The 72,089-nt window shown below is 36.7% G+C and overlaps 2 pseudogenes; one reads left to right on the top strand and one right to left on the bottom strand.

Moving 5' to 3' along the window:
• The first annotated feature begins 39,103 nt into the window (after positions 1-39,103).
• LOC120361838 (E3 ubiquitin-protein ligase RING2-like) lies at positions 39,104-42,810 on the top strand (annotated as a pseudogene).
• A 1,269-nt stretch (positions 42,811-44,079) lies between these two features.
• LOC101033959 (general transcription factor 3C polypeptide 6 pseudogene) lies at positions 44,080-51,783 on the bottom strand (annotated as a pseudogene).
• Between the last annotated feature and the right edge of the window lie 20,306 nt (positions 51,784-72,089).

Consider the following 72,089-nt stretch of genomic DNA (forward strand, 5'->3'; position numbering starts at 1 on the left):
TGAGCTTCTGCTAACTATTCCTTCAAGGCTTACTGAATGTGACCACCCTCAAGAAGGGTTCTCAGGGTTAGGCCTACTAGACATCCATCAGCAATTCCTTTCAAGATCCTTTCTACATAGACAAACACACATACAACAAAAATGAGGTGGACCGAAGACCTTCCAAACCAAGAGCCCTACCCAAGAATTCCAAGATTATTCCTTATAAACTAACCTATTTAAGGAGAGACAACTGAGACCCCTGAAGGAACGAAACCAAGACCTTGAAGGAGGCCAATAAATCCGGAGAAGGAAGTGTTAGTAGCACCTAGAATAACCACCAGACCAATTTAAAGTCATCTTTCCAGGAACTATTTCTCTGTTGCAATTAAATCCATGAATCACGGTTCAGCAGTGCCCCACTAGTAGAAACAGTGCCAGATTCAGCCTCCAGTCCAAGAGAACTAGGCAGCCACGTGGGCTGGCTTCTGGATATATCACCAGAGAGGGTCTATTGAACCACAGGAAGGTAGCCACAAGGGTGATCCCAGATGAGCCCCCAGATTTGTAACTGCCTAACGGATTCACCTTGTTCACTGCCTCAACAGAGCCAAGTTATCAATACTGAGAAATTACAATACCGAAAGTGTAATTCACACAGAGCTGGCTGTATGGGAGACTGAAGTTTTATAATGAACCAAATCATTTCTCCCGAGAATTGGGGGATGGTACTTTTTAAGGATAATTTGGTGGGTAGGGGGCAAGTGAGTCAGGAGTTCTGATTGCTTGAGTCTGAAAGGAAATCATAAGGAATTGAAGCTGTCCTCTTATGCTTGGTCAGCTTCTGCATGGACAGCACAAGACCAGATGAGCCAGTTTATCAATCTGGGTGGTGCCAGCTGATCCATTGAGTGGAGTCTGCAAAATCTCTCAAGCACTGATCTTAGGTTTTACAATAGTGATGTCATCCCCAGGAACAATCTGCGGAGGCTTAGAATCTTGCAGAATTTCTAATCATCTCGTGGATGATTTATTAGTCCTGCAAAGGCAGTCTAATCCCCAGGCAGAAAGGGGTTTTGTTTTGGGACAGGGCTGTTTTCATCTTTCTTTCACAGTGAAACTCTAAACTAACATTCTCCCATAGTTAGTTCAGGCTATGCACAGGAATGAACAAGGACAGCTTGGAGGTTAGAAGCGGGATGGAGTAAGTTAGGTCGTATCTCTTTCACTGTAATATTTTTCTGAGTTATGATTTTTGCAAAGGCGGTTTCATTCATTAGTACTATGGTGCAATTATCACAAGTTAGGAACCAAAATCTATACATTACTATTAATTACACTCCATAGGCTTATTTAGGCTACAATCATTTTTTAAAAAGCCTTTTTCTATTTATTTGTTCTGTCTTCGTAGCCTTCTCTGGGCTATGAAAGTTGATCAGACTTGCCTTGTTTTTGATGACCTTGAGAGCTTGGAGGAATACTGCTCAGGTATTTTGTGCAACATCCTCAGTTTCTTTTCTTTTTATAATATTTTCCTCAGGGTTAGACTGGGGTTTGGGATTTATGGGAGGAAAACAACATCATAGTAAGGGGGCATGTAATCAGCATGACTTGTTCCTGATGACAACCTTGTTCACTTGGTCAAGGTGGTACTTGCCAGGTTACTCCAATGTAAAGTCATCTTTTCGCTCATTCCACATTCCACTCTTTCATGGTTTAGTTAGTTATATAAAAGTATCTTCATCATGAAGTGGTTCTAGAATAACATATTGTCTCATCCTCCTTTTCTTCGAAGAATAACATCGTTTTCTGACTTAGGCAAAAATATTTACTCATTATGTCGCGTGTATGTGGTTCAATATTGCTTGTCTCTTTATTTTAAAAGGCCACATAGAATTCTGACCTTATTCTCAACATGAACATTTGTATGTCATTTGATTGTTTCTATTCATGATATACCAACTTATGAATATAAACTAACTTACTCTTTAAAGTCACTATTCCTGCACTTTGTATTTTGGCTGTTAGTCCTGGGTCCATGATATACTCTTTGGGCCTAAAGAAGGCATTGAATGATAATGTTGTTGCTGCTCCTGTTGCATGACAAAGTACTGAAAGATGATCCCCAGTAGAATATCAGGTCTCCTGTCTACATAACTCCTTCTTTCAGGTGACTGACTAGGATTATCTAAATGAATTCCCTTTTTTCTGGCATCTCCACCATGGCCCAAGCACCTAGATGTACTTCTATAAGTTAAAGTTAGGGCAGTGAGTTGACTTAACAATATAAATAGCGTAGAGACCAAAAGGGATCCTATAAACGTTCCCTGAAAAATGAACTTGCAAAAGACAGATTAATAGGAAAAATGACATGCAAATGTATTTAATACGTATACATGGTGGCATTCAGAATGAAGACTATGCAATACAGGGGAAATCGTCTATTTTTATGCTTAGGTTCAATGAAGTATAAACCAGCCATGTAGAAATGTGATTGGGCAAAAGGCATGTGATCTAATGGTAAAAGTTGGAGTAGGAAACCCCAGCAAGGCCTGAATATCTAGATTCCTCTTGACCTTTCTGAGCATGAATCCCTTCCTTCATGCAAAGGGTCAGGACCCTGTCTGGAATAGGACCTTATGACCTTTAGCCAAACAAGTTAGGCCAGATTTTCATGACCAGTTTTTTTACATGAAAAGGTAGAAGAAATGCTAGAGTAATATTTTTATGTTTTATGGCTGGCTTTGGGAAAAAGGAGTTCTGGTTTCTATGATCTGCCTTAGAGAAGAAGGAGTCTAAATTCTATGGCTAGCCTCAGGTACAATGGGACTGAGACACAGAAAGTCAGAAGGTCAGAGAAAAAATTCTTTTGCTAATGAGGCCTTCATTTTAGGGTGTTGTTTTTTGAGACCCAACAATAGCAATAATCCTTTTGCTGCTGGTGGATGCATTATTGTGCTCATTCCAAGGCATATATGCAGGAGACTTTCAATGCATTACCATAAAAATGCAAGCCCACTAGGATTGCTAAATTCTCCCTTAGCATGCCAAATAAATCTTTCAAATTACTGAATATAGTGTACAAGATTTAAGTGTTTTCTCTGCTTTTCTCAGGTTTTACACTAATCTTGGAATCACTCAGATATTCAAACTTCAAGATTTCACTCAGATTGCCAATTTATCTTTATTGATTCAGGGCCTGGCTAGTGAGACCTTTATTTTAACCATTAAACACTTTTGTAAGTCAGTTCTTGCCTTTGTTTTGCAAGGCTAGAGCTCAGTTATTGCTGCTCGGCCTGCTAAAGTAAGGGGTAAGTAACAGGAGACTACAAGATTAACAATTGTTGTCACGGGACTGATAGGTGATGAAGCAAAGACCCACTAGTGACTGCTCCTGAAATCAGTTACACTCTTTTCAAAAAATGGAGGTCGATGTTCAACTCAGGTATTTTCAGAGCATCAGCAATAGCTTTGACTTGAATGTGTTTCTCCTTTTAAAAACTCTGCTCTGATGCAAGGAATCAATATTGTAGTTTTGGTGGAAAAAAATCCTTTTTGACAAAAGATCCAAGATTGATTACCCAGATCAATACCATTGTTAAGAACAATTCATCAAGATCGTATTTAAAGAGAGATCATAATGCATTTAAACTGTTAAACAAAGCATTCTCCCTCCTCTCTTCCCTGTGGATTATATATTTTTCCCCCAATGGAGCAGTAGATTTCATAGCAGAGGATAGTGCCACACAATTTCCTAGGGGTTAAAGTAGAATAACAATTCTTCCAAGTTGATGTTCCTCTCCTCTCTCCCTGTTCACCTCACAGCTCTATGCTGTTCCCAGTTTTAAATGAATGCTATTGTTCTCACAATACTAGAAGTTCTGGAATCTTACATTTTCTTGGTCTTACTAAAACTGAGAACACACATTCTGGAAGAAAATGAAGACAGAGAAATCCAGAGCTTTGTCACAATCAGGCTTTTATACTTTTCAATCAGTAGCCTCTCTAGGGGTGGCTGTAATTGCCTTGGTAATTCATGCAAAAAAAATATTTTTGGCCCTGGCGTGGTGGCTCAAGCCTGTAATCTCAGCACTTTGGGAGGCTGAGGCAGGTGGATCACGAGGTCAAGAGATCGAGACCATCCTGGTCAACATGGTGGAACCCCGTCTCTACTAAAAATATAAAAAATTAGCTGGGCATGGTGGTGCGTGCCTGTAATCCCAGCTACTCAGGAGGCTGAGGCAGGGGAATCCCCTGAACCCAGGAGGCAGAGGTTGTGGTGAGCTTAGATCGTGCCATTGCATCCAGCTTGGGTAACAAGAGCGAAACTCCATCTCAAAAAAATATATATATATTTTTGGACTGAATAACTTTGGTAATTGTGACTGTTGATCCAGTTTAGTGGAAGATAAAAACTGTCCTTGTATGTCAGTGTGTAGTTCTAATAATTATAACAATGAGAAGTAGTGACTGAAGTTCAAAGTTGTTTAAGGCAGTAAATTCCCTCCAATATCTTTCAGAATTAAATAATCATTCATCTGTCCAGAATACAAAGCTAACCTGAAAAACCAGAGATAGGAGTGGTCTTCCAGACCTTTGTAGGGTGGGGGAGAGGGGCCTTGTTTCTGAAAATATGAGGAAAGTGAAAAAAAGAAAATGGATAACGTGGGCCAGATACAAGGTCCATAATAGCTATCAATTGGTAGCTTTAAAATTGTTTCTAAGTCTTGTGTGGATGCATTTGAGACTACCATAGGCTTGAAGAGATTCCACAGTAATTCCGTGGTATTTGTCTTGGAATTCAGATGTCATGTTCAAAGTTCTTTCTATATGCTCTATCTCAGTGTGTTTTTCTTTAGATTTTGTTATATTCAGTGCCCAAGGCAGCCGAGAGGTACTCTATGAAAACTAAAGACTGATATTCATTCTGACCAAGTTAAATTGCATGCTGATTTGGGATAACAAAAGACCAAAAATATAACGGATGTATTACTTTTTATTAGCAAGAGATTTACTACAGAAGAGTTTATGAATTGTAGGTCAAAGTATTGTGTACGTAATTTTTTTTTTTTTTGAGACAGGGTCTCACTCTGTCCCCAAGGCTGGAGTGCAGTGGCAGGATTTTGGCTTACTGCTGCCTTGACTTCCCTGGGCTCAAGTGATCCTCCTGCCTTAGCCTCCCAAGTAGCTGGGACTACAGGTGCACATCATCTGCCTAATTTATTTATTATAAATTATTATATTTGTATTATAATTTATTTATTTCTTTGACCCCCCCCCCTCCCTGAAACTCCTATTGTGGCAGTCTCAGAGTCTCTATGATCTCCTTCTGCTTCTGAGGGCTGCCTGACTCTTGAAACCTTTTTTTGCTTAATTAAAAAGACCACCCCAGGTAGGGCATGGTGGCTGACTCCTGTAATCCCAGCACTTTGGGAGGCTGAAGTGGGCAGATTCCTTGAGCCGGGAGTTGAAGACCAGCCTGGGCAACATAGCAAAACTCTGTCTTTACAAAAGAAATAAAAAAGAAATTAGCCAGGCATGGTAGTACCTGCCTATAGTTCCAGCTTCTTGGGAGGCTGAGGTAGAAGGATTGTTTGAACCCAGGAGGTCGAGGCTGCAGTGAGTGGGTAACCGAAATATACATTTGGTGCCCAGCTGACAATTGTGTAGTTCAATAAAACAGGTAATTAAGAGAGTAATAGTCTTTAAAAGAAAGAAGTGAATAAAACTAAAGCCACTGCTATTATAAAAATGCAGATTCAACAATTGTTTTTCTAAATCAGGACTAATGACTGACCCTGATGTTGAAATGATAACATGGAAGGAATTAGCTAAGCAACATTCCAGCTGAGATCAGATCTGAAAGTTAAAATCCCGTAAAAGCTCAAATTGCCTGCTTTGGATGTCCTGCAAGATTAATTAAAACCGTAAGCAAGAAAAGCACTCCACCTTGTTATCTAGTGTCTAAGATTTAGTGTTTTCATTGTCATGGACTGAGTTCAATTCCTGGTAAGGGAACTGTTGACTTTTGGTTTGATATTTGTGTGACTTCATTTTTTTAGGATATTGCTTTGTCACTTGGAAGGGTATCTTTGATTAAAAAAATTCAGAAACTGGAAATATCAGCTGTTTTTCCTCCCTAAAATCTGATAAGAGATTTGAAGAAACTTTTTAAAGAACTAAATAGTCAGAAGTTGGCTTAATTAAAAGCTAATATTCAAGATATATATATATATAATATATATGAAGATATATATAATATATAATATTCAAGATACATATGTCAAGATACATATATGTATCTTGAATATTATCAAGAATGTTATCTTGAATATTATCAAGATACATATATCAAGGTATATATGTATCTTGAATATTATCAAGATATATATATCTCGATACATATATGTGTCTTGAATATTATCTCTCACTATATATAGTGATATATAAAATATAATATTCAAGATATATATATGAACAGCTTATATATATATATATCATATAAATATCTCATATAAGCACATTAATATATACTTAAGTACCAAATGAGATACCCATATATATGAGATATATATACGTACATCTCATACACACACACACACACACACACACACACACACACACACAAACATGTCCTATATAAGCTTACATATATATATGTAAAGTTTTTTGCCTTAGGTCCTGTTTTGGGAATTTTTATTTTTCCAGTGGAGCAAAATTCTTTTAAAATTATGTGCTTGGTCCCTCTGTTCACTTCCTTTCTTTCTTAAAAATTGTTCTGGGGGTGGATGGCAAGATGTCTGAATAGAAATAGCTCTGGTCTCTAGCTCATAGCAAGATCAGTAAAGAAGGTGGCTGATTTCTGCATTTCTAACTAAGGTATCCAGCTCATCTCATTGGGACTGGTTAGACAGTGGGTGCAGCCCACAGTGGGTGAGCTGAAGCAGGGTGGGGCATCACCTCACCTGGGAAGTGCAAGGGATCAGGGAAACTCCATCCCCTAACCAAGGCAAACCATGAGGGACTGTGCCATGAGGAATGGTGCATTCCAGCCCAAATACCACGCTTTCCCCATGGTCTTCACAACCTGCAGACCAGGAGATTCCCTCGGGTGCCTACACCACCAGGGCCTTGGGTTTCAAGCACAAAACTCAGAGGTTATGTTGGCAGACACAGAGCTAGTTGCAGGAGATTCTTTTTCATAACCCAGTGGCACCTGGAGCACCAGTGAGGCAGAACCGTTCACTCCCCTGGAAAGGGGGCTGAAGCGAGGGAGCCAAGTGCTCTAGCTAAGCAGATCCTACCCCAAAGGAGCCCAGTAAGCTAAGATCCACTGGCATGAAATTTCCCCTGCCAGCTCAGCAGTCTGAAGTTAACCTGGGACACTTCAGCTTTGTGGAGGGAGAGGCATCTGCCATTACTGAGGCTTGAGTGGGCAGTTTTCCCCTCACAGTGTAAACAAAGCTGCCTGGGAAGTTCGTGTTGGACAGAGCCCACTACAACACAGCAAAGCCACTGTAGCCAGACTGCCTCTCTAGATTCCTCCTCTCTGAGCAGGGCATCTCTGAAAGAAAGGTGGCAGCCCCACTCAGGGGCTTATAGATAAAACTCCCATGTGCCTGGAACAGAGCATCTGGGAGAAGTGGCAACTGTGAGCACTGCTTTAGCAGACTTAAATGTTCCTACCTGCTGGCACTGAAGAGAGCGGTGGATCTCCCCATACAGTGCTTGAGCTCTGCTAAGGAACGGAAGACTGCCTCCTCAAGTGGGTCCCTGACGCCTGTGCCTCCTGACTGCAAGATACCTCCCAGCAAGGGGCAACTGACACCTCATACAGTAGAGCTCTGGCTGGCATCTGGCTGGTGGAACAAAGCTTCTAGAAGAAGGAATAGGCAGCAACATTTGCTGTTCTGCAGCGTGGGCTTGTGATACCCAGGCAAACAGGGTCTGGAGTGGACCTCTAGTAAACTCCAGCAGATGTGCAGCAGAAGGGCCTGACTGTTAGAGGGAAAATTAACAAACAGAAAGGAATAAATCAACATCAAAAAGAAAAGGACCTCCACTCAAAAACCTCATCCGAAGGTCATCAACATTAAAGACCAAAGGTAGATAACTCCATGAAGATGAGGAAAAAACAGTGCAAAAAGTCTTAAAATTACAAAAACCAACCAGAATACCTCTTCTCCTCCAAAGGATCAAAACTCCTCATTAGCAAAGGAACAAAACTGGATGGAGAATGAGTTTGATGAATTGACAGAAGTAGACTTCAGAAGATGGGTAATAACAAACTCCTTCAAGATAAAGGAGCATGTTCTAACACAAAGCAAGGAAGCTAAGAACCTTGAAAAATGGTTGAAGAAACCACTAATTAGAATAACTAGTTCAGAGTAGAACATAAATGAACTGATGGAGCTGAAAAACAGTGCAATAGAACATCCTGAAACATAAACAAGTATCAACAGTTGAATCAAGCAAGTGGAATAAATATCTGAGACTGAAGATTAAGTTAATGAAATTAAAGGTGAACACAAGGTTAGAGAAAAAAGAATAAAAAGGAACAAACAAGGCAAATAAACTAGAAAATCTAGACGAAATGGATAAATTTCTGGGCATATACACCCTCCCAAGACTAAGTCGAATCACTGAATAGATCAATTACAAATTCTGAATCTGAGGCAGTAATTAATAGCCTACCAACCATAATAATAATAATAATAATAATAATAAATGTAAGACCAGATAGATTCACAGCCAAATTCGGCCAGGGGTTAAAAAAGGAGTTGGTACCATTCCTTCTGAAACTCAACCAAACAATAGAAAAAGAGAAATCCTCCCTTACTCATTTTATGAGGCCAACTTCATCCTAATACCAGAACCTGGCAGAGACATTTAAAAAAATAAAAATTTCAGGCCAATATCCCTGATGAACAGCGATGCAAAAATCCTCAATAAAATACTGGCAAACTGAATGCAGCAGCATGTCAAAAGGCTTATCCATGACAACCAAGTCAGCTTCATCCCTGGGATTCAAGGCTGGTTCAACATATGCAGATCAATAAACGGAATCCATCATATAAATAGAACCAATGACAACAACCACTAATTATTTCAATTGATGAAGGCCTTCAATAAAATTCAACACCCCTTCAGGCTAAAAAATCTCAATACACTAGGTAATGATGGTACTTATCTTAAAATAATAAGAGCTATTTATGACAAACCCAGTCAATATCATACTGAATGGGCAAAAGTTGGAAGCATTTTCTTTCAGAACCAGCACAAGACAAGGATGATCTCTCTCACCACTCCTATTCAACATAGTATTGGGAATTCTCACCAGGACAATTAGGCAAGAGAAATAAATAAAGGGCATTCAAATAGGAAGAGAGGAAGTCTAATTGGTTCTGTTTGCAGATAATATGATTGTATATTTAGAAAACCCTATCATCTCAGCCCCAAATCTCCTTACGCTGACAGGCAACTTTAGCAAAGTCTCAGAATACAAAATCAATGTAGAAAAATCACACGTATTCCTATACACCAATAATAGACAAACAGAGAGACAAATTATGAGTGAACTCCCATTCACAATTGCTACAAAGAGAATAAAATACCTAGGAATACAACATACAAGGGATGTAAAGGACCTTTTGAAGGACCTCTAAACTTAAAACTACTGCTCAAGGAAATAAGAGGACACAAACAAATGGAGAAACATTGCATTCCATGCTCAAAGATAGGAAGAATCAGTATCCTGAAAATGGCCATACTGCCCAAAGTAATTTAGAGATTCAATGCTATTTCCATCAAGCTACCATTGACTTTCTTCACATAATTAAAAAAAAAAAAAAAAAAAAAAAAAAAAAAAAAAAAAAAAACACCTTAAACTTCATGTGGAACCAAAAAAGAGATCATAGAGCCAAGACAATCCTCAGCAAAAGGGGAAAGCTGGAGGCATTACACTACCTGATTTCAAACTATACTACAAGACTACAGTCACCAATACAGCATGGTACTGGTACCAAAACAGAGATATAGACCAATGGAACAGAACAGGGGCCACGGAGGCAACACAACACATGTACAACCATCTGATCATTAACAAACTGACAAAACAATGGTGAAAGGATTCCCTGTTAAATAAATGGTGCTGGGAAAACTGGCAAGCCATGTGCAGAAAGCAGAAACTGGACCCCTTCCTGACACCTTACACTAAAATTAGCTCCAGATGGATTAACAACTTAAACATAAGACCTAACACCATAAAAACCCTAGAAGAAAATCTAGGCAACAGCATTCAGGACATAGGCGTAGGCAAGGACTTTGTGACTAAAACACCAAAAGCAATGGCAACAAAAGCCAAAATAGACAAATGGGATCTAATTAAACTTAAGAGTTTTTGCACAGCAAAAGAAACAATCATTAGAGAGAACCAGCAACCAACAGAATGGGAAAATATTTTCTCAAGCTACCCATCTGACAAAGGGCTAATATCCAGAAGCTACAAAGAACTAAAGCATTTACAAGAAAAAAACAACCCCATCAAAAAGTGGGAGAAGATATGAACACTTTTCAAAAAAAAAAAACATTTATGAGGCCAAAAAACATAGGAAAAAATTCACATTATCATTGGTCATTAGAGAAATGCGGATCAAAACCACATTGAGATACCATCTCATGCCAGTTAGAATGGTGATCATTAAAAAATCTGGAGACAACAGATGCTGGAGAGGATGTGGAGAAATGGAAACACTTTTACACTGTTGGAGGGACTGTAAATTAGTTCACCCACTGTGGAAGACAGTGTGGCAATTCCTCAAGGATCTAGAATAGAAATATCATTTGACCCAGCAATCCCATAACTGGGCATTTACCCAAAGGATTATAAATTATTCTGTTTTAAAGACACATGCACACATATGTTCAATGTGGCACTGTTTACAATAGCAAAGACTTGGAACCAACCCAAATGCCTATCAATGATAGACTGGATAAAGAAAATGTGGCACATACACACCATAGAATATTATGCAGCCATAAAAAAGGATGATTTTATGTCCTTTCCAGGGACATGGATGAATCTGGAAACCATCATTCGTAGCAAACTGACACAAGAACAGAAAACCAAACGCCGCATGTTCTCACTCATAGGTGGGTATTTAGCAATGAGAATACATGGACACAGGGAGGGGAACATCGCACACTGTGGTCTGTTGGGTCGTGGAGGGCTAGAGGAGGGATAGAGAAGGGTGGGGAGTTTGGAGAGGGATAACGTTGGGAGAAATGCCTGATGTTGGTGACAGAGGGATAGAGGCCACAAACCACCATGGCATGTGTGTGCCTATGCAACAATCCTGCATGATCTGCACATGTACCCCAGAACTTAAAGTACAATAAAAAAAAATTGTCTAACATAATTGCAGTTAGTCTTTGACCTATAAGTTCACAGGTTGCATTCTCATTTTTATAGATATAAGTTATTTTAAAATATCTTAGACATTCAAAAATGATAAAAGATACTCCCTTCGATAATATTTTTGCTGGCAATATCAAACAGAGATCTGGATAATAGGTTGATTAACTTTATGAAACTGACATGTACCAGCACAAATAGTCACTGGCAGCCAATTATTTGGGAGTACACAGAGGGAGATTTCCTAATTGAGCATTATTATTTTTTCTCTCAATAACTAAAGGTCTCATTTAGGAAGAAATTTTATGTCAGTTACTGGTGATCAATCACCTTAGTAAAAATAAAATGAGAGTTGGTCTGCTTCACTTAGTAAACCTCACTGTTACATTTACATTTTTTCAAGGAGAATTTTCTTTTTCCTCAGATACAGAATAGCTATTTTTTAAATGTGAAATTAATTTTTAATTTTCCTATTGGCTTATTCTTTCTTTCTGTGTCTTTCTCTATGTCTCTATCTCAGAAGTTATTACTATGTTAAACAGTAGTAAATTAAGTATAATTATGTATTTTAATGCTTAAACTCATTGGATCAATGATATAATAGAACCCTTGAACTTGGTTTGTTATGTTTATGTTGTTGCCTAGAAGTTTACAGTTTAATTGCTGTAAAAATGTGTGTGAATCATATACTAGTGAGTATTCCTTCACTATAAAATATATAGGCCACATTACTAGGTGGTAGTCTAGTCCCATGAATTATCCATAGTGAAATTAAGCTTTTCACTAATGCCAAGATCAGTGCTGTGGTCTGAATATTGCTGTCTCCCCAAAATTCATAAGTTGAACCTAATACCCAATATGATAATATTAACAGATGGGGCCTTTAAGAAGGAATTAGGTCATGAGGGCTCTGCTATCGTGAATGGGATCCGTGCCCTTATAAAAGAGGCTTCAGAGAGCTGTCACGTCCCTTCCATCATGTGAGGACACAGCAAGAATGTGCTGTCTGTGGGGAACAGACCCTCACCAGACACCAAATCTGCTAGTGGTGTAATCTTGAACTTTTCAGCATCCAGAACTTTGACTGATAAATTTATGTTTTTTATAAATGACTCAGTGTGTTGTTTAGTAATTACCCATTAAGGACTAGGTCAGTGAGGACGGTATGCATCCAGTAAGGTGCAAAATTATAATTTCTCTATTACATCATAATGATGACTCAGCACATCACCCAATAAAAGCAATCAGCCTGTCCCTCTAAATTATTTTCCTACAATTCCTCTTATATTCTATAATGCTGAAATTCCATTTCACTAACAGAGCTCCAACTAGAATTTTTCATAAACATAATGTAACGTAAAGGAAGATGGTGTTAGGACATGTGAACTTGATAAAATTTTGAAATACTTTAGTTACATACTTCTCTCCAAAGGGAGATTTTAGGGAATTGTCTAGGGAATATAGACACTTCTTTTCATATTTCTCTTTGGTGTTTCCCCTGTTTTACTTTCTATAAAACTGTACCCATTGCTTAGATAAACTAAACACAATGTGCTGTTCACTGACCCTGAACTCATCAGGAAAATATCCATAAGAATAAAAACTAGGCCATTTTCCTTGACTTTAAAAACAAAAATTGGAATATCACATAGAACGAAAATCAGTTAAGAGACCTAAAGTAGACTTCATAGCACCAGCATCTCCTGTATATGTGAGTTACTTTTTTAAATAAGAAACTGAAATTGTAGATAAATTCTGAATATATTGACAAAAGACAAATTGTTAACATTCTCTTCATCTAATAAGTTGTGGGGGTTATTTGACAATGCAGATAAGTTAATGAACAAATAAATATTAATTGATCCACACTGCTGGTGTCTTCATTAAATCAATGCTTTGAGTGAAGAAGCACTGTGATACAAATATGTTAGAATTGAAGTCTCATTTGAGACATTATACTCAGAGATTCATAATTACCAAGAAATCCTTTTGGGAAGTTTTATTAAACTTGCAGGAAATAGTCTATAGTTTCAGGGCAGAGTTGCATTAGCAGATATGGCTGCTTGGGAGGCTGTGAAATGTGTGTTACTTCCAGAATGACTTTTTATATGTGAATGAAAAGCCACACCCTGGAACATCTCAAGGCATGATTTTTTTTCTTGTAATTGGTGGATAGATGATAAAAGCAAAGCAATGTTGTGCAAATAACACTGCACTGGGAACTGAAAAACTTGGTTTCTAATCAGGTACCCTGCATAAATTATTTAATTTTTCAGTCGCCTTCTTTCTTTATCTGTAAAGAGATGCTAGGGATGAGAAATGTATGTTACAAAGAGTTGACCTCTTTCCAGAAATATAAGTCCATTATTCCAAACAAAATTGGTGGTATTCCTGTTATTGAAAAATAGATGAAACTTTTCAGAGCCACTGTGTGCTACAGTACTGACTATATAATGAAACAACTAAAAGGAAATACATTAACATTGACTAATGGAAATTGTTGTGCCTCTTCTGCAGAAATGGGGCAGACTTCTTTATACTCAGAATGTGGTTTGGATTTGCAGGACTGATGACACCACATGTTCATGCACACACACACACACACACACACACAAACACACACACACACGAAGGCATGAACAAGTTTATTACTAGACAGCGAAGCTTTCAAGGAATAGCAAGGTGACTCCTGAAGTGGTCTGAAAATGCCTTGATAGATTAGAGAAAAAGAAATGTTTTGGGGTTTTTATATGGTTAGGGCCAGGGTTAGGAGTCTTGCACACAGGCTGGAGTCTGTGTGGTTTGAACAGCTGCTGGCATCAAAAAGGAAGGATCACCCCAGCCTTCTTATCAGTTTGGCAAGATATGGGGAAGTGTGGGAAGGAGGAATAGTGGAATTTGAAATGTGTCAGCACTGAAACCTCAAAAATGAAGCCAACATTAAAGACATGGGTGGTGTTTCCCAATGTCATGCAAGTTGACAGTCCTGAATTTACTTAAAAAAAAAAAAAAAAAGCTTAAATTTTATAGTATTTTTATTTATATATAATAATTGTGTATATTTATTTATGAGGTACATATGCTATTTTGATACATGTATATAATGTGTTTTGATCAAATCAAGATAATTGGGATATCCATCACAATTATTTATCATCTCTTTGTGTTGGAAACATTCCAAATATTCTATTTTAAAATATACAATAACTTATTGTTGTATAGTATTTTTTGTTTCATTAAACATTTCTGCCTACATGTAGACTCCACAGTTTCATCTCCTGATTTCATGGATGATGGTACTGAGATTTTGAGAGATATGTTTTTAATATATAATCATAGCTAGTAATCCAAAATATTAGGGTATTACTGAAAATGCTTCTTAGTTGAGGAATTACTATGTTTGAGTCTGCAGTTATTCTACTGTACAGCAGAAAAAAAAGGACATATAACCCCACATTTGGAGCTCAACAATATGTTTTCATAGTTGTGCAGTTTATTCCACAGACTATCACTGGGACTTTGTTGATTTCAAAACATATTTTTTAGGTGCTAAAGAAATACAGAGAGTCATAAAAACTGGCACTAGACTTCTAGAAGCTTAGTGTACAACACATTATTTGAATAATCACCTAATGATAAAATCACTTAGTGTAGGATGCAAATGTAGATAATTCAAGCCCACAGAAAACACTCTCTTAATTTACCATAAAATTCGTTAAAATCTTTGTTTATTTGCTTTCAAAGATTCCGCTTTAATTTTTCCGACTGTATTGATTACAATATCTATGCTCACAGCAAATAAGCAACTTAAATATTCTGAAGTCCAAGTAAGACAGAGACAATGAATTATTAGATATTGTGTTTCATATTGCAAGTTATAATGTGGTATTGGGTATAGTACATTCTAAACTCATATATGATTCAAAAGAAAAGCATTAACTAATAGATTATTTTAAATATTTTCTGGATTTTATTGTAAATGTTAATTCATATTGTGGTATGACATTTTGATGACCACTGAAGTACATTAAAACTGTATTTTTATCATTGTATTTATACATTTTTTTTCTTGTCACCATCAGAATAAAAGTTTGGGCCAAAGTTAAAATGATTTTTAATTTCAATTTGCTTGACATTGGAAAAATTAATATACTACTATTGCTGTGATACTAACAGTTTTCACTATAATAGACAGTGGAGGAATTATTCGATTATAAAAATTGAAGCAAATATTATTGATGCTTCTATCTAGTCAATAAATATCTCTTAGATTATATATGTAGTATTCCAATCCTTCCAGTAATTTAGTGTATGTGAAAGCTAAAAGTTTAAATGAAAATAGAATGAGACTAAATTGTGACGATTCAAAAGAAAAGTTATTAAAATAAAATTATGACTTCCAGTTTCAAGTGGAAACTTTCCATTCTTAAAATATGAAATAGTCACACACAGAAAATAAAGCATATATACCTTGCTTCAGGAACAATAGCAAGGTAACACTGTATTTTTTCAAATCTAGGATGCCATCAATTATAAGATACACTATATTTTTGCACCAAGAAGGAAAAAATAACTATTAAAATCTGACATGCCATCAATTTTAAGGGGCATACTGATTTCAGAAATGCTAAAATATAAAAAAAAAATCAATGAAATATGGCATATCCTAAAATATTGGAACATTTTGCAACATTAATGTGAGAGAGATCTACACTCAATCCTGTCCAAGATTTGGTGATTAAGGCACCAAATGGATCTTATTAAAATCTGTATCTCCTGTAAGTTAGTTACATTTGTAGCAATGTTTCAGATGAAGATTTTAGCATGAATGTGAATAAACAGAGATTATTAATAACAAACAGATTCATAATACGGCATTAAAAATATTGTTTCCTCCCTCCCTCATTATCTAGTGTTTATTTTTATACAATTAGTTCTGCATGTATTGCTTGAATTTACCTTAGCTATTTGATTTGCCATATTTTCTGCACAAAATGACAGCACGTGCTTATTATCTCTCCTAGGCCTTAGATGTATAGGGAGGATCAAGATGCGAGCAGATTATGGCAAAAACTCACACAAAATGAAGTGTCATCATATAGGTTAAGATTGAGATCTGAAGGGAAGTAAACATGATGGAAAGTAATAGGAAAAGCGGAATCCTCCATTCTCTCTAAAATCCTCAGACTGAATTCTAAGGTTATAGTACTCACAAAGTTACCCTTGAATGATCACCAAGGAATATGGTCCCAGAAATACTATAAAACAACTAGGGTAGAAATGGCTTGTTCCCTGGCCCAAGGCCACCAGGTTCCAATCTGTAAGTAAATGATCAGGTTTCTAAAAGAATAATTTGATAACTAAATTTTAGGTATCATAATTCACAGTATAATGTATGCTTTTCTCTAGAGGTAAATATTGAATCCATTGGACCCTAGAGAAGACTTAACTCATAAAGAGAAAAAGAAATGATTCCCTCAAAATATACTTTACAGGAAAATGTGACAGCATCCATCCACCCCTTTAGTGCAAAATAGATGATATTTTCCATGGCTGTCTTGTCCTTTCACAAAAATGTATTTTATGTGACTTTTACAATGAAAAAATTTAAGAATAACCCACTCAAATATTATTGCTCTATCCTACTAGATGTGCTAGGTAGTTTTCTTTGTCATGGTGGTCCATACCCTATAATATCAGTGCCATTTTTATGTCTTTTCAAACAAAGCCACTTATTGAATTAGAGATGTCGAGAAATAAAATATTATGAAAGGAGTAGTCGATCTAGTAGATAGAGTAGGAAATGAGCTGAAATTAAAACCAGCAGAGACTAGTAGACATTGAGAAATAACTAAGAGAAGAAATGAAAGAATGTGAAAACAAGGTAATTAACAAAAACTTCTCTTTGCAACAATATAGGCATGCTTCTCTGTTGTTCATTTACTGACGTTCCAGGTATAGAATTTGTCACTTTTTGACAAGATTAAAATATGATGCTCTGACCAGGAAACAGTCGTCCCTTACTGACCCTTATTTCTTTAAAGTTTTATCAAAATTATAACTTCTATTTCTGTTGTCCCTAAAGCAGCACAAAATCTCTTGTTTTGTTAAAGACGTCTAAGTTGCAGATGTTTTGTTCTCTAGAATTCAATTATTGCTGTGCTCTTGTTTTTAATAAAACATGCCGAAGTTAAAAAAACAGCATGGCCACAGGAGAAGCATTAGAGAAAGCTGCACAGCTGAAAGTAAATTAAAAAAAATAAATTATGAGCACAACAGGATGTTAATATTTCCAGTACCTGTTTCTGTACTCTGTGCTATGCCTTCAGGTCAGGGCCAATCATTTCTTTCAACCTGGTTGTTACCCCTGTTTAAACTGCGAAATGAATCTCCTGTGATGCTACCTAGAAATACCATTACCTTTCGCTTACTCTTTTAGAAACCATCGGTTGTTTTCTTTCCAAAATGCTATGTTTGCATTTTTTTTTTTAATTTGTGGGCCACTAATTAGCATTCTGTTTATCATTTGCCTGTTTAAAGGGGAAAGGGAAGTGTGTGTGTGTGTGTGTGTGTGTGTGTGTGTGTGTGTGTGTGTGTACTGGGAGAGAGGGTAGTTCTTGAGCAACCATTAGAAAATTAAACAGAGATGGGTGTTCAATAACTATGTCAAAAAATAACAAGCTCATTAATTTTTCACTCCTGCCTTTGCATGGCTTTAAAAAAATCCATCTTCTCAAGAATTTGTCCTTTGAGTTACAAATAATTCAAGTACACTCTTTGTTATCTTAAAATGTACATTTATTATTGATTATAGTCACCCTATTGTGCAATCATATAATAGATCTTACACATTCTTTCTATTTTTCTTGTACCCATTAAGCATCCCTAACCTTCCATGCAACTCAGCACTACACTTCCTCATCTCTGGTAACCATCCTTCTACTATGTCCATTAGTTTGTTTCACTTTTTTGAACCCCAAAATGAGAACATGTGATGTTTGTCTTTCTCTGCCTGGGTTATTTTATGTAACAGAATGATCTTCATTTTTATCCATGTTGTTGCAAATGACCGGATCTTATTCTTTTTATGACTAAATAGCAACATCAGTGAGTTTATGTACCTTTTTCTTCATCCATTCATCTGTTGATGAACACTTAGGTTGCTTCCAAATCTTAGCTACTGTGAAAAATGTCTCAACAAACACGGGAGTATAGGTATCACTTCAATACACTAATTTTCTTTTTTGGGAATATATATCAAGCAGTGGAATTACTGAATCATATAGCAGCTCAACTTTCAGTTCTTTGAGGAACCTCCAAGCTGTTCTCCATAATGGTTGTACTCATTCTCACTAAGAGTGTATAAGGTTTCCCTTTTCTTCGCATTATTTCCAGCATTTCTTGTTACCTGTGTTTTGGATATAAGCCATTTAAATTGAGGTGAGATGATAGTTCACTGTAGTTTTGATGTGCATTTCTCCGATGATCCATGATGCTGAGCAACTTTTCATATGGCTGTTTGCCATTTTGTATCATCTTTAAAGAAATGTCTATTAAGATATTTTACCCATTTTTTAATCAGATTATTGAATTTTTTCTGTAGAGTTGTTTGACCTCCTTATATATTCTAGTTATGAATTCCTTCTCAAATGAGTAGTTTGCAAATGTTTTCTCTGATTCTGTGGATTGCCTCTTCACTTTGATGATCGTATCCTTTGCTACGCAGAAGCTTTTTAACATCATGTGATCCCATTTTACAAGTTTTGCTTTGGTTGCCTGCGTTTGTTGGATATTGCTCAAGAAATCTTTGCTCAGACCACTGTCCTGGAGCTTTTCCTCAATGTTTTATTGTAGTAGTTTCATGGTGTGAGGTCTTAGATTGAAGTATTTAATGCATTTTTATTTGATTTTTATATGTGGCAATAGATGGGGGCCTAGCTTCATTCTTCTGTATATGGATATCCAGTTTTCCTTGCAGCATTTATTGAAGAGACTGTCTTTTCTTCAGTGTATGCTCTTGGCTCTGTTGTCAAAAAATGAGTTAACTGTAGGTGTGTGGATTTGTTTCTGGGTTCTCTCTTCTGTTTCGTTGGTCTTTGTGTCTGTTTCTATGCCAGTTCTAGGCTGTTCTGGTTACTATATCTCTGTAGTATAATTTGAAATCAGGTAACATAATTCCTCCAGGTTAGTTCTTTTTGCTTAGAATAGCTTTGGCTCTTCTATGTCTTTTGTAGTCCCATCTAAGTTTTAAGATTATTTTTTCTATTTCTGTAAAGAATGTCATCGGTATTTTGATAGGGATTGCATTTAATCTGCAGATTGCTTTGGATAGTATGGCCATTTTTAACAATATTCATTCTTCCAATCCACGAACATGAATTTTTTTTCCATTTTTTTATGTCTTATTCAATTGCTTTCACTTTTGTTTTATAGTTATCATTATAGTGATTTCACTACATGTGTGGCTATTGTAAATGGGATTACTTTTTAAATTTCTTTTTCACTTTAGTAACTGTTGGTGTATATAAATGCTACTGGTTTTTATATATTCATTCTATGTCCTGTAACTTTACTGCATTTTTTAAATCAGTTTTAAAGACTTTCTTGTGGAGTCTTTAGGTTTTTCCAAATATAAGATCTTATCATCTGCAACCAAGTATAATTTGAATTCTTTCCCAATTTGAATGCCTTTTATATCTTCTTCTCATCTGACTACTGTAGCTACAACTTCCAAGTGGTAACAGGGAGTATCCTTGTCATGCTCCAGATCTCAAAGGAAAAGCTTTTAGTTTCTCCATGTTCAGTATACTAGCTGTAGGTTTATCATATATAGCTTTCATTATGTTGATGTATGTCCCTTCCATCCTCAGTTTTTTGAGGGCTCTATCATGAAGGGATGTTGAATTTTATCAAATGCTTTTTCAACATCAATTGAAATAATCATATAGTTGTTATCCTTCATTCTGTTGATAATGTATGATGAACCACGTTAACTGATATGCATATGATGAACCATCCTTGCATCCTAGGGATAAATCCCACTGTGCCATGATGTATGATCTTTTAAGGTATTGTTGAATTCAGTGTGTTGGTATTTCATTGAGGACTTTTGCATCAATATTCATCAGAGATATTTGCTTCTAGTTTTCTTTTTCTGATGTGGCTTTGTCTGGTTTTTGGTATCAGGGTAATACTGGCATAGAATGAATTTGGAAATATTCCTTCTTCCTCTATTTTTTGGAATAGTTTGAGTAGCATTGATATTAGTTCTTCTTTAAATGCTTGGCAGAATTCAGCAGTGAAGCCATCAGGTCCCAGGCATTTCTTTACTAAAAGTATTTTTATTATGGCTTTGATTATGTTACTTGTTATTGGTATGATAACATTTTGGATTTTTTCCTGGTTCAATCTTGGTACATTGTATGTATCTACAAATTTGTCCGTTTCTTGTAGAAAATCCAATTTATTGGCTCCTAGTAGCCTCTAACAATCTGAATTTCTGCAGCATCAGTTGTAATGTCTCCTTTTTTTATTCCTGATTTGATTTATTTGGATCTGCTCTATTTTTTTCTTAGTTTGTCTGGATAAAGGTTCATCAGTTTTGTTCAACTTTTCAAAAACACACAGCTTTTTGTTTCATTGATCTTTTGTTTGTTGTGTTTTGGTTTTTTCACTTCATTTATATTTATTTTTGCTCTGATATTTATTATTTCTTTTCTTCTACTAATTTCAGGTTTAGTATGCTCTTGCTTTTCTGGTTCTTTAACATGCATCATTGGATTTTTTAACTTTTTCCTCTTTTTTGATATTGGCACTTTTAACTATAAACTTCCCTCTTCTTACTGCTTTTTTGTATCCAATAGGTTTTAGTATGTTGTTTTTCCATTATCATTGGTTTCAAAAACTGTTTCAATTTCCTTCTTAATTTATTCATTGGCCCATTGGTCATTCAGGAGCATATTATTTAATTTCCATGTAATTCTACAATTTCTAAAATTCCTTAGGTTATTAATTTGTTGTATTATTTTGTTGTGGGCAGAGAAGATACTTGATATTATTAAATTTGTATGAATCTTTCAATACTCGTCTTTGAGAAGTATCCATGTGCCAAGGAAAAGAATGTGTATTCTGCATCTCTTGAAGGAAATGTTCTATAAATATCTATTAGATCCATTTGATCTGTAGTGCAGATTAAGTCTGATGTTTCTTTGTTGATTTGTTGTCTGGAAGATCTGCCCAAAGCTGAAAGTGGGGTGCTGAAGTGTCCAGCTATTACTGTATTGGGACATAGCTCTCTCTTCATGCTCCCATATTAGGTGCATACATATAAATTGTTATATCATTTTGCTGAATTGACCCCTTTATCATTATATAATGACCTTCTTTGTCTCCTCTTATAGTTTTTGTCTTGAAATCTGTTTTGTCTGATACAGGTATAGTGACCCCTGCTCTTTTTTCATTTCCTTTGGCATGGAATATTTTTTCTACATCTTTATTTTCAACCTGTATGTGTCTTTATAGGTGAAGTGTGTTTCCTATTTGCAACAGATTAATTGGTCTTGTTTTTCATCCATTTAACCAGTCTGTCTTTTGACTGGAGATTTTAGTTCAGTTACGTTCAATGTTATTATTGATAAGTAAGGACTTACCCCTGACATTTTGTTATTTGTTTTCTGGTTGTTTTTTGGTCTTCTCTTTCTTGTATCTTTTTTTCCAGCCTTCTTCTAGTGAAGGTGATTATCTCTGATAATGTAATTTAATTTCTTGCTTTTTGTTTTTTCTGTGTATCCATTGTATGATTTTTGGTCTGAGATTGCAATGAGGCTTACAAATGGGTTATGTTATAACCCATTATTTTCACCTGTTTTAAGATAGCAACTTAAAACTCTTTATATAAACAAACAAACAGAACGAAACCTAATGAAGACTCTACACCTAAACTTCACAGCCCGCTTTTAAACTTTTTGTTGTTTTTATTTATATATTATTGTACTGACTATGTCTTGAAAAGTAGATGTAGTTATTATTTTTTCATTGGTTAACTATTTAGTCTTTCTACTTATGATAAGACTAGTTTACACACCATAGTAACAGTGCCATAATATACCATGTTTTTCTGTGTACTTACTATAACCAGTGAGTTTTATAACTTCAAGTGATTATTTATTGCTTACTAACATCTTTTCTTTCTGATTGAGGTACATCCTTTAGCATTTCTTGTAGGACAGGTCTGGCATTGAGGAAATCTCTCAGCTTTTGTTTGTCTTGGAAAGTCTTTTTTTTTTTTTCTTTCTCCTTCATGTTTGAAGGATATTTTTGCCAAATACGCTATTCTAGAGTAAAAGTTTTTCCTTCAGAGGTTTATCTCATGTGTTCTCTCCTGGCCTGTAAAATTTCTACTGTAACATCTGCTTCCAGACTTACTGGAGTTTCATTGTATGTTACCTGTTTCTTTCATCTTGTCACTTTTAGGATCCTTTCCTTAATCTTGACTTGAAAATTTGAGTACTCAATACGTTGAGGTAGTCTTTTTTGGGTTAAATCTGCTTGGTGTTCTATAGCCTTCTTGTATTTGGATGTTGATATCTTTCTTTGGGTTTCGGAAGTTCTTTGTTATTATTTCTTTGAATAAGCTTTCTTCCCCATCTCTTTCTGTTCCTAAAGTTTAAGGCCAATAGCTATTAGATTTACCCTTTTGAAGCTATTTTCTAGAAGCTGTTTTTAAATTATTTTTTTTTCTTTTGTCTCCTCTGTGTATTTTCAACTAGCCTGTATTCAAACTTACTAATTCTTTTTTCTGCTTGATCCATTCTGCTATTAAAAGACTCTGGTGCATTCATCAATATGTCAATTGCATTTTTTAGCCCCAGAATTTTTTTATTGATTCCTTTTAATTATTTCAATCTCTTTTTAAAATTTATGTTACAATTATGAATTCTTTCTCTCCTTTGTTCTCTTAATTTTTGTTTGTTTCCTCAACACAGCTATTTTGAATTCCCTGTCTGAAAGGTCACATATCTGTCTTTCTCCAGAATTGGTCCCTGGTGACTTATTTAGTTCATTTGGTAAGGTAATGTTTTGCTGTATGGTGTTAATGCTAGTAAATTTTTTTTCTGTGTCTGGGCATTGAAGACTTAGGAATTTATTGTAGCATTCACTGCCTAGATTTGTTTTTACCCACCCTTCTTGGGAAGGCTTTCCAGATATTTGAAAGGACTTGGGTGTTGTGTTCCATGTTGTGTCTGCTTTAGGATGTACCCCAATTTAGTAACACTGTGGCTTTTGCAGATTTCTAGAGGTACTCCTTTGATGGTCTTGGACAAGATCCAGAACAATTCTCTAGATTATCTGACAAGGGCTCTTTTTCTCTTCGCTTAATTTCTCCCAAATATACAGTCTCACTGTTCTGAGCCACTTAACACTGGGTGTGGGGTGACATAGGCACCCCTGTGGCCACCATAACTATGTCTACAGTAAGTCAGAGATTAAGCCAGCACAGTGTTGGGTCTTCTCCAAGGTTCGCTGTCATCACTCGCTGACTACTGCCTATATTTGCTCAAGTCCCTGAGGCTCTACAATCAGCAGTGGCAAAACCAGCCAGGGCTGTGTCCTTCCTTTCAGGATGATGAGTTCCTCAGACCCTGGGTGGGTTCAAATACGCCATCCAGAGTCAGGATCTAGAGTCAAAAATCTTAGAAGTCTACCAGGTGTTCTATTGTATTGTGGCTGAGCTGCCATTCAAACTGCAAGACATGGTTCTTCCCTCCTCTTTCTGAAGGCAGAGGAATCTTACCCTGTACGCACCACCATCCCAGCCACAAGGTATACTGCCAGACTACAACCAATGTTCCCTTAAGGCTCATGGGCTCTTATATCAGCTTCTATTAAATGTTGCTGCCTTGCCTGGGACTCACCCTTCAGGGCAGGGGGCTCCCCTCTGGCCTGGGGCAGTTCCAGAAATGACAGACAAAAGTCAAGTCCTAGATTCAGGGACCTCCAAGAACCCGCTTGGTGACTGAACCCCCCTGTGGCAATGCTAGTTACTGATTTTGGGTGCTTATGAAGGTTTTTTAAATCTGTGTAGACGGTTGTTAATTTGCTGCCCTTCTGGAGGAGGCAGTCAGTGGAGCTTGCTACTCTGCCATCTTGTTCCTCATTCACATCCCCATTGTGTTTACGATAAAAAGCCAAACAGGCCGGGCGCGGTGGCTCAAGCCTGTAATCCCAGCACTTTGGGAGGCCGAGGCGGGTGGATCACAAGGTCAAGAGATCGAGACCATCCTGGTCAACATGGTGAAACCCCGTCTCTACTAAAAATACAAAAAATTAGCTGGGCATGGTGGCGCGTGCCTGTAATCCCAGCTACTCGGGAGGCTGAGGCAGGAGAATTGCCTGAGCCCAGGAGGCAGAGGTTGTGGTGAGCCGAGATCGTGCCATTGCACTCCAGCCTGGGTAACAAGAGGGAAACTCCGTCTCAGAAAAAAAAAAAAAAAGGAAAAGAAAAAAAAAAAAGCCAAACAGTATTTTATATAACCTCAGATTCACATCAATATGTAGTAGAGAGCAGTCTTAATGTAATTTGAAGTGTGCAAGACAAAGTTTATCTTCCATTTGCCCCTCGTAGGTTTCTTGAAATTGTCATATAATCTGGGATGAAACAGTAAAAGCTCATGTCAAAGTCCAAACCATATCAAGTACAGAAAATATTAAAAACAAATACCAATCATTAAATTACTTCGAATCCTTGCACGTGTTTTGTTTTCTAAAGTGTGACAGAAAGTAAATCTGTACTGATAGAAGAGTAACCAAGAAAATCCCATATCCTGGCTCAACTGTTGCAAGCTAGGTCTCTGCCAACAGGGAAAAGATTTTAAAAAGTGGATTAGAAAAAAACCTCTCCTACTTAACAATCTTGCCTAAGGCTAATCTTAAATGTACATGTGTTAAAAATAATGTACAGATTAGGTAATTCCCAGGTTTACCGGAAGATCTATGACATTAAGCAGAAATAACACTTAAAGACCAAAATATTCCAGGAGACAAATGTGTTCTCTGTCAGAAAAAAAGACTGAAATTGAGAAGTGACAACAAAAGTAACATGGGAATTTCTTAACCGATCATAAATCTAACCTTAATTCGTATGAACACGTACTTGAATTTGTGGCATGTATTGGAGTTATTGTAGGTCATTTTGTAGTTACTGTTAATGCATCTTGAGTTGCCATTTAAATTGAACTTGCTGTTCTCTTAGTGGAGACAATATTTCTGCCTCTGATTCTTGAGAGTTGCTAAGCTTTATTTTCCTCTACTGTGATTAAATGAACATAATATAAAATTAACAATTTCAACCATTTGTCACTGTACAGCTCTGCGGCATTAAATTCATTCACATTGTTGTGCAATATCACCACCATCCATCTCCAGAATGTTTTTATCTTCCCAAAACGGAATCTCTATACTATTTAACAATAACTCCCCATTTCCTTCTCTACTTAGCCTCTGGAAATAACCAATCCACTTTATGTCTTTTTGAATTTGATGCTTCTAGGTACCAGATGTAAGTGGAATCACAAAATATTTGTATTTTTGTGACTGGCTTATTTCATTTAACCCAATGTAATCAATATAAATTCATGTCGTAGCGTGCATCAGAAATTTATCCCCATTTAAGGCTAAGTAATATTCCATTTTGTATATATATCCCAAGTTTTGTTTATTTATTCATTAGTTGAAAGACACTTGGGTTGTTTCCACCTTTTGCCTATTATAAATAATGATGCTCTGAATATGACTGTACAAATACCTTTTAGGTTTATCACTTTTAAGTATTTTGGGTATATATCTAGAAGTGAAATTGCTGGATTATAGGCTAATTCTGTATTAATTGATGAACTATCATAGTTTTTTACAGTGGCTGTATCATTTTACATTTCCACCAGTAATATATAAAGTTCCAGTTTCATTACATTCTCATCAACACTTGTTATTTTGTTATTTTCTTTTATTTTTTGATAGTAGATACCATAATCAGTATGAGTTAATATTTCATTGTGGTTTTGACTTGCATTTCCCTAGTGACTAATGACGATAAACCTCTTTCATGTCTTTGAAGAAATGTTTATTCAAATATTTTGCCTAATTTAAAATTAAGCTATTCATTATTTAGTTGCTGAGTTATAGGAGTTTCATATATATTCTGAATATTAATCCATTATCATATTTGATTTACATTTTTTTCATTCTGTTGCATTTTTACTCTTTTTTTAAATTGTACTTTAAGTTCTGGGGTACATGTGCAGATATTGCAGAATTGTTGCACAAGTATACATATGCCATGATGGTTTTCTGTCTCCATCTCCCCGGTCACCTATGTCAGGCATTTCTCCCAATGTTATCACTCCCCAACCTCCCTGTCCCCCACTGCCCCTCCCTTAGCCGCCCACCCTCCAACATATACCAGTGTGTGATGTTCCCCTCCCTGTGCCAATGTGTTCTCATTGTTAAATACCCCCCTATGAGTGAGAACTTGCAGTGTTTGGTTTTTTGTTCTTTTCACAGTTTGCTGAGAATGATGGTTTCCAGATTCATCCATGTCCCTACAGAGGACACAAACTCATCATTTTTTATGACTGCATAGTATTCCATGGTGTATGTGTACCACATTTTGTTTGTCCAGTCTACCATCGATGTGCATTTGAGTTGGTTCAGGTCTTTGCTATTGTAAACAGTGCCACAATGAACATATGTGTGCATTTGTTTTTATAATAGAACAATTTATAATCCTTTGGGTGTATACCCAGTAATGGGATGGTTGGGTCAAACGATATTTCTATTCAAGATCCTTGAGGAATTGCCACACTGTCTTCCACAATGGTTGAACTAACTTACACTCCCACCAACAGGGTAAAAGTGTTCCTATTTCTCTACATCAACTCCAGCATCTGTTGTCTCCAAATTCTTTAATGCTTGTCATTCTAATTGGTGTGACATGGTATCTCAATGTGGTTTTGATTTGCATTCCTCTAATGACCAGTGATGATGAGCAATTTTTTCATGTTTGTTGGCCTCGTAAATGTCTTCTTTTGAAAAGTGTTCATATCCTTCACCCACTTTTGAATGGGTTTGTTTGCTTTTTCTTGTAAATCTGCTTTAGTTATTTGTAGATTCTGGATATTAGCCCTTTGTCAGATGGGTAGAATGCCAAAATTTTTCCCCACTCTGTTTGTTGCTGGTTCCCTCTAATGATTATTTCTTTTGCTGTGCAGAAACCCTTAAAATTAATTAGATCTCATATATCTGAGAGTCTGGTTGTAATGATTTCCGTTCTTTTGCATTTGCTCAAGAGTGATTTACTTCCAATTATGTGATCAATTTTAGAGTAAGTATAATATGGTGCTGAGAAGAATGTAATAGTCTGTGGATTTGAGGTGGAGAGTTCTGTAGATATCGATTAGGTCCATTTGGTCCAGATGTGAGTTCAAGTCCTGGATACCCTTGTTGATTTTCTGTCTCTTTGATCTGTCTAATATTGACAGTGGAGTTTTAAAGTCTCCCACTACTATTGTGCAGGAGTCTAAGTCTCTTTGTAGGTCATTAAGAACTTGCTTTATGTATCTGGGTGCTCCTGTATTAGGTGCATATATATTTAGGATGAGTTAGCGCTTCTTGTTGCCTTGATCCTTTAACATTATGTAATGCCCTTCTTTGTCTCTTTTGATTTTTGTTGATTTAAAGTCCATTTTATCAGAGGCTAAGATTGCAACCCCTGCTTTTCTTTGCTCTCCATTTGCTTGTTAAATCTTCCATCCCTTTAATTTGATTGTACGTGTGTCTTTGTACATGTGATGGGTCTCCTGAATACAGCACACCGATGAGTCTTGACCTTTTATCCAGTTTGCCAGTCTGTGTCTTTTGATTGGGGCATTTAGGTCATTTACATTTAATGTTAATATTGTTATGTGTGATTTTGATCCTGCCATTTTGTTACTGGCTAGTTGTTTTGCCCATTAGTTGATGCAGTTTTTTCATTGCATCATTGGTCTTTATCATTTGATACATTTTTGCAGTGGCTGGTATTGGTTATTCCTTTCCATGTTTAGTCCTTCCTTCAGAAACTCTTCTAAGGGCGGTCTGGTGGTGATGAAATCTCTCAGAAATTGCTTGTCTGTAAAGGATATTATTTCTCCTTCACTTATGAAGCTTAGTTTGACTGGATATGAAATTGTGGGTTGAAAGTTCTTTTCTTTAAGGTTGCTGAATATTGGCCTCCGCTCTCTTCTGGCTTGTTGGGTTTCTGCTGAGAGATCCATTGTGAGGATGATGGGCTTCCCTTTGTGGGTGACCCAACCTTCTGTCTGTCTGTCCTTAGCATTTTTTCCTTCATTTCAACCCTTGTGAATCTTACAATTATGTCCCTAGGGATTGCTCTTCTTGAGGAGTATCTTTGTGGTATTTTCTCTATTTCCTGGATTTGAATGTTGGCCTAGGTTGGAAAAGTTCTCCTGGATAATATTCTGAAAAGTGTTTTCCAGCTTGGATTTATTCTCTCCATCATATTCAGGTACACCGATCAAGTGTAGGTTAGGTCTTTTCACATAATCCCATATTTCTTTGAGTCTTTGTTTATTTCTTTTCACTCTTTTTTCTCTAATTTTGCCTTCTCAGTTTATTTCATCGAGTTGATCTTCATTCTCTGATATCCTTTCTTCTGCTTCATCGATTTAGTTATTGAAAATTGTGTATGCTTTATAAAGTTCTTGTACTGTATTTTTCAACTCCATCAAGTTTTATATGTTCTTCTCTACACTGATTATTCTAGTGAGCATTTTGTCTAACATTTTTTCAAGGTTTTTAGTTTCTTTGCATTGGGTTAGAACATATTGATTTAGCTCAGAGAAGTTCATTGTTACCCACCTTCTAGAGGCTGCTTCTGTCAATTCCTCAAACTCATCCTCCACCCTGTTTTGTTTCCTTGCCATTGAGGACTTGTGATCCCTTGGAGGAGGAGAGGTGTCCTGGTCTTTGATGATTTCATCCTTTTTGCACTGGTGTCTTCCCATCTTTGTGGATTTATCTACCTTTGATCTTTGAAGTTGGTGATTTCAGATGGGATTTCTGAGTGGACTTCCTTTCTGTTGGTGTTGAAGCTACTTCTTTTTGTTTTTTTAGTTTTCCTTCTAACAGGCCCCTCTGCTGTATGAGGTGTCATTTTTGTTTTTGTTTTTGTTATACAGTGGTCAATGAGCCACTTGAGGAGGCAGTCTGTCCCTTGTCTGCCTGCAGAGGTGCTGCTGGGCTGCCTTGGACTCAGCCTGGCTGCTGTGTAGGCTTCCTCTGGCTTTTGGTTACACAGGTGAGATTAGACTTGCCTTCACAATGATGGATGACCTTCCCCCCACCAAGCTCTATCATCCCAGGTCTAGCTCAAACGGATGTGCTGGCTTCGAAACCATCAAACATGAGGGTTTCAGTTTGTTGGTCTTTGTGGGGATGGAATCTGCCAAGCTGGATCACCTGTCTCCCTGCTTTCAGCTCTTTCTCTTTCTTGGGGGCGGGTCGATCCATCCTGCAGGCAATCTCAGTGCTAGTGAAAAGTTCTGTCCAGTTCTGTGCTGACAACTTGCAGTACTGGGCTGGCCGGAGCTGTCACTCGGATCTGTGTTGCTAACTCATGGCACTTTTTGGCCTGGTGGAGTTCTCCTGGACTGTGGGTTGCAGTGGCTGTGGGAGAAGTGCAGTATCTGAACCAGAATGCCAAGGGAGTAGAGTCCCCAATCCTCCAATCAATTGCACTCCCCATGTGGGGCAGTGCCCCACCCCGCCTCAGTTCTCCCTCCTTGTGCTACAACCACTGTCCAACCAGTCCCAATAAAATAAAACTGGTACCTTGGTTGGAAATGCAGAGATCACTTGCCTTCTGCATCTCTCTCACTAGGAACTGCACTCTAGAGCTGTTCCTGTTCAGCCATCTTGGCAGAAGTCCCATATTTTTACTCTTTTGATGCACCAAAATTTTGAATTTTGATAAAGTCCAATTCATCTTTTTTTTTTTTTTTTTTTTTTTTTTGAGACCGGTCTTGCTCTGTCACCCTGGTTGGACTGCAGTGGCATAATCACAGCTCATTGCAGCCTCAAGTTCCTGACTCAAGGGATCCTCCCACCTCAGCCTCCCAAGTAGCTGGGACCACAGGTGCATGCCACCACACCCAGCTAATTTTTAAATCATTTGTAGAGATGAGTTATCATGTTGCCCAGGCTCATTTCAAACTCCCTGCCTCAACTGATCATTGCACCTCAGCCACATAAAATGCTAAGATGACAGGCATGAGCTATGGTGCTCAACCCAATTTGTCTGTTTTCTCTTTTGTTGCCTATGTTTTTGGTGCTATATGTAATAAATTATTGCCAACTCTGATGTCATAAAGCTTTTTTCCTATGTTTTCTTCTAACAGTTTTATGATTTTGATGCTTATGTTTAGTTATTTGATTCATTTTGAGAAAAAAATTTGTGTATGGCTTATGTCTCATGCACTTTAATTGGAAAAGTTACTTTGGAATATTCTAATGCTCAAACATTTACTATGTACTGGACCCTGTCCTCAGCACATTATGTCTTTGATCTCTAATCCTAGAAATTATCAAGTTATGCAAACATTGTCTATTTCTATTTTGGAAAAAAAAATAAGAAGAAGTGCAGAAAGGGTAGATAGCTTACCCAAGGTCAGAAACCTATTAAGTGGCAGAACCAGAATTTAAAGCCACTTCTGTTTAACTTGTAAGGCCATACATTAAAGCTCTGTGCAATACTGGTATAATATACATACTTTTTTAAAAAGATATGTCTAATTTTTCTTTCTGGCTTTTCACTATCTATTTGCTAGTATTGTAGGATATTTCTTGAGACAAATATACTTTTTGGACTTTCTTCCACTCGATTTCAATCAGGAGACCAGATTTTTTTTTTTTTCTTCAACATAGGAGACAGAATCCGTTGTAAAAGCCTAAACACAAGAAAAAAATAATCTTCTTGTCCCTAAGTGACAGATGAAAGAGAAAAGTGACACATAAGGTCAAATAGAAGAGAGGAAGAAAAATTTCCAGAGACTAGAATCAGAATGGGGGTTCAGGAGGTATCTATGGAACCTATGTACAAAATGGTGGCCACATCCTCAGGAGATCACAGCAACTCACATGGGTTGGATGTGCTGAGGTTTGGTAACTGTTACCTCAAAATATAGCACTTTGACATGCTGAATTGAAGAAAAAGCCTCGGGATCTTTCTGACCTTCCCTCCAATCCCCCAATACTCGGTCCCTCTCAAAGCACAGGATGCCATTGTTCCCAGAAGTTCCTTTATCTGCCTAATGTCTAGACCTTCCATAAAAGAAAAAAATAATCTCTGGTTCTTCTTTGAGTGTTTATTAACTGAACTTGTATCACAGGAAGAAAGACTAAAGTCTGTTCACACACTCAGGAAGACTTTTATGACAAATCATTGTGTGTTCTGCAGGTGCAACAGACTTTGTCCCAGGCTTCTAGCCAATTAAATTGTCCCCAAAATCATTTACTATATCCTAAAATCATCCACAACCCATTCACATTTCCCTTCCCCCAAGAAATAGGGTATATGTGCGTCTATAACTCATGGGGATATTTGGTAATCACTCTGTGATTTGCCTCTGCGCATGCTAATGTTTGTATGAAATTATTCCTATTAATCTACCTTTTGTCAGATAATTTTTTGGTAAACTTTTAGAGGGCAAAGGGGAAGTTTTCCCTTGGTCCCTACACATGCACAACTAGAAAAGGTGGCACCTAGGACCGACACGTCTCCCATATTCCTATGTCACAAGTGTGGCTTTGAGGCAGTATAGTCTAAGACCTGCAAGGAGCATGAAACTAGCACCATGGACAGTAATCTCTAGAAATCAGTATGGATCAATACTTTCAAATCTGACACTTAACACACCAAAGAATGTAAATACCTGTAATTCTGGCTATGGACACTCATATCTGCAAGCCTCAGGACTCCCATATTTAAATTGGAAACAATATCTATCTCACAGGAAATTGGTGAAGATAAAATATGATGATAAACATAAAACACATAGTACAGCACACCTAGTGGGCACCCAATAACACCTATTCTGTTGTTTTTCATTACCCACCATAGCTTCACTGTTTTCTAATGTTTGGACATATTTATTTGCTAGAAATACAGAAAAGCCCTATAGTGTTTTTCAGTGAACCCAATCTAAGAAACTATGCAAATCATTCCTTTTAAAATTTAGTTGAAGAGAGAAAATTTGTTCCTAGAATGCAGACACGTTTCCTTTGATGAGACAATATTATCTAACTGCTCACATTTTTCTCTGTTGTGTTTTTCAAGAAATTCACTGAAGCTTAATGTTAACTCTCAGTAATTATATTCACTTAGGGAACTGTTTGAAACTTGTGCTACCTCCATACTTACTACGTGTAATTTCTTTCATGTAAAAAAAAATTATATTGTACCAAGATACTTTTTTCTTTTTCTTTTTTTTTTTTTAGAAAGAAAGAGAAGGAGAAAGAAAGAAAAAAGAATGAAAGAGAAAAAGAAAGAGGAAGAGAAAGAGGGAGGTTTTTTTTTTGTTTGTTTGTTTGTTTGTTTTTTGTTTTTATTTTTTGGAAGAAAGAAGGAGAAAGAGAAAGGGAGAGAGAGAACAGGAGTCTTGCTCTATTACCCAGGCTGGAATGCAATCTAAAACTAGGTATTAAAAACCTCTTTTATGTTGATAATTGTGCTTAACAGTGGAGACAGGAAGGAATAAGGGAAGAAAATAACAAACAGCCAACCAATATTTCATTTAAGTTTGTGAAATGCTATGCGAATGCTGAAGAGTGATTTACTTCCAATTATGTGGTCACTTTCAAAATAGGTGTAATATGATACTGAGAAAAATTTATGTTCCGTGGACCTGGGGTGAAGAATTCTATAAATATTCACTGAGTTTACTTGTTCCAGGTCTGAGTTCAAATTGTTGATGTCCCTGTTAATTTTCTATCTTGTTGATCCGTCGAATATTAACAATGTGGTGTCAAAGTCTCCCGCTATTGTTGTGCGGGAGTCCAAGTCTCTTTATAAGTCATTAAGAACTCGTCTTATGTATCTGGGTGTTCCTATATTGGGTGCATATATATTTATGATCATTGACTCCTGTTGTTGCATTGATCCTTTTACCGTTATGTAATATCCTTCTTTGTTTATTTTAGTCCTTGTTACTATTAAAGTCTATTTTGTCAGAGACGAAAGTTACAACTCCTGTTTTCTTTTCTTTTCTTTTTCTTACTTTCTTTTCTTTTTTTTTTTTTTTTCTCTGCTTTTGATTGGTAAGTGTTGCACCAACCCTTTGTTTTGAGTCTTTGTGTGTCCTTGTTTATGAGATGGATCTGGATACAGCAAACCGATGGGTTTTGACTTTTTATTCAATTTGCCTGTCTGTGTCTCTGATTGGGGCATTTGATCCATTTAAATTTAGGATTAATATTGATATTTGTGAGTTTAATGTTGTCATTTAATGCTAGCTGGCTGTTTTGCCCATTAGTTGATATAGATTGTTCATTATGGAGATACTCTTTACCTTTTGGTAAGTTTTTGGGATGACTGATACTGGTTGTTCCTTTCTGTGTATAGCGCTTCTTTTTTTTTTTTTTTTTTTTTTTTTTTTTGAGGCGGAGTTTCGCTCTTGTTACCCAGGCTGGAGTGCAATGGCGCGATCTCGGCTCACCGCAACCTCCACCTCCTGGGCTCAGGCAATTCTCCTGCCTCAGCCTCCTGAGTAGCTGGGATTACAGGCATGCGCCACCATGCCCAGCTAACTTTTTGTATTTTTAGTAGAGACGGGGTTTCACCATGTTGACCAGGATGGTCTCGATCTCTTGACCTTGTGATCCACCCGCCTCGGCCTCCCAAAGTGCTGGGATTACAGGCTTGAGCCACTGCGCCCGGCCTTGTATAGTGCTTCTTTCAGAAGGTCTTGTGAAGCAGGCCTGGTGGTGATGAAATCTCTGAGTGCTTGCTTGTTTGCAAAAAAAATTTATTTTTCCTTCATTTATGAAGCTTAATTTGGCTGGATATGAGATTATGGGTTGAACATTCTTTTCTTTGAGGATATTGAATATTGACCCCCAACCTTTTCTAGTTTTTAGGGTTTCAGGATACTTTTTATTGTTAGTTTCCTCAAGTCAGTTTTGGAAATAATAAATAAAACTATAGATATAGTAACACTAATAATAATAGTTATGACAGTAGCTGAAATAAGAGAAGTGAAATGGAAATTTGGAATGATTAGTTGAGTAGAATTATTGCTGCTAATAAAAAGCAACACACAAGGCAGACAACGTTAGTCTCCCAAAGTTTGATCTACAATTGCCACCTATTTTATTTATATTAATAAAGTTATTGGTTTTAATATGTCTGGTTATTATACTCCAGTTGCTATTATACTTTGTCCTTAATTTTGAAGTACTTAATAGCAATTAACTTTTAGAGAATAAGAGGAAGTAGAATTGTATGATTAGAATATAAAGAGGAAGTATAATACACTTAGAGAATAAAATGAAGAAGAATTGTATGATTAGAATATAAAGCTATCACACATGGCTTTTGTCCCTGGCTTGCTTATTAACTTTTATAAAAATCAAGGCATTTTAGAGAGTACTGGACCTTTATTTTTGTAGATCATCTAATTCAACCTCTGATTTTGCAGTTGAGAGATCTAAAGCTCAAGAAAGGTAAATGTCTTGCAACAGAACACATATTCAGTTAGTGATGAAACCAAGATTAAACCAATTTCTTTATGGAAGAAATCCATAAAGATCATTATCTATCCCCATACAAAATATGGATTGTCAGTAAATCTCTAATAACTATTGAATGTTTGAAACTTGATATCCTTTCTTTATTTTTGCAAATTAATTAACACAAAACATATCCAAACAAGAATGCTTGGATGTGACATCTCTACTGCCAGCTTGGTTCACATTTAATGTGCTCCCACTTTGAATATGCAACCATCCATCCAGTTCCACAAATCAGGAAACTTGGGGTAATCCTTGAAATGTTTACTCTGTATCAAATCCACCACCTAGTTCAGCTATTTTTACCTTTTGAATTCATCCACTTTTTTCAGTCTCCACTACCAACACTCTAATCCAAGTCACCACCGTCTCTTTTCTGAAATACTACAATATCCTCCTAATTGGTCTATCTACATCCATCTTACACCCCCAACAATGTGGTTGATTAGAATGCTTTTTTCCCCCAAAATATAGTTAGGGAAACACTCACACAAATGTATTTAAAACCTTCAGCAGCTTTCTGTTCCTACCAAGATGAAAGCAAAAATATTAACATTGTATGAAAGGCCCTATACTTTTTAACCCCTTAGCTACATTTCTACCTTGATTTTTCTCTTCTCTGTAGCTAGTTGGGTTTTTCTTAGTTACTCAGATTTACCATCTTTTCTTTTTCCCCTACGGTATTTGCACTTGCTTTGCTCTCTGGATCTCTCTTCCCTGTTTATTTGGCTTCTACTCTTCCTTCAGAGATAGACGGTCCCTATGATTTAATAATATGATACTATGCTCCATTTTTCCTGCATAGTGTTTATCCCAGTTTTACATTTATTTGTGACTGCAATTTTCTCCATGTAGTTTTGCCTCTAGATCTAAATCTTATGTTACATGTAGATACGAATCTTTTGTAGTTTTCTTCCACATTTTATCTCAGGCATAAAGGCAAAATATGGTGCCCAATACATAATAAGAACTGAAGATGTATTGAATGGATGGATATAAGAATGGATTCTGAGATTAATTAATATGCTATAAATATGCTAAGTGTTAATAATAGTTATCATGTATTGGAATTACCAGGCACTATGTTAAATGAATAAGTTATTTAGCCATCATAGAAGCCCCAGTAGATAAGTACTGTTATTACTCTCATTTCCCAGATAATGCAACTAAAATTCAGGATGGTATGATAATTATCCAAAGTTACATGAATAATAAGCAATAGAACCAGGATTAAAATCCAGATGATGACTTTCAACCACTACGCTACACTGTCTCCAACAACAAAATATAAACGTGAATAATATATATGCTCTGTCAACAGACTGTTGATAAATTATTTTATAGCTCTTCTTTGAATGACACCAGACATGATGAGTTGTTAAATCAGAAAAAACAGGTTTTATATGGATATGTAAATGGTTGATAATTTATTTGAAGTTTCTAACAATATTATTCTGGTGGTAAAGTGAAAGCCAAAAGAATAAATCTCTCATGACAGAATGTCAGAGACTATCAGAGAACAATATATCAGAGTGCTAGCAGAAAGCAACTGATTAACTCAAATTAAATAATTTGAAGGGAGCTTAATACATGGGCTATTTACAAAGTAGCAAGCATGTAGTAGCAAAACCACATAATACAAGAATCTGGGGTTAGTAACATGGGAGTAGGAGAGAAAGAGTAGGTTACTTCCTTAAAACTGAATGGGCAAGGGGAAGAAATGGTTAATGGAAATAAAAGGAAGAATAGGGTTTGTGTGGGGACAGCATCCTGATAGAAGCTATGACCTTTAGTCAAAGGACGCAGCCAATCCAGGAAGTCTGCAGGGAGAAGGCCAAGAGAATATATCTGCTATCCTCATTCTTCCCACTCCTTCTGATCTCCTACCAGCACTTTCCATTAATCAAAACCAATCCAAAGACAGAGGACATGCGGGTACTTTTATATGATTCATATAAGTCAGTCTCTGGAACATAGAGCAGGGTGAAGCATGGATATAAAAGATGTATGAGTGGTATCCAACACAGATAAAGATGGAGACACCCTACAAAATTTTCATCATATCTAAGTCACATCTTTTTTTTTTTATTCCTATGTAGGGCCAGCTGGGCTTCTCAGTAGTGCTAATAGGGATATGGAAATGAAAAAGGAGGACATGGCTTGAAATTTAACTTTACTATGTGGCAATAAACACCTCTTTAATGTTCCAGACTTTCTAAGTCCTTTATGACTCACCCCATGTTGCACATATTTGAATTCTTAGAAGACAGATGGAGCCTTTAATTTCTCACAGTAAGGGTTTTAGTGACATTTAAGGCATTGGGCAAGCATCATTAAAAAAATTTTCTGGCCTCCATTACCTTTCTTACCCAAGTTGCACTGCATATAGATAGGTAAAACTAATTGTCCTGCCTGGTTCCCATTATATCTGGCATGTTGTGAAATAGTTCTGACAATAGATAACATTTTTAAAATGCACGTCAATACATAAGAAAAGTTTCAACTGCCAACTCTTTGTCACACAACAAACCTGATTAGTTACCTGATGAACACAGTAAAACTCTGTGTGTGTAAATTAAATTGTCTTATGTTTTTTGATGCTCGGCTAGATCACCCTGTGTTATGGATGTCAACTCCAATACCTGGAATATAAGAAAAGGTATTACCAGATATTAATGAAAGTTGCACACCTAAAATCTGTAATATCCAAATGAATATATACTCAAGGTTTTCAATGTGCCAGAATCTGAAACATTTCATCTTGATTAGTTGTCAATTTCTTATGCTAAATTTTATATTGCTGAAATTAATAATGGTAATAATTGTAAAATCAAGCAGGAATACTAATAATGGGTTTCAAATATATCATTTTGGAATGATTGGCTGAGAAAATATGAGGTTATAAGACAAAATGTATAAAGATATTATAGTAGAGGCTCACAAGAAATAAAACAAGACTTTAGAAATAATTTCAAATGAGGGCACTTTTGGAAAATAATCTCAAAAAAAAAAAACTTTCCAATGATTCAAACTTAAATTAGTTAACGTTGAATTAACCTAAAAAAAAAAGGGGATGGAAGGCAGCAAACCACACTGCCATGTGTGTACCTATGCAACGATCTTGCATGTTCTTCACATATACCCCAAAACCTAAAATGCAATTAAAAAAAAGAAAAGAAAAAAAAATTACATCCAATTTTCCTTTGTTGAGCATCTAATCTTCTACTCACATTTAAAATAAATTATTGAGAGAACTAATATTTTAGAACCAGAAGATCTGATGTTTTGCTCATGAATTGTCTACAAAAAAAGATTTATGTTGTTTATTTTGTCTACTTTTTAAGAATCTTATAGAAGTAGGTGGAAGAGAAAAACTGAGTAACATAGACTTGAACTGTGCAGGCCTATTTATACATGAATTTTCTTCCACCTCTACCACCCTGAGACCTGCAAGACCAACCCTTTCTCTTCTGCCTCCTCCTCAGCCTACTCAAGGTGAAGACAGTGAAGTTGAAAACAATTATGATAATCCACTTTCACCTAATGAATAGTAAATACGTTTCTCTTTCTTATGATTTTCTATTTTTTTCTGAATTTAACTTTGTTTTTCTCTTCAATTTAATGTAGAAGAACTGCATCATAATCTAGATCAGTTTCTTTTGCAAGATTACAAATCTCAAGAATCTTCTACTTTGTATTTTTTTACATTTTTCACGTTTTCTAAAATACATACATACCAATTAGGATTAAGTGGTGCTGTTAAGTGATTTAAACAGGAGAGAACTTTATTTCACCCTCAAGTAAAAGAAGGCCAGAGATAGGCAGAAGCAATGCCTTCTCTCTCTGAACAGCAGCAGTAGTTACAGGTTTGCAATGACGTTCATGCTGATAAGACCCAATGAGCCTATGGAACCCAACTTTTCACCAGGCTCACTTAATCTTGCAGAATACAAACAAGAAAGAGCACAACAACATGGTTGCCTGAGGTTGTTTCAGCAGGAGTCTTTACTACATTTTTCCAAGCATGAGCTCAGGTATAAGTAAACCAGATCATCTGGACTGGTACAGAAACCATCTGGTTTAGAAGCTTCATGTTGTATAAGAACAACTATCTTTTGAAACAGCCAATAAGTTTAGCTTCTAGGGATCTTTTCAATAAGCAACAACACGTTTAAGGAATTCCAAAACCCATGTTTTCCAATGGGCATGTATAGTACTTGTCACAGTCTTCCTGGTCCAGATACATTACCAATTAGGGGTCATTTTCAAACATAAAAAATATTGTTTAGTATCACAGCTGACATTTCATTGTTATGTTGCTTAGCAGGCATCTAGAGAAATGGTGCTGAAAGGCAAACTCAAAGTCATTTTAACCAGGTAGAAAGTGAAAGGGTTTGCTAACATTTTACTAATAGCAGTCCAGGTCAGTCTCACAGTATCAGGACCCAATCTTCTATCTTGTTGCTCTGCCACTAATGGCTTCTGTTTCCAAGATTTCTTTAAAGTCCAAGAATCCTGCTAGACCTCTAGCCATCATAATCATGTTCCATAAGGAACAAAGAGAAGCTGTAGGAAACTTCCCGGAAGCATCACTCAACACTTCTAAGTCCATGTCGATGCCCAAAACTTAGTCATATGGTCAAGGGATCTGCAAGAAAAGTCGGCCATATTGCTAACCTTAATAAATTCACAGATTCTGTCACAAAGAGATAAAGGAAGAACAGATATTGGGTCGAGCAATTAGAATTCTCTCCTACACCTGCACATGGTGGGGAAAATGAGCTTTTGATTAAAAAGGTAAGACTAAGAAAGTCATAAAAACTGGGAAAATACATGTGCTTATGATTTGAAAATGCTTTTTGTCAAGCTGTTTTCCGATTAAACAGTAAAACTTTTCAAATAAAGAAATTATCATTCTAGAACATTAATTCTCGAACCTATAAAATAGTCGTATCTCCATCAATTGTGAGATATAATTAGTGCAAGATGCATTTTAAGTTATTAGTTCTAGGTTAAACTGTATGAAATTGGTGGGTTTTGTCATCAGAAACCATTGCATATTGGCAATTTTCTACAACCTAATCTATTACAAGGTATCACAGCTTGTGAATGATTTACTGAAAAATACAAATTAGCACAGATTTAGGTTACCATCATAATAAAATAACTATTACAGTTTAGTTCCAGTAATCTTCATTAAGTGGGAAAGGAGTGAAATCACAACTGACATAGTGAGAATTGTACCTTTATCCTTAAGCACTTTAAAATTCTTTTTCTGTTCCAAGATAAAATACTTATTGTGGTAGACTGAAAAATGGCACCCTAAAGATTTCCAAGCCCTAATCCCTGGTTTTATGCCTGCTTATGTTAAGTTAAATGGCAAATGAGAATTTGCATATGGAATTAAGGTTACAGATCCTAAAATAGGGAGATTATCTGAGTGAGCCCAATGTAATCAAACGGACCTTTAAAAGTGGAGGTTGAGGACAGAGGGGTAGGTCAGAGAGATGATGGACGAAGTAACAAGAAAGATTCAAATTGGGACAGAGACTTGACGTACTATTGCTGGCTCTGAAAACAAGGGGCCCAAAGCCAAGAAACGTGGACAGCCTCTAGAAACTAGAAATGTCACTCAGCTGAGAGAAATGAAGGGGGACCTTGATCCTTCAACTGCAAATAATTGAATTCGGCCAACAACTGATAAGCAAGAAAATGGATTCATCCTTCTACCCATGCCACTAGAGCCTCCAAAAAGGAAAGCAGTCCTGACAATACTTTCATTTTAGCTCAGATGAGGCTCATGTCATATTTCCAACCTATTAAACTTTACGAAAATATATCTGTGCTGTTTTAAGACACTGATTTTGTGGTCATTTGTAACAGTTAGAATAGATAATGTATACATTTACCTTAGTAAAACCTCAAATTTAAAGGAGTTATCAACGAAGGGTTCCTAAAGTCATAGTCAAAACATGGGAACTCAGTTTATATGAATTACAACAAACATCTCAAGAGGCGGTAACAGATGGTTTAGACATTGTGGTTTCACACCGAAGTCTACACAGTGAATTAATGTGCCCAATTGGTTTGGATACATTGAAGAACACTATGAACGACTGCAAAGGAGGGTTTGCATCGTTTTTGTGCAGAAGGCATCATCACAGCCCTTGGAAGTGGCAACAAAGAATGTCCTACGTGTCAGAAAAAAACTGGTTTCCAAAAAATCACTAAAGCCAGACCCAAACTTTGATACACTCATCAGCAAAATTTATCCACGTCGTGATGAGTACGAAGCTCATCAAGAGAGAGTATTAGCCGGGCACGGTGGCTCAAGCCTGTCATCCCAGCACTTTGGGAGGCCGAAGCGGGTGGATCATGAGGTCAAGAGATCAAGACCATCCTGGTCAACATGGTGAAACCCCGTCTCTACTAAAAATACTAAAAATTAGCTGAGTGTGGTGGTGTGTGCCTGTAATCCCAGCTACTCAGGAGGCTGAGGCAGGAGAACTGCCTGAACCCAGGAGGCGGAGGTTGCAGTGAGCCGAGATGGCACCATTGCACTCCAGCCTGGGTAACAAGAGCGAAACTCCATCTCAAAAAAAAAAAAAAAAAAAAAAGAGAGAGAGTATTAGCCAGTATTGACAAGCACAATAATCAGCAAGCACTCAGTCACAGTATTGAGGAAGGCCTGATGATACAGGCCATGAACAGACTGCAGCGAGGCAAGAAACAACAGATTGAACATGGTAGTAGAGCAGAAGATAATGGTGACAGTTCACACTGGAGTAATGCCTCCACACACAGCAATCAGGAAGCAGGCCCTAGTAACAACGGACCAAAATATCTGACGATTCTGAGCTTGATATTGATAATAACAATGCAGCAGTGAAAATTGATCCAGTAATGGATGATGCTGGTGAAATTGAATTAGTATTCAGGCCTCGCCCCACATTTATGGACCAAGATGAGAGTATACAGACAAGATACATAAAGATTTCAGGTAGGCCAGGCGCAGTGGCTCAAGCCTGTCATCCCAGCACTTTGGGAGGCCAAGGCGGGTGGATCACGAGGTCAAGAGATCGAGACCATCCTGGTCAACATGGTGAAACCCCGTCTCTACTAAAAATACTAAAAATTAGCTGGGTATGGTGGCGTGTGCCTGTAATCCCAGCTACTCAGGAGGCTGAGGCAGGAGTATTGTCTGAACCCAGGAGGCGGAGGTTGCGGTGAGCCAAGATGTTGCCATTGCACTCCAGCCTGGGTAACAAGAGCGAAACTCTTTCTCAAAAAAATAAAATAAAATAAAAAATAAAAAGATTTCACGTAACGCCACCGTTGATCACTTTTCCAAGTATTTGGCTCTGAGGTTAGCTTTAGAAGAACTTCAAAGCAAAGGTGAATCAAACCAGTTGAACCTTGATACAGCCAGTGCGAAGCACTATACCGTTCATATGACAACAGGCAGTGGCCAGTTCACTGTATTAAATGGCTCTTTTTCTTTTGAAGTGGTGAGTGAGAAATACTGGAAAGTGAACAAAGCTATGGAACTTTACCACGTACCTACAAAGGAGCACAAATGAGCTTTTAAAAATCAATTCTGAGACTGAACTTTCTTTTTTTTTTTTTTTTTTTTTTGAGACGGAGTTTCATTCTTGTTACCCAGGCTGGAGTGCAATCCACCGCAACCTCCGCCTCCTGGGTTCAGGCAATTCTCCTGCCTCAGTCTCCTGAGTAGCTGGGATGACAGGCACGCGCCACCATGCCCAGCTAATGTTTTGTATTTTTAGTAGAGACGGGGTTTCACCTTGTTGACAAGGATGGTCTCGATCTCTTGACCTCGTGATCCACCCGCCTCGGCCTCCCAAAGTGCTGGGATGACAGGTTTGAGCCACCACGCCCGGCCCTTAACTTTCTTTATAGCCTATTTCTTTAATATTAAAGATGTACAGGCATTACTTTTATGGACAGATCTTGGATATGTTGTGCAGTTTTCTTTCTGAGCCAGACTCATTTACACTATTCAGATCTTTTCCCTTTAATTTAAGATTTCCTTTTCGGATAGAACTGCATTTATTCAGTACCTTTTTCTTTCCTTTAAAAAATATGTCTAAAGTTTCTTGTTGTTCTCCCCCCCCACCCCCCACCCCCACACACACACCAAGTGTGGTTCCACTTGGAGCATCCTTTTGACTCAGGAATTTTTCGTAGTTTCTGTATTCTTAAAGATTCAGTTGGCTGTCCTTTTCCCACTCCCCTCAAAAGACTTTTAGTCCTACAGAATATTAAATATTATGCATTCTGACTTTTTCCCCCAGAATCTTGTATATTTATAGTTTTCTATATAAATCGTAGTGTCTTCGTGAAGACCCAAGGCTTAAATTCACTGTCCTTAAAAACAATTCTTATAAGATTATTCTTTTCATGGTATTTTCTTCCATGATATTTCATTTTAATAAGAAGGTCTTTATGAATTTAGTGCCCATTGTCATGCAGTGTTATTTTTTTTTTTCTACTCTTTTTCCCTTGTAATTTTGGAATTTCTGGTCCTGGAAAGAATGAAAGAAAATCTCAAGTTCTATGACAACTTGGTTCATTGACAGATTTTGCTGAAGAAAGGAAAATTAAAGCGATAGTAATTTTTTTTAAAGTTCAATTCCTGTTTGATTCTGAATGATTCTGGCATATTAAGTTGTGCTATAACTGAGAATGTCTGTTTAGTCAACAAAAATGATGAAATAGTAAGAATTGAAAGCTACACAGCCAATTATTTTTATATAAAAATTTCAAAAATGTCATGACTAGTTATTTTGGGAACCATTTTATCTAGGAGTGGTTTTTAAGGCAGCATTTTAAGTTTCCATAAAACCAGAAGAGATATCAATAATATAGCCAGAAACCTTTATTTCCAAGTGCAGTGGTTTCTCCTGTTCGTAGCTCAGATTTGAACTGTCTTCCATTTGAATCTGTTACTCTTCCACCTCAAAGTTTATCTGGGGTCGAAGCTACCTACTTAATCTTCATTTTTATGTAGAAGGCTGTAACTCATTTTGGATCTATAGAAGAAATCATTTTCCTGATTATCAGTCATTCCATTCCACCTATGATTTCTTCTCCTTCCTTCTTTTCTGTCAGAAGAGTTATCATGCTGAGCTTCTTCATTTTATGACATTTATATTTTACCACTGTTTTATTATTGCCTTCTGTATGTATATTTTCAACGATTTTCTTCAAATATAACACAGGTCTCAAGAGTGTCTTTATACTCCCCAGCAAAGACATAGCTGTCCACTTGCAGAATGGGCCTCTTGTCAATTCTCAAAATCTTGCATTTATTTTTACGTTTTGAGAAAATCCTGACAATTCTGCTGGAATCAGCTTCTCTGCCTCCGATTCCCCCTCTTCCCCATTCTCTGGACTCCACTACGTGGTGGCCACCATGGTCCCACAACTCCTCAGTGTGTCACCAATCTCCTAGCCACCCCAATCCAGTGCTACCATCTTAAGCCCTTTATTATTTTCTTAGTAACATTTTCCTTTCTCTAGCTTACTTTAACAGTATGTAATTCATATAACATACAAAATATATATTAATTAAATGTTTATATTATTTCTAAGGCTGCTGGTCAATAATAAACTGTTAGTCAAATTTTTACAGAGTCGAAAGTTATACACATATTTTTGAGTGTGTGAGTGTTGTATATATGTATTACAGGTTTAATTAAATTAAAAATTAAACATAACATTCAGCTAGTCAGTGAATTAATATTCAGTGAGTTTCATTCTGTGTTATTCCTGTGGAGACCGTGAAGGTAAAGCTAAATCTTATTCTAAGAACTCTAGTATCTGTGGGAACTAGCTCTTGGGTTTCTATTTCATTATTCTGATGCAAGCTACTTAAAAACAAGTAATCTAGTCATATTTCTGTGTGGCGGGTGTTAACAATTCTTGACTAGTTAAAATAGATAGAATGCAAATAGTTATGCTACTCACTTCATTTATTTGTGCTCAAAAAGAATAACTTTTTAACATTTGTAAAATAGTAGCCCTCAAAACTACTACACTACAAAATGTGCTTCCAATTGCTATTGCAACTTCTCTTATAGGAGACACAAAGTAAGCACCTGAGTATGTTAGTGGAAGAAAATTGCTTGTAAGAACAAGCTTCTCATTTTTATTAACTGAATTTTTTAAATAGGATGTTAAAAAGCAAGTAATTTTTGCCATACACACTAACTAGGGAATTACAAAGGCTTTTCTGAAATTCTAAAAGCACTTTTAAGAATAAATTTAAGAACATTTTCAATATCCTAAATCCTTTTCAATTTATCTATAGAAAGTAGCTTAATTTAAAAAAAAAAACATAGTTACAATACTGGATGAATGAATACACATTCATTTTAAAGAAAAATAAAACAGAACAAAATAAACAATAAGAAAACTTACCTTTCCAAAAACTAGGGATACATAGGACCTTCCTTAATCTAATAAAACATGAGGGAGAGACTGAGGCAGGGATGTTTTATTTTACCACTACCACTCAATCTTGTACTGAAAGTCCAATCTAGATAAATAAGAGGAAAAAAAATCTAACAGGCATAGACATTTATTCATAAACAACATGATTTATGTGGAAACTTTTAAATCATCTGTCAAACACTCCTGGAAATAATTTTTTAAAAAGAGATTGACATGTTTTTAGGAAACAAGGTCAATATTTTAAAAGTTAATTGATTTCCTGTATGCTAACAATGAAAAATTTGAATCTGAAATAATGAAAAGAAACACCATCTTCAATAGCATGGGAAAAAATATGCATATACCTAACATAAATGTGCAGGATCTGTATGTGAAAAAGTAAAAAAAAAAAAAAAAAAAAAAAAAAAAAAAAAAAAAAAAAACTGAAGGAAAAGAATTTAAAAAAACTAAAGAAATAGAAAATATACCATGTTGAATAGAAAAGTCCATAATTTTTCCTTTTTTTTCATGCTGTGTGTAAAGCACTGGAGGTCTCTGCCTTTAATGGGATCACAATGCAGTGGAGAAAAGGGATAAATGTCCAGGCAATTACAATACAGAGCGAAAAGACTTAAGATGGAATGGTTAGCACTAGCTATCATGGGAGCTCACAGGTACTCTTTCTCCCATCCAAGTAATAATAACCAGGCCCAACCCTGCTTCGCTTCCAAAATTAGGTGAAATTGGGCATATTGAGGATGCTATGGCTGTAGACCACTCTGTCTCTTATGATCAATATAATTTATTGTTAAAATGGTGTACAACATGATATTTTGATATATATACCCAATGGGAAATGATTAAATAAAGCTAATTAATATACCTTTACCTTACATAGTTATCATTGTTTTGTAGTGTGGATATTTAAGATCTACTCTCTTAGCAATTTTCAAGTATGCAATACATTATTGTCAATTAATTGTCCTGCTATATATCAGATCTCCAGAACTTCTTCCTCCTGTTTAACTGAAACTTTGTGTCCTTTGACCAACATCTCCCAACCACATTTACCCACCACCCCCAGCTTTTGGCAACCATCATTCTTCCCTCTGATTCTATGAGTTCAACTTTTTGAGATTCCACATATAAGTGAGATCATACAATATCAGTATTTTGGTGACTGGCATGTGTGACTTAGCCTAGTATTCTCCAGGTTCATCCACATAGTCACAAATGACAGAATTTCCTTCTTTTCAAAGTCTAAATAATATTCCATTGTATGTATGTGCTCATGTGTGTGTGTATACACATATATTATATATATAATACATGTGCATATATATATGTATATCACATTTTCTTTAACCATTGATCCATCAATGGACACTTAAGTTGATTCTATATTTTGGCTATTGTGAATAATGCTGCAATAAATACAAAAGTGTAATATCTCTTTAAGAGACTGATTTCATTTCCTTTGGATATATGTATCCACAGGAGTGAAATTGCTGTACCATATATTAATTCTCTCTTTTTTTTTTTGAGAAACTTCCATCATATTGTTTTTCTTAATGGTATAAGAGTTCCCCTTTCTACATACCCTTGATAATATTTTATCTTTTTTTTTTAATAAGAACCTTTCTAACAGGTGTTAGGTTATATCACATTGTAATTTTTTAAAACAAATTTTGTATTTCACTAATGCATAGTGACACTGAGCATTTTTTCATATACTTGTGTGAACCAAAAGTATCTGAGACATATCTCTATCAATTTATAAAGTTTACTTTTCCAAGGTTAAGAATACACCCATGACAGCTTCAGGAGGTGCTGATGACATTTGCCTAAGGTGGTTGTGGTACAACTTGCTTTTATACATTTTACAGAGATATGAGACATCAGTTAATATATATATAGGATGTACATTGGTTTGATCTGGAAAGGTACGACATCTCAAAGTGGGGGCTTCCAGGTCAGAGGTAGTTAGACAAATAGTTGCATTCTTTTGAGTCTTTTATCAGCCTTCCACTAAGCACACAATTTATGTGAGAGGGAGGTAGAGAAATAGTCACTTATGCCTCAGTGTGGCTCAGTGAATCTGCATTTTACATAAACCATAGGGCAGAGACGGCAATGAGATACGCATTTTTCTCAGGTGAGCACAGGGATGACTTTGAGTTTTGCCCTTTGTCTTGTAGCTGTGAAGATAAGCTGTCAATTTACATTGCCAGGGTGAAATTCAACAGAACTGTCTAAGGGTAAATATCTTGAGGCCCACAAGAAGTTTTCCTGTGGGCAAATTGTGAGGGACATATGTAGCTTTTTAATCTTTGTAGTTATATTATTTAGGAATAAAATGGGAGGCACTTTTGTCTGACTCCGTTCCCAGATTAACTTTTGTATTTGGCTTAATAATTTGGGGATCCCAATATTTACTTTTCTTTCACACCTGTTGGCCATTTGGATGTAATTCTTTTAAGAAATGTCTATTTAGGTTTTCTTGCCTACTTTTTAATTCGAATATTTGTTTTCTTGCTATTGAGTTGTTTGAGTTCTGATATATTATTTCCTTATAACCTAAGTGGTTTGTAAATATTTTCTCCAATTTCATAGGCTATCTTTTCACACTGTGGATTATTTCCTTTGCTGGGAAGAAGGTTTTTAGTTTGATGCAATATATTTTGTCTATTTTGGCTTTTCTTGTCTGTGCTTTTGGTGGCATATCCAAAAGAAATCATTGCCCCAACCAATGAAAAGAGAATTTTTTCTGTTTTCTTCCAGTAGTTTTATACTTTCCTGTCTTATGTTTAACTCTTTAATTCATTTTGAGTTGAAATTTGTATATGGTGTCAGATAACGGTCCAAGTTCATTTTCTGCATGCCCACATCCAGTTTTTCCAAAACTATTTACAGAAAAGACTTTCCCCATTGTATGTTCTTGGCTACTTTGTCAAATATGAATTGACTGTCGACTGTATAGTTAAGGCGTCAATTCTCCCCAATTCCTTTATAGATTTCACACATTTCTTTTTTTTCTTTTTCTTTCTTTTTTTTTTCTTTTTCTTTCTTTCTTTCTTTCTTTCTTTCTTTTTTTTTTTTTCTTGAGATGAAGTTTTACTTTGTCACCCAGGCTGGAGTGCAGTGGTGTGATCTTAGCTCACTACAAGCTCCACTTCCTGGGTTCAAGGGTTTCTTGTGCCTCAGCCTCCCAAATAGCTGTGATTACGTGCGTTCATCACCCTGCCTGGCTAATTTTAGTAGAAACAGTGTTTCACCATGTTGCCCAGGCTGGTCTTGAGCTCTTGGCCTCATACGATCTGCCCACCTTTGCCTCCCAAAGTGCTGGGATTACAGACGTGAGCCACTGTGCCAAGCCAGATTCCACACATTTCTAACAAAATATTAGCATGCTTTTTTTTTTTTTTTGGAGATGTTGACAAAGTAATCCTAAACTTTTCATGAGAATTCGAAGGTTCCAAGGTAATAAAATGATTGTAAAATAATAAGAAATAAGTTTGTTCACTCACATGATCCAATTTTAAGACTTATTATAAATCTACAATAATTAAAACAGTGTGGTATTGGTGAAATAATATACATAAATCAGCACAAGAGAAAAAAGATCTCAGAAACAAACTCATACAATGAAATGATTTTTGAAATGTGTTAAAAATTTAATAAAAAGGGATAACATTTTTACCCAATAGTATCAAAAGTTTTTGATAACTATATGAAAAAAATTATTTTCCTGTATCTCACACCTTACACAAGAATTAACTCAAAATGGATCATAAACCCAGTTGCCAAAATGAAAAACTGTAATGTCTTTAGAAGAAATTATAAGATAAATTCTGCATGACCTCATGTTTGACAATGAGCTTGTAGACACAATATCAAAAGCATCATCCTTGAAAAAAAAACCACACACAACTTTATCAAACCTAAAAGCTTTTGCTTGGAAAAATACATTGTTAAAAGAATGATATGATTAGACGCAGAGTAAGAGAAAATGTGTTCATATCATATATCAGACAAAAACAAAGTTGTATCCAGAGTATACAAGGAACACTTAAAACTCAGCAATAAGGGGGAAAAATAAACAGTGGATAATAAATCCAAACAGAAACTTCACCAGAGATACACTGATGGAAGATAAGAATATGAAAAGATACTCAACATCATGTGTTATTAAGCCAATGCAAATTAAAAAATAAAATTGGCAACACCAAATGCTTGCAAGTTTGTGAAATAACAGAATATTTCATTCATGGATAGGAATGTAAAATAATACAGACTCTTTGAAGACAGTTTGGTAGTTACTTATAAAGAAAAACAAGCGGCTGGGCGCGGTGGCTCAAGCCTGTAATCCCAGCACTTTGGGAGGCCGAGGCGGGTGGATCACAAGGTCGAGAGATCGAGACCAACCTGGTCAACATGGTGAAACCCCGTCTCTACTAAAAATACAAAAAAAAATTAGCTGGGCATGGTGGCGCGTGCCTATAATCCCAGCTACTCAGGAGGCTGAGGCAGGAGAATTGCCTGAACCCAGGAGGCGGAGGTTGCAGTGAGCCGAGATCGTGCCATTGCACTCCAGCCTGGGTAACAAGAGCGAAACTCCGTCTCAAAAAAAAAAAAAAAAAAAAAAAAAAAAAAAAAAAAAAAAAAAAAGAAAAACAAGCAAACATAGAATTATTAAAGGACCCGTTAATAACAGCCCCAGGTATTTACCCCAATGAACTGAAAACTCATGTTCACATAAAAACCTGTATGAAAGTTTTTATAACACTTTATTCATAATCACCAAAAATTAGAAGCAACAAAGAGTCCTCTAATAGGTGAATGGAGAAGCAAATTGTGTGACATCCATAAAAGAACATATTATTTGATGATAAAAGTAAACCAAGTATTAATGTATGCAAAAATGTGATTGAAATTTAAATGCATTTTGCCAAATGTACAAAAAAGGCTAAAATTCCACATATTGAATTATTTCATTTATATGGCATTCTAGAAAAGGCAAAAATATGGGGTCAGAAAAAAATCATGTTTTCTCTCCCCATTTTTCAGAGGGAAGGGTTGACAACAAAGAGATGCCTAGGATAATTTTCGGGATAATGTAACTATTCTTTGTGACACTGAAGTGATAAATATCTGGTGCATTTGTCGAAACTCAGAACTTTACATAATAAAGAATGAACTTCAGTGTATGCAAAACATAAAAAATCAACCAGTAAATTTGGAATGTAAGGATGAAATGGCTAATACTGTTGCAATATAGATTATTGTAATAATCTATTGCAATACAGATTATTGCAACAGTATGACCTCACTGAAGGGGTTGGAGGCAAAAAAAAAAAAAGTTGATATAAGTAATGAAGTAATGCTGAAAAATGGTGATTTGACTGGATAGATATGGGAGTATATGTGGGTTAGTATCCTTACATATATTTTTCTAACTGTGTCAATTGAGAGGGCTTGAAAGCAATGACTCTAGTAGTATGGATCACTCCAGTACACATATCTAGGCTTCCAGGTACCATTTCCCAATTTAAAACAAACAAACAAACAAACAAACAAACAAAAACAGAAATCTTAGAAGAAATGGTTGATGTTAGAGCTGTGGTATAAAATGAGCAAGATAATCCTGAAACACCTTTTAGGATGAGGAAAAAAAAAAAAAGTAGTGCTCAGAAAATAAAAAGATGGAGGCATTACAAAGGGACACAGGAGCCAACCTGAAATATCTTCCAATAATCACATTTGGAACAAGTTTTATAACAGAATAAATAATACAGTATTGGGTTGTAACCCAAAGAATAAATCTTCATGTGTTTATACTGATGTAAATAAATGAATGAATGAATAAATAAATGAGGGAGAACAGGTAAACCTTCCTTACAGTAAAACTCCAAATAATTTATGTAGATACTCTCCTTTCCAGAAGGTGGGGCTTAACCTCCCATCCCCCATTTGATGTGGTCTTGCTTCCAAAGAAGAATAGAGTATGAAAAAGGGTTCTGGCCAATAAATCTGAAGATCAATACCTGGGGGCGGGGATCATGGTTCACATCAGTGGAAGTCAGGTTAATATCATGCATCCCTGTTATGATTTGATGAGAGTAGCACATTACCTCTGTGCTATTCTTCCCAAAAATATATTGAGAAAAATATAAGCAAACCTCAATTGAAGATCCCTCCACAAAATCAGTGGTAAAAACACCCTAAAATTGCCAAGGTCATAAAAAAACAAACAAACAACAAAAAAGAAAGCCTGAGAAATTTCTCCCAGCAAGAAGAAAGACTAAGAAGACATGATTACTAAATGTAATGTGGTCCTTTGCATGAGATTCTGGAACATAAAAAGAACACTAGGTAAACGTTAAGGGTGCTTGTACAAAGCTCAAACTTTATATAACAATAGTCCATCAATAATGTTTCACTAGCTGTGATAACCTACGATAGTAATGTAAGATGTTCATAACAGGTAATATTAGGGCTGAAGCATATATGAACCCTGTGTTATGACTTAGCAACTTTTCTGTACATCTAAAATCTTATATGTATATATAATTTTTGTATTCTGTGTATAAAATTTATGCCAAAGAAATCTATAGACTTTTGATTTTCAGTGTAGTATGTAAGGCACTTAGAAGTCACCACTTCATCCTAACAAGTGAAAAGCAGAGCAAACTTAAAAAGAAAAAAACACCAATTTTTCTTAGATCTGTTAAAGAAGTGTAGTTTCAGGGCAAAACACTTCCCTTATGAATGAAGAGACAAATAGGCAGACACAGAGAATCACAATTACTGGAGTAGATACATCCAAGAAACTAGTGCTGGTGTAGGAAATCCTGAACAGTAATTGATAAATCTTTGCAGGCTTGGTGTAAATAACCCTGAGTTAAAAATGCCAGGAAGACCCAGTCATAGGGAGGGCCCTACACTTATGTAAGTTTACCTACAAGATTTTGACCAGGTGCCCACAGTAGATATCTGAGAAAAATCCCCTGATGCATCCAGCAGAAGAAAAAAAAAAAAAAAGAGAGAGAGAGAACCATTTTGAAATATGTCAGACCATTCTGTTCTTAAAATGGCTTGCCTTTAGGAAAAATTATTTTACAAGAGCCTAACTGGCTGGAGTTTTATCATAGTTTAACCAACCTGGAGAAAAAGAATACCCAACTCTAACTAGCCCTTGCCTTCCACATGGGGGAAAGAAATGCACAATTTCAGCACCCTCCAGACATCCTGTCCCACCTAAGAGTGAGGGAGGTGATGAAAAGTTCTTGTAAAGTTCGTAGTCTAGGAGCACAGGCTCACTTAACCTAATCATAGGATGGTAGAATGCCTTCTGTCTTAGGCTGTTTTTACATTGCTATAAAGAAATACCTACAACTGAGTAATTTATGAAGAAAAGAGGTTGTATTGTCTCACAGTTGTGCAGGCACTACAAGCAGCATTACACTGGCATCTTCTCAGTTTCTGGTGAGACCTCAGGAAGTTTGAAATCATGGCAGAAGATGAAGGGGGAGCCTGGGTTCCACAGCAAAAATAGGCTCAAAAAAAGGGAGAAGGGAGAGGTGCCACATATTTTTAAACAACCAGATCTCATGTAAAATTACTCACCAAGGCATGACATTAAGCCATTTGTGAAGGATCTGTTGTTATGATTAAATTACCTCCTATCAGGCCCAACCTCCAACAGTGGGGATTATAATTCAATATGAGATTTTGAAGGAAAAATATCCAAACTATATCATTTTTCCCCTGGCTTCTCAAATCTCATGTTTTCCTCACATTGTAAAATACAATCATCCTCTGCTCAAAGTCCCCCAAAAGTCTCAACTTATTCCGGCATTAAATCAAAAGTTCACAGACCATAGTCTTATTTGAGACAAGGCAATACCTTTCCACCTATGAGTCTGTAAAATAGAAAAAGTTATTTACTTCCAAGATACAATGGATGGATAGGCATTGGTTAAATATTCCCATTTTTAAAAGGACAAATGGGTCAAAAGAAAGGAGCTACAAACTCCATGCAAGTCTGAAACCCAGCAGTGCAGTCATTAAATCTTAAATCTCCAAAGTAATCTTATATCACTCCATGTGCCACATCCAGGCACGCAGCTGCAAGGGTTTGGCTCTCGAGGACTTCAAGAACTCTGCCTCTGTCTGTTTGCAGTGTATGACCATCACATCTGCTTTCACAGGTTGGAGCTGAGTGCCTGTGACTTTTCCATGAACAGAGTCCAAGCTGCTGGTGGATCTACCATTCTGGGATAACGAAGGCTGTGGCCCCCTTCTCACAACTCCAGAAAGCAGTGCCCCACTGTAAGTACTATGTAGGGCCTACAACTCCATCTTTCTCCTCTGTACTGCCCTAGTAGGAGTTCTCTGTGAGGGTTTCTTTCTTGCAGGAGTCTTCTGCCTGGGCATCCAGGCTTTCTCATACGTCCTCTGATAAATAGAGTCTGCCAACCCTTCACTCTTTCATTTGATGGGCCTTCAGACTTAACATCACATGAAAGCCACTAAGGCTTATAGCTTACACCCTCACCCTCTGAAGCAGCAGCCCAAGTTTTATCTGGGACCCTTCCAGCTGAGACTGGAGCACAAATGGCCTGGATGCTGGGAGCAGAGTCCCAAGGGTAAACAGAGCAGCAGAGGCCTGAGCCTGGCCCACAAAACTTTTTTTTTACTCTTAGGTCTCTGAGCCTGTGATGAGAGAAGGGATTATCTCAAAGATCTATGAAACTTTAAGTCATTTAATTGCTCCTGCATCTGAGAGGAAGTTGTTAGAAGCAGCCAGGCCACATCTTAAATGCTTTGCAGCTTGGAAATTTCTTCCACGAGATACCTATGTCATCACTTTTAAGTTTAAATTTCCATAGACCACTAGGGCATGAACACAATATAGCCAAATTCTTTACTAAGGCATAACAAAGATGACCTTTGCTCCAGTTTTCAATAAGTTTCTCATTTCCATCTGAGACTTGTCAGCCTGGACTTCATTGTCTATGTCACTATTAACCTTTTGGTCACAATGAATTCATCAGTTTCTTGCAGACAGTAGAAACCAAGATAATACCTCTTAACTCATATGATGAGGCCAGTATTGCCCTAACCAAAAACATTACGAGAAAAACCTCAACAGCCATATGATAAATGCAAAAATCCTTAAAAATTAGCAAATTGAATACAACAATGTATAAGAAATATTATACATGACCAAGTGAGATTTATCCCAGGCACTCATCTGGTTCAACATTCAAAAGTCAATTAAGGTAATCAATCACATCAACAGCCTAAAGAAAAAGAATCACATGATTATATCAATAAATTCAGTAAAAACACCTGATAAAATCAACACTCATATATGATTTTTAAAAATTAAGCAAACTAGGAATAGAAAGGTGAACTTCCTCAATTTGATAAAGAACATTTACAGAAAACTAACAGAAAACATTATACTTACTGATGAAAAACTTGAAGCTGTCCTGGAAAGTTCAGGAATAAGAAAAAGATGTCTCCTTTCATCACACTTTTCCTTTTTCTTTTAAATGTGTGTGATTACATGGTAGGTGTATGTATTTGTAGGGTAAATGAGATACTTTCATACCACAGTTAACTTGATATGGTCCCATCTGTCCGTTTGTGCTTTGATTGCCTGTGCTTGGGAAGAATTAAAAAATTTTGCATATAGGCATGCAACACATAATAATCAAATCATGGTAAATGGAACTGAACGATGAGAACACATGGACAAATAGTGGGAAACAACATATACTGGGGCCTGCCCAGGAGAGTTGGGGAAAGGGAGAGCATAGCTAATGGATGCTGGCTTTAATATCTAGGTGATGGGTTGATCTGTGCAGCAAACCACCATGGCACATGTTTACTTATGTAATTAACCCCTATGTCCTGCGCATGTATCTGAAACTTAAAAGTTGATAGAAAAAGAAAAAAAAAAAAAAAGTCAGTCATGGTAAATGGGATATCCATGCCCTCAAGTGTTTTTCCTTTGTATTATAAACAATTAAATTATACTTTTAGTTATTTTAAAATGTAGAATTATTATTGACTATAGTCACCATGTTATGCTAACAAATACTGTATCTTATTCATTTTTTCTAACTACTTTTTGCACATATTAAAATCCCCAGTTTACAAATCACCCCATTACCCTTCCCAGCCTTCAATATCCATCCTTCTTCTATTTTTAGAAAATAAGGGAGAACATGTGACATTTGTCTTTCTGTGCCTGGATTATTTCGCTTTACATAAGGACGTCCAGTTCCATCCATACTGTTGCAAATAATAGGATCTTATTCTTTTTTATGGCTGAATAGTCCTCCATCATATATAAGTATCACATTTTCCTTATTCAATCTTCTGCTGGACACTTAGGTTTTTTTTTCAAATCTTGGCTATTGTGAATAGTGCTGCAACAAATATGGGAATGCAGATATCTTTTTGAGATAGTTATTTCCTTTCTTTTGGCATATAACCAGCACAAGGTTTGCTGGATAAAGTGGTAGCTCTATTTTTAGTGTTTTGAGGAACAGCCAAACTATTCTTCATAGTGGTTGTACTAATTTACATTCCCACCAACAAGTGTACAAGGGTTTCCTTTTCTCTACATTTTTACCAGTATTTTTTATTGCTTCTTTTTTGGATATAAGCCATTTTAATTGGGGAGATAATATCACATTGTAGTTTGTTTTGCATTTCTCTGATTATCTGTGATTTACATATAAAGAAAACACAAAAATTCAGATGAAAATATTAAAGAAGAAACAAATAAATTGAGAGACATTCCTTTTATGCTTAGGAAGACTCAATATTGTGAAGATGTCAGTTTCTCCCTACTTAATCTATAGATTCCATGCAATCTCAGTCAAAATCCCAGCAAGTTATTTTGTGGATATCAACAAAATGTTTCTGAAGTTAATATAGAGAGACAAAAGACCCAGAAGGATCAACTCAATACTGAAAAAGACACAAAGTCAGGGGATTGACACTACCCTATTTTAAGACTTACTATAAAGCTACAGTTATCAAGACAGTGTGATAGTGTTAAAAGAGTAGACAAATAGATCACTAGGACTGAATAGAGAACCAAGAAATAAACTCATGTAAATATAATCAACTGATCATGACAATGGAGCAAAGACTATGATGGAACGAGAATAGCCTTTTCAATAAATGGTATTCAAATAACTGGACATCCATGTGCAAAAAAAAAAAAAAAAGTAAATCTAAACAAAGACACTACATCCTGCACAAAATTAATTTAAAATGAATTATAGAACTAAATGTAAAACACAGAGTATAAAACCCCTAGAATATATCATAGGAGAAAATATGGATGACCTTGTGAATAATAATGACTTTTTAGATTCCACACCAAAGGCATTATCCATGATAAGTCAGACTTAATTGAAATGAAAAATTTCTTCTCTGTGAAAAAAAGTGTCAAAATATTACAAAGACAAGGTATAGTCTTGGATAACGTATTTGAAAAAGAAATATTTGATAAAGGATTTATCCAAAATATAGGAAGAACTCCTGACATCAAGTGAGCATATGAAATGATGTTCCACATCATATGTCATTATGGGGTTGCAAATTTAAAAAGCAATGATATTTTACTATACATCTATTAGAATGGCAAATATCCAAAACATTAATAATACCAAATTCTCATGAAGAGGCAGATCTGCAGGAATTTTCATTCATTGCTCATGGATATGTAAAATGTTAAAGCCACTTTGGAAGACAGTTTGGGACGGTTTTATAAAACTAAATATATGCATACCCTATGATATGACAGTGTTTCTCCTTGGTATTTATCAAAATGAATTGAAAACTTATATCCACACCAAAAGCTGCATATAGGTGTTTATAGAAGCTTAATCCATATTTCCCCAAATTTGTAAGCAAGCAAGATGTAGTTGAGTAAATCAGTGGATAAAGTATGGTACATCCTAAACATGGAACATTTTTTAGTACTAAAAAGAAATGCACTAAGCCATGAAAAAATATGGAGAAAATCACTTATAGTAGTAGTGCCCAACCATTTTGGCATCAGAATCCTGTATTGTGGAAGATAATTTTTCTATGAAACCAGGGACAGAAATGATTTTGGGATAATTCAAGTGCATTACATTTATTGTGCACTTTATTATTATTACTTTTAGTACATGATGAAATAATTATATAACTCACCATAATGTAGAATCAGTGGGAACCCTGAGTTTGTTTTCCTGAAACTAGATGGTCCTACCTGGGTGTGATAGGAAACACTAAAAGATCATCAGGCATTAGATTTTCATAAGAAGCATGCAACCTAGATCCCTCACATATAAAATTCACAATAGGGTTTGTGGTCCTATGAGAATCTAATGCTGCTGCTGATGTGACAGGAGGCAGAGCTCAGGCAGTGATGGGGAGCAGCTACAAATACAGACGAACCTTTGCTCACTCACCTACTGCTCACCTGCTATACAGCCCGGTTCCTAAGAGTCCATGGATCAGTATCAGACCATGGCCTAGGGATTGGGAACCCCTGACTTATAGTCAAGAGGTACCTGAGATGTGGCCACAAGCATATAGCAAATTATTGGCACTTGTACACCCAAGGCTATTGTTTTAAATTATCACAAGTTAGAGACTAAGATGAAAGGAAAACATCACAATGAAGCCTGAAGAATTGAACTACAAAGCTGTGTAGTTCTAGGGAAACACATTCTCAAACTCAAAGATCTCTAGCCAGCTCTGGCTTTGAGATAGGAGGTAGGACTTGATTTCAGAGGCAGGGCTTGGACACCAGACCAAATTGAGTACTAGCTAAAACAGGGACAGGGCAGAAGCAACTTTCCATAAGCCATGTCAGTTTACATTTCCCATAGCAAGACCCAAAAGTTAAAACCCCTTTTCATGGCAATGACCTGACAAATTTGAATTTACCATGCTTTGCCTAGAAATTTCTGCATAGGCTGCCCCTTAATTTGCATATAATTAAATGTAGGTATGAATATGACTACAGAACTGTCTCTGAGCTGTTACTCTGGGCACACTACCTATGGAGTAGCTCTGCCCTGCAAGGAGCAGTACCTTGTTGCTATACACTGCTGATTAAGTAAAAGTTGCAGTGTAACACCACTGGCTTGCCCTTGAATTTTTCCTGGGTCAAGCAAAGAACCCTCTTGGACTAAGTCCCAATCTCAGGCCTCACCTGCCCTGCATCATATGCCAACTAACCAAGGAACAAAGAGCAGAGACAACAATCAGCAGAGAGCCAAGATAGCAGAGATGGTGGCAACCAATGATCAGCAGAGCGGTGGTGATTGGTGAAAGATGACAAGAGATGGCAGTAGGCCAGACAGTGGGAGTTCAGTGAGACAAAGAGCAGAGAGATGGCGAAACAGTCTGTGATAGAGGCTGCAAGAGCTGTAACACTAAGGCTGTTAACAATAAAGAGCAGAAATGTAATAATAAAACAATAAACAATACAGAAATGTAACACTAACCAAAGGCTCTTTTCAGAGCCATTATTTACTCTAGCAGGTGGCAGAGCCAAGCAGATGGGCAAGTGGCCATAGTACCACTAATTGTGTAAGATCCACTGCTTCAACCAGCAGGCCAGTGGGTTACCAGTCTCTGTGCTGGCCCCTCTGCACAATAGCCAAGTCTACCCAAGCTGAGGGAACCCAGAGCGATCCTCACCTGGGTCCCACGTGAAAGATTGGCTGGTGCCATTTTGGCTCCTGTGGATGGATGAGTGTCTTCTGCTTCTTTATTAATATTGGGAGAACTAGAAAATAAAAGCCTTTGGCTAACTGGTCAGTTAAAATTCCCATCATTTGGGTATCCTGAAGCACATCCTTGTCACCCCTTCTCCCAGTCCTTTCTCCTCTGAATCGATTTTAGTTTACCAACCAAGTTTTATTTTTAATCATAAAATGTATGCTTCATTTTTAGTCGTATGTTTGCTTTTGAGTTTCTGTTAACTGTGTTCTATGTTTAGACAATTGATTAAGGCAGGACACTTAGTTGTGAGAGGTATCCCATTGTGCTAACTCAGGGACACCAGAGTTACATCATTCTGTGATGCCAACATGGTCTTGAGTTCACTGTTGGCTGCCCACTGGGTACCCCAGGGATTTTGGCATGCTGTGAGGGGACCCTTATTGGCTGAAACTCAGGCATTCTAGGTTTTCAGCATTGGTATTTTTGGCCACCCGCCACATGCTCTGGGGTTTTCAGCATTGACAGTTCCTCTAGGATTGCGAGTTATAGCCCCTCCCGCTAAGAGAATATTGATCTCATCTTTTTCCGCCCTGAAGATAGAAGTTATTATTTACCAGTTACAGGACCATCCCTGTGTGCTGACTTATAACTGCCTTGCTCAATCCTCATTGGTCGAAGAAACTAGGGGTTCCCAGGCCCCTGGCCTGACAGATGACCAGGTAGAAAAGTGGCCACCTAAACATTTTTTTGATGTTTCCACTACTGGCAAGACAGGGACTCCCTTTCAGCAATGCTGTTTGACCGCTTCCGTTCCACAGTCACCGTTTTTTCAGCCCCTTTCTCTGCCCAACTGCTGCTTTCTGTGGATTTAGTATTAATATGCTAATACTCATTTGTAGCTCATAATTTACTTTTGTAATGCCTTGGTCCCTGTACTTACAACTTCTCTGCAGGAAGCAGGAATCTAAAAGGAAAAAACAAACAAACAAAAAAAAACAACAACAAAAAGGTGCTCAGTTTCTGTCTCTCTTGCTGTACTTAAACAGACTTCTGTGTACAGAAAAATAACCTTGTTTTTCACAGGGACAATGGTCAGCATACTAGAAGACTCACCACTAGGATGTTTTCTGGGTGACTGGAACAAATTCAAATTTGGCTTAAAGAAAAATAAACTGATTTTCTATTGCAACATCATTTGGGCTCAATACAAATTAGTAAATCAATAGATGTGGCCAAAACATGGTCTGTACATTGTAAGAGTATTTTGCAGTTAGACTTATTATGTAAAAAAGAAGGAAAATGGCAAAAAGTCCCTTATGTACAGGTTTTTATGACTTTACTGGCTGCTGTAACTTCTAGGCACCAGGAAAACCTGCCTAAGGGATTCTCTCCTAGCTGCTCCCTGCAGAAGGCCCACAAATTCCCTGGATTCTCCTCAGTCCCCCAATTCTGATGGGGGAGTTCCAACAGTTCTCTAGTGAAGAATTCCATCCCAGGGTCATCAGGCACCTCTCCCTCTTATCCAATTATCCCCAGCATATACCCTCCACTCCCCAAGAAGGTAAGCCCAATCAATAGTGGCAGCAGTGGGTCCCCACATCAGTCCCTAAAGGAAAACCTGTGTCCATTGCAGGAGGTAGCTAATGGAAATGGGGAAACATTTCCAGTACATATATCATTTTCTATGTCTGATTTGGCTTTGTATGAGGAAACGTCTATACACGAATTTGTTAATTATACTCTTTTACTTAACTTATCATGACTTATAAATATTGTCATCTACTTGCTGTTCCATGAGAATGAAAGTGGAGGAGAAAGTGTGTGGTTAAGCCAGTCAGTTATGACAAAGTTAGAAAAATAACTTAGGAAAAAAGATTAAAAAATTCACTCTGTTTCAGAGTCATTGAGTTGAGGCAAGACTAATGCAAACCCAAACTTACCAGAAGGACAGGCCCTCTAGGGTATATATTTTATTGCTCAATATGCCCCTGAAATCAGGAGAAAGCTACAAAAAGAAGAAATGAGACCTCAAAACCCTATGAGTCAACTCTTATACATCGCCTTTAAAGTTAAAAATAGGGACAGAAAACAAGAGGTAAAAACTCCCCCTGAAAAAAAGAAAAAACCTCCCAAAGTTCTTAACAGATGCTTTAAGTCCCCTGACACCTCAGAATTACCCATTCCAAGAAAGTGTAGCTAGATCGGCATGTGGGATACCCAGAAAGAGCCCCTAACTTGCTGGTCCCTGGGTCAGAATTAGTGTGCCTACTATACACAAAAGGGCTATTGACAATGAGAATGTCCTAATATGAGAGAGAGAGAGAGAGAGAGAGAGAGAGAGAGAGAGAGCTTCACATCAATACTGGAGCTAACCTTCTTCCACTAGTTCCAATGAGCTGCATTGCTCAAGTACGTTTACTGTGACTCTCGGACCCATGACCCAGCAGACAGCTTCCCACAGTGGCAGCCAAGTGGCCACTCGAACATGTTTTCTTCAGTCTCCACTGCTGAGTGAGCTTTCTGGTGGCTCAGGGACTCTGAGGTCTCCCCTTGAGCAACACGGTTTGCTTGCTCCTTTCTTTATTTGATGTTATGGAATCCCATTCCCTGCCTCATCCTGTTTTCCATACCTATTGGAGCAAACAAAATTTGGCCAGGTGGATGAGTCCTAATTCTGTAAATAACTGGAATGCAGTTGTCACATTTAGGTTGTTTTACTTAATGTGTTTGTTTAGTTGTGTATACAGGTATTTTGATATGTATTGTGTCTAGCTTGCTATCAAACTAGATTATACAGAAAAGAGCACTTGTAAACAAGACTAGTCTAAGCTTATAGTTTGAAGAGAATATTCTGTTTCCTAAATTTTAATTTTAAGATTTTAACCTAGGTAAATCAGTGAGATTCATAGGCTTTAAAATGGCTTTAAATGGGAACTAGCTCTGCTTAGTATCTTAGTTCTTGGAGGTGACCCAGCTAAAACTGTTCCAAGTAAAAAAATGTTAAATATATGTGAATGGACTAAATGCTTAAATAATGAGCTTTTTGTGTAGTTTAAAATCTTAAAATGGTAGAATGGTTCTCATGCCTAGAATTCCAATGTCTGGTAGGCAGTTCAGGATTTCTTGCATCCTAGGTTCGTATAAAATGTGCCAAAGAAATGTATTCTTCACTGGGAAAAGTATTTTTGTCATATTTGGAAATTATTAAAAGGGAAGTTCAAAATATGAGGGAAACCATGAGTAGTTATGGATAGAAAATGTATTTTTTTCAAGGAAGGATGTAAAGAAAGAGTAATTTTGTAAAATGAGAGATCTTGTACAGTAAATTCGTCTTCTATAGTAGAATGATTTGTTATTTAAGAAAGTGATAGCATAGTGCAAGTCACAAAGTTTAAGCATATTGTAGATGATCAGTGTCACTGGTCATAAGGTTTTAAAGGGGAATTTATAAAAGGAATTTCATGTGTAATTAAGCTCACTGTAATTAAAAGGAAATGGTTTATAAGAGATTTTTCTAAAGAATGAGCTACATGTTAAAACCACATTTTAAAGATATTAATTTGCTAAATTACCAGAAATTTTGCTTTTCAATTGTGTAATCTGTTTCTTTTGAAATCTTCTCAGATTCATGTCACTCTCTCCTGGAGTGTTTTTATCAGCTCCTGTGAGTTTTTCTCCTTCGATTCTGAATGCTGTGTTCTGATGCTAAAGTGTTTTGTCTTAGAGGTCTGTGGGAGCAGTGTTTTCTTCCAATATAGCCTAATTCTATGACCTTGTTTTTTTTTTTTTTTTTTCTTGATTTGTAATTTTATTTTGTCTTTTGGTTTTTTACTCTTCTATCACTTAGAAGAATTTTGAGGACTGCTGAGCGCTTGCCCAACTCCATTCCCTTAGGCCACGAGGGAGGACATTCATTCAGTCTGTTCGGGGGCTATGGATTTTGATTCTTTTGTTTGTGTTTCTACATTTTCTTCAGGGTGTGCTGGAGGCAGTGTTGATACTTAAGCTTTTACTTTGTCCTGTGCCAATGCTGTAGTGGTGTTCTGTGGGTAACAGGTCCACTATGTCCCTGTGCCCTTGGGACTTGGAATCAGGGAACTTGTAGCCACTTGGATATTCTGGGTTGGAATAGAGTGGAGGTGGGTGGTACTCATTGGCCCTTGAATGCCTTCTGAACTGTGTGGGAACCAAAGACTAGGAGCCAAGAAATAAAGTTGTAAAATTGAATTGTGTGTGTTCAGATGCTCTGATCTTGGTTAGTAGTAATTAGCTATACTATATAAACATTTCCTCCTCCCTTTAGAATTTAGGCCATATACAAAGGGCCCTCCACTATAAAAATAAAATATTTCCCTTTTCCACAATGGAAAAAAAAATAGCTTCCCTATTCTACCAGAAGACTTAGTCTTACTAAAAACGTAAAAAGAAGAATCCTATTAGGATTAATTTCAACCAAAATGGGAGGACCTTTATCAGGAATTGTTAAGCACTGCCACTGCTGTTAATCTTCAGGAAATTACTACTTCGGTGCTCTTATAAAGGATTAAACCTGTTTCTTATGAGTCATAGGCACAAAGAAAGGACACTATGACCTATGTCTACAATTTGAAATAGTCAGCAGTCAGCCGGAAGTAGTAACATGATCCTGTGGGTGAAAATAGGAGCATTAATTTGCTTTTCTTTTTGACTTTAACTTTCCCTAAGTTAAGCCTAAAGAACTTGACTCAGAACCCTAGAATTCTTAGCCACCAACACAGGTCAGGCATAGGGAATCCAAGAGTCTCTGTACTCTTTGGCAAATGTAGTTCTCAATAACAGACTAATTTTGGATTGTTTACTAGCTGAATGAGGTATAATCTATGCAATTATTAATAAAACTTGCTGCACATATATTAATGACTATGGACATGTTGAGATTAACATTCAAATGATCTATGAGCAAGCTACTGGTTACACACACACAACCAGGGCACTGATTCCAACTATATCTGATAAACTATCAAAAGTGCCTTCCGAAGTCTTACTTGCTTTTTACCTCTCTTAGGATGATTGATATCTGTCTTGTTAAGATTAATCTTTTTTCCTTGTTTTTTTTTTTTTTTAGCCTCTTAATAAAGTTTGTGTATTCCAGATTACAGTAATTCCAGGCAAAGACAATCCTGGCACAAGGCTTCTAATTCATCCCACTTATTGACCTAAAGAATGAAAGCATCCTGCCTCTAGGCCCCTTAAATCAAGCATCCAGGGATTTTTATGCTTCTGGTGCTAAGATGGGTCTATTTACATAAAATCCGTAGGAAGGAATTACAGAAGAGGGACTCCTATACTTCTGCAGTACCCTTAGGATTAAGAAGGAATACCTCAGCTCTGAGGGGAAAATAAGGTAGGAGGTGGGATTTGATTTGGGAGGTAGGTCTCAGACACCAGAACAAATTGAGGACTAGCTAAAACAGGAAAGGAGCAGAAGCTACTTTCCATGACATGCCCACTGGCATGCATGTCATGCTTATCATTTTAAGTTTACCGTTGCCATGGCAAGACCTAAAAGTTACTGTTTCTTTTCATAGCAATGACCTGACTACCTGAAAGTCATCACTGTTTCTCTAGAAATTTCTGCATCATATACCAATAATTTTCATATAATTAAATGTGAATATAAATATGACTGCAGAACTGCCTCTGAGCTGATGCTCTGGGCATACGGCCTATGAGGTAGCCCTGCTCAGCAAGGAATAGTACCTCTGCTGCTGCTGTTCACTGCCAGTTCAATAAAAATTGCTGTGTAATATCACTGGCTCACCCTTAAATTAGTTCCTGGGCCAAGTCAAGAACCCACCCAGGCTAAGCCCCAATTTCTTAGCTCACCTGCCCTGCATCAGCTTCATGGAAATACAGCCTGTGCGGTTGCACAAGGCTCTGTGCCAGAAAAGCCTCATGCTTGGCTTGTCACTGAATTGAAACCTTTAATAATTTTTTGAAATTGTTTTGTAAATGAATTCTGATGAGACAATAGAGCATGAGATAAATGCAATATATGTTTTGTCATTCTTTGCTGCTGTTTGGATAGATGATTTGGGATACCCAATATTCATAGAATTATGGTTGATTCACAATGTTGGGAGGATCAGCAAGAACCAAAGAGAGTACAAAGTATGTGTCATGGTATATGACACATTTTATGTGTCAATTTATCTAGGCTCTAGTACCAGTAATTTAATAAAGCACTAAGTTTTGCAGTTAAATTGTATAGATGTGGTTAATTTTAAGTAAAGGAAATTACTCTCAATAATTAGGTTGCCTTCATTCAGTTAGTTTAAGGCCTTAAGAGCAAAAATTGGGGATTCTTGGAGAAGAAATTCTGTCTCAGGACTACAGCATCAATTCTTGCCTGAGTTTTAAGCATGCTGTCCTGCCATAGATTTTGGACTTGGAAGCCCACATAATCACACACGGGACAATTTCTTAAAAATAGTCTGTGTGTGTGTTTGTGTGTGTGTGTGGGGGGGGGATATGTATACATTGTGTGTGTGTGTGTGTGTGTGTGTGTGTGTGTGTGCGTGTGTATACACTATTGGGTTTGTTTCTCTGGCGAATGCTGGCTGATACGGATTTTGGTACTGAGAGTGGTTCTAGAGGATAGAATCTGGAGGATGAATTTCAAATTTGTTAATAAAGTTTTTGGAGTTTGTTCTGTAATCTGATTAGATTTGAAGGCCCTAAAAGCTGCCTTCACTATCTGTAGTGGTAAAGAGCACACTGGTAATCCCTGGTCTGACATGGCAATAGGAATATACAAATATTACTATGGGATGCTTTGAATCACATATTTACAAAACGTAAGGTTCTGAATGATGATGGTTTGATACCGTAGAATATTTTAGTCAAACTAAGGAGTATAATAAGATTGGTTGGTTGTTCCTAACTGCAATAAATATACTCTGGGAAAGAAAGCCTTTACAACTTGAACTTATGGCTTCAAATTACCTGATAATGTGCCACAAAATGATGTGACTTTTTCTATGTCCCCAAAGAAAATCTTTATACCATGTAGCTGCAAGGCTAAAAATTCTGAGATCCAAACTCATGATAATATTTTGCAAATAACTAAATTACAATACAAATTGAATAACCAACATCACAGGTGACTTCTCTTACAATAAGGGCATTGATTGAGAAGGAATGTAATCCAGAAATTTGGAATGGGGATACGAAGGATGATCTCAATAAAGCTGGGGACATGAAATCTCTAAATTCTGCTAAGTCTTCATTACTAACAAAAGATGCTCTTCCATCGCTAACTGGGGAGATTATCCCTGCTTTCCCTGAAAAACCTGTAATGACTTCCCCTTGCAAGGCTCCATTAATTTTCCTCAGGTTCTACTTTTGCCACCTGTCATTGTTACTGAATCTATCACTAGACTCAAATCCCAGCAGGTCCCATAGGGTGAAGTACAAAGTATGACCCATCAGGAGGTATGTCACATATCAAAAAAACTGCAAGATTTTTCCAAATTATCCAGGCATAAATTTGGGTAATATATTTAGGGATTAATATTAAAGGGTGATATTAGAGATAATGATGGAAGGAACATAAAGTTAGATCAGGCCAATTTTTAAAATATGGTACTTATAAGCAAAATTTCTGAATTTATTGTTGTAGCTTGAAGGGATAGAAAGGTTAGTTTGTGCAGTTGGCAGGCTGGAATATCAACCAAAAGGTGGCTTACACTAGAAAAAATTGTATTGCCAGAACTGCACTGCTATGTTTAGAAGAAGATATATAAAGGCATAAGGAGACAGGAATGTTAGAGTGGATTTATCATTAACACCTATTCATTTACCCTGAAGTATCTAGAGTTTACATTTTTTACCATAACTGTGAGAAACAAATTTGTGAAGGAAGCCCCAGCAGCTTTGAAGAGTTCTATAGTCACTCTTCCGTATATGTCAGGATTTACACTAAGAAGACTTACCATCAAACAGGGATCCTTAAATGCCATAGGGATAATCGCATCTTATGGTGCAAAGACCAGAGGCTACCCACCCAATCACCCAAAACAAAGTGGGCAGTTATTCCAATAAATGGTAGAATTAAAGCAGTGATTAAAGTATCTAACTTTTAGAGAGCTATGACATTGATTGGCTTTTCATGGTTTTCCTAGAAGGGAAATAGATGAGAAGTCTACTAAATTCTTACATGATCTGTATAAACAGAAAAGTCCTAGGCCAAGTGAGTAAAAGTCTCACTTGAATCATAAAAGCAGAGAATTATGACCCTTCAGTCAGTTCAAAGATGTGAGCCTATTTACCAATACAGAACTCCTTAAATGAAGAGGGTGCCTGGTCCTCTCAAAGAAGAACCAGTTACACCACCAAAATTTTATACTCTTAATCTTTCTCCCAGTGTTCCCCAAAGGACCACATGAACTTTTACCAACAAGATTGTGCTCTTGGGGAAAAAATACACTTTTTTGGGGAAATATTGGACAATTGCTCTAAACTGATACTAATTACCAAAATGTCACAGGTGTTTAACAGGAAGAGTAGGCACTTATGGAGGTCAGGTGATCGATGGAGTTTTAACTCATGTCTGTCTCATAGTGGGTTCAATGGGTCCACTAATACATCCTGTGGTTATTTTCTCAGTTGCACAATATATAATTATAATAAACTTGCTTAGCAACTGGCAAAATCTCCATGTCGCTTTCCTAATCTGTGGTGTAAGGTCTAGTAATGACGGGAATGTCCAAGTGGAAGCCATTAAAAATGCCTCACCCTAGCAAAATAGTAAATCAAAAGCCATACCATATTTATCAGTAAACCAAAAGCAATACCATATTTTTGGAGGAAATACAGACATTAGTGCCACTATTACAAACCTGAATAATGCAAAGCTGGTGATTTTTATCACATCCCCATTCATGTGCCTATTTGGCTTGTGCAGAAAAGACATGGATCTTGTAGAATGACAGTGGACTCTTATAAACTAAGCCAGGTGGGTGATTCCATTTTCAGCTAATATTCTGGAGTAATTTCATCGATTGAGCAAATTAACACATTTCATGCCACCTACTATGCATCTATTAATCTGGCAGATGCTTTTCTTTTGCTATCTGTTAGTAAAGAACACCAGAAGCAGTTTGCTTTCAGCTGTCAAGTCCAGCAAGGCTGGCAATACACCTTGACTTCTGTACCTCTGGAGTGTATAAACTCTCCAGCCTTATGCAATAATTTAATCTGCAGAGTCTTTGATCACCTTTTTTTCCACAAGACATTACATTTGTCCATATACTGAATATGTTGTGCTGAATAGACCTAAAAAGCAAGAAATAGAAACATACTAGACTTATTGTTAAGACATTTGGATGTCAGAAGGTAGAAAATGAATTTGACCAAAATTAAGAGGACTTCCACTTTAGTGAAATTTCTAGTGTTTCAGTGGCATATAGGATGTCCAGATATTCCTACTAACATGAAGGATAAGATGCTGCATCTGATACTTTCTATAAATAAAAAAGTAAAACAATATTTAACTTGCCTGTTTGGATTTTGAGGCAACATATTCATCATGTGGTTGTGCTACTCTGCTTCATTTACCAAATGATCTGAAGGTTGCTACTTTTTATTAGGGCCCAGAATAAGAGAAAGCTCTGTAATGGATTCAAGCTTCCATGTATATTGGTATAGTGTTCTGCCCCTTGGACATAAGACTTAGCAGATCCAATTGTGCTTGAGGTATCAGTGACAGACACAGATATTCAGAGCTTCTGTTAGGTTCCTACAAGTAACCCACAATGCAGAACCTTAGGATTTTGAAATAAGTCCCTGCTTGCCATTCTCTGTGGATAATTATTTACTTTTTTAAAAAAGGCTTTTGGCTTCCCTTTAGGCTGTAGTAGATAGAATGCTCAATCATGGGCCACCAAGTTACCATGTAACCTGAGCTTCCCCTAAAAAACTGGGTGTATTCTGACCCAATAAGCCATAAAGTTTAATATGCATAGTAACCTATCATCAAATGGAAGTAAAATGTATGCGATCAGGCTGGAGCAGAATCTGAAAGTTCAAGTAAGTTACATGAGAAAGTGGTTCAAATGCCCATGGCTCCAACTCCTGCTACATTACCTTCTTTCTGCAAGCTCACATCTACAGCCTCATGGAGAATTCTCTATGACCAGTTGACTGAGGAAGAGAAAATTCGAGCCTGATTTACAGATAGTTTAGCATGATACAAGAGCATCGTGCAAAAGTGAACAGCTACAGCACTCTAGCACCTGTCTGGGATATTCCTGAAGGGCAGTGGTGAAGGAAAATCTTCCTAGTAGATAATATTTTGGGCACTGCGTTTGGTTGGTCATTTTTCTTGAAAGGAGAAATGGCCAGAAGCATTATTATATATTGATCCATGGGCTGTGACCAATGGTTTAGTTAGATGACAAGAAAGTCTGGGAAAGTCTGGGAAATAGGTATGTAGCTAGATCTGTCTGAATAGAGAAAATGATGTAAACATAGATTTGTCTCGTGTGAATGCTAACCAATAGGTGACTTCTGCTGAAGAGGATTTTAATAATTAAGTTGATACTTCAATGACCATGGACCTAGTCTATGGGTAACAGTCAGCTTCATTTTCCAGCCATTCCTATTATTGTCTAATGTGTTCGTAAATAAAGTGACCATGGTGACAGGAGAGGAGGTTATACATGGGCTTGGCAACATTGACTCCCACCCACCAAGGTTGATCTGGTTAAGGCCTCTGATGAATTCCCAAACTGACAGCAGCATAGCATCATTTCTGGGAGTCACCAGTCAGCTACCTGGTGCCAAATTGATTACATTTGACCACGTCCATTATGAAAAAAGGACAGTGTTTTGTTCTTGCTGAAATAGACGCTTACTCTAGATATAGATTTGCCTGTCCTGCATACAGTGCTTCAAAACTACCATCTGTGGACCTATAGGATGCTTTCCCCAAAAAAATGACATTTCAAAGGTCATTATTTCTGATCAAGGAGATCACGTTACTGAAAATGAAGTTCAACAATGAGTCCATGCTCATGGATTCACTGATCTTACCACGTTCCCTGCTGTCCTGAAGTATCTGGCTTATAGATTGATGGAATGACATTTTAACTACTTAGTTATAGTGCAAGCTAACTGGCAATACCTTGCAGAGCTGGGGAAATGTTCCTCAGGCAGTTGTTTAAGCTCTAAATCTGTATCCAAAATACTGTGCTGTTTCTCCTCTAGTCAGGATTCGTAGGTCCAGGAATCAAAGGATGCAAATGGTAGTGCACTTCTATCATCCCTAGTCATTCGTTAGCAAAATGTTTGTTTTCTGCCCCAATGATTTTATTATTTGCTGGCTTATAAGTCTTAGACAAAAAGTAAAGGATATGTCCACCAGGAAACATTCAACACAGATTCAATTGGAGTACAAGTTAGGACTGAAACTCAGCCACTTTGGGATCTTAATGAATTTGAATCAATAATTAAAGGGAAGTACTGTATAGGCTGGGGTTGTAGAATCCGATCACCAATGGAAAATTGGTCTGCCGCTGCACAATGGAAGTAAGGAAGAGTATGTCTGGAATTCAGGGTATCCCTTAGGAAATCTGCTTTTTCTGTATCTCATTTCCATTTTCTGTGCATCACTTTCATTTTTCTATCTATAAATCCTCTTCCATCACATGGCTACAATGGAGTCTCTATGAGCCTACTCTGATTTTCAAGGCTGCTTGATTCATTAATTATTCTTTGCCCAATTAAACTCTGTTAAATTTGATGCACTTAAGGTTTTTCTTTTAACCAATTGTGTCAGAAGTGAGATTTGAAGTAAAGATTCTAGCAATCACCAAGAGCATGGAGTGATCAAATGAGATTCTTGCCAGGCCCACTGCATTCCTTACTTTTTTTTGTAGCAGTGGAGGATTGTGGGTTTATTATCTTAAATTCTGAAGCTCCACCAATTTGTGTTTGAGGTATCTGAGTTTGTTTGAGCAATTTTTTTTATCCAAACTAGGTTTAAAATTTACAACACAAACTGGACTGTGTCCAGCACAGAATTTGATTCAGGAATTAACTGGCTCGAATCCAGTTAGAGGCTTCAAATATCTGACAGGGTCAGACAGAAACTGGTAGTAAATAAGAATCCTGCAAGGGGTACAAACTTCACATTTTGAAAATTCACAGAGACTTTTGTGTTCTACCTGCTTGCTTCTTTTTCTTGCAGACTTAAGTTGGGAGAAAAAATATATTAGCTAAGTTGATCAAGGAGATCTGAGAACCAAAGTCAATATTCAAATAAAAATAAGATCCTTAATTTCTAAGGAACTGAGTACTCTACCTTCTGGCTTATACATGTGTAAGTATTAGTTCCTGGAAACAGCAAATACTTAAATGGCAAAATCTTACTGAATGTAATTTAAAATTATAGTAGAACACTTCATATGAGCAACACTGCACTTTAAAAAGTGCATTTAAAAATAAGAGCTCCTGAATTAATCTCATTCAGGGATGCCTATTGATGTGCAAAAGCTTCTAAAATAATTTCAATATTTTTACTGCTTTAAAAATTTATAAAAGGCAAATAAAAAGATTAAGTGACTAATTGACAAGAAAAATTAAATGCTAATCTTTTGGCTTAATTACTATC

This window comes from Saimiri boliviensis, chromosome X (assembly GCF_048565385.1).
Source record: "Saimiri boliviensis isolate mSaiBol1 chromosome X, mSaiBol1.pri, whole genome shotgun sequence".
In the NCBI taxonomy this organism is placed as follows: domain Eukaryota; kingdom Metazoa; phylum Chordata; class Mammalia; order Primates; family Cebidae; genus Saimiri; species Saimiri boliviensis.